General features: G+C 38.4%; 1 protein-coding gene across 1 annotated transcript; it reads left to right on the top strand.

Annotated features, from left to right (window-relative positions):
• Positions 1 to 7,574: 7,574 nt before the first annotated feature.
• On the top strand, positions 7,575 to 28,455 carry GPRC6A (G protein-coupled receptor class C group 6 member A; the record flags this gene model as incomplete). The annotated part of the gene is given in 14 exon segments (XM_079716730.1): positions 7,575 to 7,628; positions 7,632 to 7,768; positions 10,418 to 10,721; positions 13,135 to 13,218; positions 13,222 to 13,438; positions 13,441 to 13,718; positions 13,721 to 13,931; positions 13,934 to 13,965; positions 13,969 to 13,971; positions 20,425 to 20,634; positions 24,738 to 24,861; positions 27,342 to 27,898; positions 27,904 to 27,990; positions 27,994 to 28,455. Coding segments are annotated over 14 exon segments (2,760 nt in total).
• Positions 28,456 to 61,617: the final 33,162 nt, after the last annotated feature.

Genomic DNA, 61,617 nt, shown 5'->3' with positions numbered 1-61,617 from the left:
CCTCACCTTCTTTAAATCTTCTCTCAAATGTTATCTTCTCAGCAAGCCCTTGAATAACCAACTTGCCTGACCAAAATTCCAGACCGACTCTGGAACTTCCTATGTCTCTTCACTGCTTCATTATTCTTATAACCTTCTTAATACCTTCCAATATATTATAAAACATACATTTTGTATAATTATTTGCCTCCTTTATTAGAATGTAAGCCTCATGAGGGATGGATTTTTTTTTCTGTTTTGTTCACTTCTGTTTTTCCAGCACCTATGCCAGAGACAGCAAACACTCAGTAAGTATTTACTGAATATGAATACACTATAGGCACAGTTTAATATGACTCTTTACCAAGAAAGGAAAGAATCTACAGACAAATGAAAAGTAACTTTGATCAACTGCCAGGCACTGAGACTAATTTAGATAAAGCATGCCTTAGAACAGAATTGCAAGTATAAATGATCCAAGTTCTCTCTACATTTCCTCAAAAGCACTGAACTGATACATAATCAGTTTACCTTTGATAGTACCTCAGGAAATGGATAATAGTCTATCCGCACACATATGTTTATGATTCAACTTTATTTCTTGTTTCCAACTCTCATTCTCTACTTTACAGATTTAAAGAATTATATACATTTATTTCTACAGTATTTGAGGACAAATTGATGGATTCAAAGAGCTAAATGATGCTGGTCAATTGAGTCTAACCAACTAGGATTCTATACAGCAGTCATAAGTATAATTGTTATCTTTCTAAATAAGTTATCTGTTACAATGTCTTTTTGTAATCATAACAGAGAAGATTTTACCTGTTTGTTTTCAATAGCTCTGTTATCTCTTTTTATAAGTAAACTTTGATAAAACCCTTCAGTGATTGCTTGACAGCTGGAGCAGCCAGATCTACAATAATTCACCAACCTGGTTTAAGCAAATTTGTCTGCCTTTGTTTGAGGGATTAAATCTGTTGATTATCTGGACTCTCAAGGGAGAAGAGCTGAGCTTGTCTCTTAGATAATGTCTTATTTCCCACTCAAACTCACCAACCTCTTTATTTCTGCCTATATTGATGTGAAACCTATAAAGGGAAATACTCCCATTCCTGAGCAATCTTGCAGTTTTTCCACTAATAACCTGTTCATATGACAGAGTTTCTGAGTTTGTTGTCTAATTACTTATCATTTACTTTGGCCTGTTCCTGCTACTGAACTGAAACAAACCGCTGCATGTGAAGCACATATAAAAAGTTATTTATCCTTAAAACACAGACATGTGACGTTCACAACGTGAACTGTGAACCTAATGGAGTATGTTGAAAACAAATAACAGGTCGTGAACAGTCTGTTGGATCTATAATCAGCCAGTAGGAGTGGAGGGTGGAGAATGAATAAATAGGGGAGCAGGTGTCACTGATTCCCCAAACAAACCTTCGTTCTGAGATCACAAACCAGAGAAGACCAATGTGAACTTGGAGTTTCTGCTTTTAGCTTGTGAGTGGGATTTACCAATATTCCGCTTTCAGAGTTCCTCTGGGTGCTGCAGGTTCCTAAAGTTACACGCACCCAGCCAAGAAGGGCAGTCTAAACTGTAGCCACCCATTTTTGTGCTGTTCCGATGTACTCATTCATTTGTCCAAAAGCTTGTTATTGAGTGTCTACCATGTGCTAGGCCCTGTAAAAGATACTGGATATAGCCAAGGAACCCTGTGGACATAATCTCTATCTTTATAGAGTTTTAAAATATAATGGAGCAGATGGACAGTAAACAAATAACTAACTGTGAGAGATATTAATAAATGCTGTGAAGAAAATAAGTTCTCTAAGGAAGTGACAGTTAAAGCCAAAACCCAAATACAAACAGGTTGAAAATACTGTAGTATCAACATCTCTAGGGTAAAAAAAAGATTATCTTTAGACTTTTTCAACTTTGAGCTCAACACAGTAACCTGAGTAAGAAGGAGTAGGTTTCTCACCAACATAAGCATCTGTTGTATACAGCATACTTATTAAGGAATGTGGGGGTACAGGAGCACAGTTTTCAAATTCCTGAAGAAAATTTATTTTATAAATTATGCATTATTTATTTACCATAGAGAAAAGAGAGCTAAGCACTTGTCTTGGACTATGTATGTACACATCAAAAAACTGAAAAGTAGGGCTTCCCTGGTGGCGCAGTGGTTGAGAGTCCGCCTGCCGATGCAGGGGACACGGGTTTGTGCCCCGGTCCGAGAAGATCCCACATGATCCCACATGCCACGGAGCGGCTGGGCCCGTGAGCCATGGCCGCTGAGTCTGTGCGTCCAGAGCCTGTGCTCTGCAACGGGAGAAGCCACAACGGTGAGAGGCCCGCATACCACAAAAACTGAAAAGTGAGATGTTCACTCAATCAACTAATTGTATCAACAGCATGAAAGTAGTGATTCAGCAGATTTGTTTTTCCAATTTAGCTTGATATTGAAAATGGCTTTAAAGCATGTGTAATTTAAACAAAAGATGAAAGCCTTTTAACTTTTTTATAACTCCACTGAAGATAAAATATAATTTGAAATTTGAGAGATTCAATCAATACATAAAAAGTTGAGGCAATGATTGGATACTGAGGAAAATCCTTTGGGATTTTGATTTCCTTGCCTATTTTACAATTAGGGATGAGCTGGGTGAAAGAAGTACTTTTATAACTGGAACAGGAATATCAGAGCTAAAAGAGAAGATGATGAAATGCTACATTACCATTCCATGTGAGATTATGAAAGGTAGATCTAAATGGTAACCTAAATTATTAAAGTTCTCCTCTTAAGAGGGAAACACACACACACCCTCAAATTACAACAAAATAATTATTTTAATAACAGCATTTTTTGCATGATTGGTAGAAAAAAATAAAATGAAAATAGCTTTGAAAAATGAACATTTGGCCTGTTCTGTTCTGAACTAGTGAAACAGTATAGACTGTTTCTGCTGCTTAACTTCACTGGAAAACAACAATCCTTCCCTTCATTTTGTGGCAAGTAAGGTAAGTAGGCCTGGTCTTCTTAGGGTGGTGAGCTAGTTGTCCTCTGCTTTGTGATGGATAAGTACTTTGTGGGTCTTTTGACTGGTGGTGTTAAATGATGAATGGGTATCAAACAAACGATGAAGTTGTGGGTGGAAGATTAGTGAGGATGATTTGAGTTACAAATAGGTAACAACAAAGGCAGGATCATTATCTCAGGAAACATTCCTGTGTTTCCTGGGAAGCAGGGCTCAAGATAGTCATAATAGACAGTAGTGCTTAACTTCTCTGGGGGAAACAGACTCTGATAATCTGATAAAAACACTGAATGCTCTCCCCAGAAAAACCCACATACGCATGTTCACTCAAACTTTTTATGCAATTTGAAAGGATTCACAGACTTTTATGAAGTCCATCCATAGACATCCTAGGATGACCTGAGTAGGATAATATCCTCTATGTTGAACATTAAAGAAAATTAATTTCCTAATGCTAAAACTATATATTACATTAAAAAGTGCTAGGAGAGAAATTTCAGTTACAGACAGGAGTGCAGCAGATGGGGTATGATGGAGCAGAAGTGTTGCAGTGATAACTGACAATTCAATGTGGAGTACACGGTGATGGAATACTGAGACAAGCTGAGTAAGTACAGGGGAACAGGGGACCCAACAGAGGAAAGATTGCAAGATGACCAAAATTTGACTCAATTGTTTTATAACCTTCTTAAGAACCAACTCTAAAATTATTGATATATTTGAAATCCAACTAAACAAAATCAATTACTTAGCTATGCAGCCAACTGGGTCCACTGGGGATTTAGGCCTCTACCATCTAATTTTACCTCTAGCTGAAGTTTGCTGAACTTTGTGACTTACAGTACAATGGTATCCCTCTAGCATTCAATGCTGCTTAAGCATCATATTAATTGATAATTTGATTTTTGCAAGTGAATGATAATAGTAATAGGCCATCTAAGATGCTGATCATATCTAGTGACTACTGTAGCTCAGATTAGCTTACTGGGGCTGTAGTAAGTCATCCCATCGAAGTGCTACAAACTAATGATAGAGCAAAGCACCCTTACTCATTGATTTTACATCCCTTACTATACTTGTCCCAATGGGGCGATGGTGTCTTTATAAGAATTACTTGGGTAGTGCTATCACTTCAGTACTATTCCCTTTAAATAATATTAGGCAGATATCTCTTTATATAAAGATAGTTACAAAGAAATATAGAACCTTGAGATCAAAAGGAGGAGTAAGCTACTGCCATCAGTAATTCATCTCTCAAAACTTCTTCCAGTTTTTGTCTTTCAGAAACAGTTAAGGCTAAAAAAAATATCTTTTGAAATAGTAAGACTTATTGTTGTCATTTTTAAGTCTTTGTAAATTGCAGAAAATGTACAGTAACTGTAGATTCAAAATGATGGCTAAAAGTTTTGTCCCTGGTCCAAAATCAAATCTTGATAATAATAGAAACTACAACAATGAGGATAATGTGTCCAGTGAAATTCTGAAGTAATCAGTATACTGTGTATCTTCCTTCACCCTGAACTCAGTAATGGATTTATATTTTAGGGAGACAATAACCAGCTAATGGTACAATTATAAACATCATCATTTCTACCAGGCATGCATTTAAGATGTTTGAGAAAGAGCTCTGAACAATGATTTAACCAATTGTGGAAAGCATTCCAAATTTAGGAATTAATAACTTTCAGTTTGATTTTGGGAAGGGGAAGGAGGGAACTGCTATGTTCTGAATGTTTATGCCCTCCCAAAATTCAGATGTTGAAACCTAAGCCCAAAGGTGATTGTATTAGGAGGTGGGGCCTTTGGGAAGTGATTAGGTCAGGAGGGCAGAGCCCTCCCAAATGGATTTGTGCCTTTATAAAAGCAACCTTGAGAAAGCTCCCTTGTCGTTTCCGCCGTGTGAGGTTAATAGCAGGCTCTCGGCAGACCCTGAATCTGCCAGCGCCATGATCTTGGACTTCCCAGCCTCCAGTACTGTGAGAAATAAATGTTTGTTGATTACAGGCCACCAAGTATATGGTATTTTTGTGATAGTAGCCCTGATGGATTAAGACAGGAGCTAATTATTGAGTGCCAACTAGAATATAGGAGCTTTACAAATCGATTCAGCTCAACTTCCAAAACATATCCATGAGATAGAGTATCTTACCTATTTTATATATGAGAAAATTATTGCTCAGAAAGGTTCTGTAACTCATTCATGGTCACATTCATGGTCACCCAGTCTGTCAGCTTCTGAAGCTTGAGCACTTTCTGCCACTGAATTTTACAGGACAAAGGCTTTTGAAAACTTTTGTTTTCCTACTTTCAGAAGGCTCCTTTATAGAAATAGATTTTACAACTTAGATTATATTTATTAAAATAAGAAAGTCAGATAACAAAGACCCTAAATATTGTTAAAATTACAGCCTAAGAGATCATGGGCATAACTTTTGTCACTGATTTTTCAAATAAATGTCAGGTCTGAGCAATATGGTCACATGAGGGTCATATCTTCCGCATCATTCTGAGTTGCCTAATACCTATTATATACTTTTGATAGACAATTATCTGAATTTCTTATTTTTTAGTATATCTTTACCAGAATCATCTTTGAACTTATAATCATAGCAGATCTTGGAGATATCTGAGCAAAATAACTAAATTCATGAAAACATAAATTTATCCAATTGCACATATGCACATACACAAATGAATAATAAAGATTAATTAGGTAAAATGCAATTGCTAAACATCTGAAGAGTCTTCAGCCTCCTGTATATTAAACTTTCTGGACAACTGAAGTTCACTGGATTGGATCCTAAGAGGAAATCCTGCCGCTAGTAAAAATGGTAAGACTTAAGGAAACATGTGATGCCATGTGAAGGGCTGTGACCTCTCCACCCTTCAGCTGGCACAGCTCCACATGTCAATGGAACCTAAGGATAATTTCAATGACGAAAAATATCGTAATTGCCATTGAACTCTTTTATTTTCTGAAATTCTTTTAAATGTATCTGCTACCCATCAAATAAACTGGATGTATTAGATTTGGAATTGCTTGCCCATGATATATTCCTCCTTAAACCAATGTTTGAAAAAGACTGATTTTAAAAAGTAAATTAAAAATTTTTTAACTTCTTGATAGTGCCAGTTACTGAGGTTTATCTATCTTTTGTTAAATTCTATAAGATATCCACAAAGTCATGTTAGTTAGTTCAGATTCTGAAGCACTGAGAACATGTAGCCTGAAGAGTTCCAAATGTATAAAAATAGAATCCACAAACAGCGGTGGAAATGTCAATGATCTATGACAGAACTTTCTTGTTCAAAGCAAAATACTACTACATCAGACAAGTTTCATCTCATTTTTAGTTTTGCCCATCACCACAGAAACTACTTATTTCTAACACATGTAAAATCACAGTGATAAATACCTAAATATAACTGAATTTCATTTTTTACATAGAGCTTTTCTGGGGAAATAAATTTGGGATGCTATTTTTCTAAACAGTTTATAAACTACTTTTCAGCTTTTGTGCCTTGAATGTGATACCTTGGAAAATGCAAAACTGTCCATTTCTTCTTTTTTTTAAATTCTTCAGAATATTTTATTTATTTATTTTTATTTTTTGGCTCGTTGGGTCTTCGTTGCTGCACATGGGCTTTCTCTAGGTGCAGTGAGCAGGGGCTACTCTTCATTGCAGTGCGTGAGCTTCTCACTGTGGTGGCTTCTCTTGTTGCAGAGCACGGGCTCTAGGCACGCAGACTTCAGCAGCTGTGGCACGTGGGCTCAGTAGCTGTGGCTCGCGGGCTCTAGAGAGCAGGCTCAGTAGTTGTAGCACACGGCCTTAGTTGCTCCACGGCATGTGAGAACTTGCCGGACCAGAGCTCGAATCCATGTCTTCTGCCTTGGAAGGTGGGTTCTTAACCACTGTGCCACCAGGGAAGTCCCAAAACTGTCCATTTCTGAAGAGGGAAAACTTTCCCAAACTGCTCCCTCTTGAAGATTCTATATCTTACCTCAAAAGAAATGCCAGCATGACTCAAAGCCCTTGACATGTCAGTTGAGTAAAAGATGCTATCACAGTGAGGAGCTGTGTTTCTAATTCTATGAGCTTTACCTGGCATTACTGCCATCACACATCAACAACGGAGTGTGAGAAAGTCTGCTATGTTCTTATTGGTGAAGATCTGTTTTGACTGTCATCAAGCATGTGAACACTGAGTGTTTCTGGCCCTTGACACTATCCAATACGTTATATGGTGTTTACAGGTTAAATAAGAATGATGGGGCTTCCCTGGTGGCACAGTGGTTGAGAGTCCGCCTGCCGATGCAGGGGATGCGGGTTCGTGCCCAGGTCCGGGAAGATCCCACATGCCGCGGAGCGGCTGGGCCCGTGAGCCATGGCCACTGAACCTGCGCGTCCGGAGCCTGTGCTCTGCAACGGGAGACGCCAGAACAGTGAGGGGCCTGCACCACAAAAAAAAAAAAAAAAGAATGATGTTGCTGGCACTCTGTGAGCTCAATGATTCCTCAGAACTCGCAAGAAGTGAGCAAATGAGATAGGAACATGGCACTACTGACAGTACTGATTACCTGTTTTGTGATTATTTTTGCTACTTCCTAGCCTTGCCAGACCCCTGATGACTTTGTGGCTGCCACTTCTCCAGGGCATATCATGATTGGAGGTTTGTTTGCCATTCATGAAAAAATGCTGTCCTCAGAAGACTACCCCAGATGGCCAGAAATCCAGAAGTGTGTTGGGTGAGTAAAGCTTCAGAGAACACATTTAGATTTCAAGATTATGCAGTGAGACTAGGGCATGTAAATGTTTACTTGTAGTAACATCTAAATTATTTTAACAAAATTTAAACTCATATATTTTTAAGTTGCATAAAGTTAAGTCTTGCTATTCTTCCTTACAAGAAAGATATGTTAGCACTATATGTATAATCAACCTCCAAGTACAGAGGCAATGAATGCTTTCCATTAATATATTTATTCGGATTTTGCCTATAAAGAATAACCCCTGAAGTCACAGGAGAAAACCAATAAGACACAGTAGCCTGTCCACTACAAGCATACATAGCACAATTATATTCCTATCACCCACAAATGTGGGTTGTTTCAAACATGGATCTTTATTTAATTCTTTGTTTAAAATAGACTGCACTTAAAATTTTTCTCCATACTAACATTTTTGTCAACACTGTATTTATTTCATTCTTGAAATCATCTAATTCTTTCATAATGAATTAAGAACCTACTTCAACTCAGAGTGTTCCTTCTTCCTTCATGAACACTTTATATTGTGAAAGCTTGGCTACAGAAAAGACATTTGTCACAGTGTATTATAGAAAAATAAAGCTAGATGGAGGATACTACAGATGGTTTTCTTTAAGGAGAACAGGCTATTTGAATTCTAATTTCAGTTTGGTGACAAAGTAATTTTGTAGATTTAGGCAAATCATTTAAACTCTCTGAGTTTCAGCTTCTGATTTTTCTCTTCTGTAAAATAAGGGCCTGGATAACTTTTAAAGACAGGCAGCATCAGCCTCTGTTGCTATAGCAATGTGATCCCATTGCTTCCTTCTAACTCTCAAATCCTGATTTCTATCTTGATACTTTTGTATATAAATTTAATCTCCTCTTTTCTCCTCCTTTTTTTTCTTTTTTTAATCAAAAAGTGTTTAGCATGCCCTCTATGAATGCTTTCAGGTGAAATGTGATCCCACATCACTCTAAGATTCCTTCCTGGCATTAAGTTGGGTATTTTGAGCTACTGGCATCTTAATCATTGATTATCAGGAATACCAGCGAATACCCCAAAATAGTTAATGAGGATTTTTCAGAGCACTAAATAGGCACTGCAGATTTAAGGCCCACAATCATAGGCCAACAAATAAGGATGGAAAATGATTAAAAAAAAATCATTTGGGGGCCTCCCTGGTGGCGCAGTGGTTGAGAGTCCGCCTGCCGATGCAGGGGATACGGGTTCGTGCCCCGGTCTGGGAGGATCCCATATGCCGCGGAGCGGCTGGGCCCGTGAGCCATGGCTGCTGAGCCTGTGCATCCGGAGCCTGTGCTCCGCAACGGGAGAGGCCACAACAGTGAGAGGCCCGCGTACCACAAAAAAAAAAATTAAAAAAAAAAAAAAAAAAAAAATCATTTGGTCTAATAAGCAAATTTATTCTGGAAAAAAAAGCCACTGAACATCATTTTGCTTTATTGTCACTCCTTGAGAGAAACAGTATTCATTCACATTGAACAACTATTTATTAAATGCCTACATTACCTAGGTCGCATTCTAGGCATGGGGGATCCTGAGGTAAACACCAAAAGGGTTCAGTCTCTCATGAAGCTAACACGTGGGGGACTCTGAAAATATTACACATTTTATTTACCAGCCAATTCATTACTTTAACCTTTCTTCTTTGTTTCTTTCTTTAAATTAAACACTTAATGTTCATTGCCAAACTTCACATTTAGATAGTCTGTAATGACAAACAGCATTATCCAAATATTATTTAATTTATCATAACTAAATGAATTAAAAGAAACTTGAAAATATCAAAACCCTGAACAATATCCCCTTTTATTCATTCAAAAAGTATTTATTGAATTCTTACTCTGTATTAGGCACTGTTTGTAACCTTCTGTATACAGTGGTGGGTGAAATAAACTTAACAGTAAATCAGTAATTAAACAACTCAGTGCTCTGGAATAATCGCAAGTCCAGAAGCCAACTGGAAAAACCCACTAAAAGGGGAAATATCTATGCCTCGGAACTGAAATAGTACATGTTATCTAGGAGAAAGCTATTGTGCGTTTACCCAGAGCCTGTTTTATAAGTCATTCTTAAGAGTCTTATTCGTCTGGTTTCCAACCACAATAGATTAGCATCACAAAAGTAAAAAATGGGAGAGTCTATAAAAGCAGATTCTTGGACAGCAATAAAATGCTGACATCTAACTACAAAAACATCTTCATACTGTAGAATACTAAACTGAATATTCAAAATGATCCTGAAATTAACCAAGAAAAGGTTAAATCCTGTTCTGTAGACTCCATTTGAGAATCTGTGGGTTCCTATATACTCTTTTTTTAAAATATTTTTTTTGGCCACGCAGCATGTGGGATCTTAGTTGCCCAAACAGGGATTGAACCCACGCCCCCTGCATTGGAAGCACGGAGTCTTAACCACTGGACTGCCGGGGAGGTCCCCTTATATACTCTTGAGAAAGGTTTCCATCAAAAACTATTTTTAAATAAATAAAGTTTAGATCCTTCAAGAGATAAGTGTCACCGATTCAGAAACTGTCTATTATACGGCAGAAATGAGAATAAAATAGGATATCATCATGTCTGTAGAAGAGTTATGTTCTAATTTCAAAAAAACTTGTTTCTCAACAGCTTTGAAATATCAAATTTTCTTCAAACTCTTGCCATGATACACAACATTGAGATGATCAATAATTCAACACTATTATCTGGAGTCAAACTAGGGTATGAAATCTATGACACTTGCATAGATGTCACAGAGGCAATGGCAGCTGCTCTGAGGTTTCTCTCTAAGTTCAACTGCTCCAGAGAAATCGTGGAGTTTAAGTGTGACTATTCCAGATACATGCCAAGGGTTAAGGCTGTCATAGGTGCTGGCTACACAGAAATAACCATGGCTGTCTCCCGGATGTTGAATTTACAGCTCATGCCACAGGTGGGTTTTGTTCTACCTCCATACATTGGGTTTGATCATATTCTTTATCATGAAAGGATCAGGGTGATCTGGGAAATTAGTGGGGGAGATGCTTTTACTTTAACCTTTCTTTCTCTTCAGTAAAAAAAAAGGATGTGCCCTATTATGGATAGCATAGTGATCAAAGCACTAAGGGAGTAGTCATCCCTCAATCTGTCAGGTCTAGTTTCTGACAGTTTTCAGTGTGATTTGGATAAGACAGAAACTTCTGAGCACCTCAACTGCCTTGTTTCTAAAATAACATCAGTCAGGTACCATGAAGAAAACTGCAGGGGAAGTGAGGGGTAAAGGGGCGTGGAAGTCAAAGAAGACTCTCAAGGAGGTGACGTTTAGCCTGAAACTTGAATGAAAAGGGACAGTCAGGAGAAGATGGGGAGAAGAGGAGAGTACCTAGGCTGAGAAAGCAGTAAGTACAAAGTTGAAATGTCCAAAGAATAACAAAAGGTCAATATGGTTAGGTCAGTTTGGGCAGAAAGGAGCAGAGAAAGAGATGCATTTGTAGAGGTGGGTAAGGGCCGGGTCATATACACCTTGTAAGCTGTGGTATGGTTTGCGCTTTGTTCTGAGTATGATGGAAAGGCTTTGAGCAGAGACTGTGAACTACTGAGCTTCCTATAATGCAAACCATTAACCAGGAAGTAAGCAAAATGGTCTCTGAAAGACCAAAGTTTATATTAGACAGCCCTGCACTAAGTTCTTGCACATTACTCAGAGTCAAGCAAGCTCTCTTGGTTTTGATTTTGAACCAATTAGCCTTCATATCACATCACTCTGTAACTCACTAGTTCATTACTTTCTAAAATCAAGGAAGATTAGAAGCAAAAAGTTAGAAAAGGCTTAGGGTCAGATTATCAAGAAATGACCATCTGATAGAAGTGAACAGATAGAAATATATACATGTATAATATAAGTACATAAGAATTCAAAATAGTTAACTTTCTGGAGCTAGACTAAATAAGTGCATATACCCATATAAGACTCTGAGAGTTCCATTATATTATAGCCTAGAGAAGTTGATAATGAAAAGTTTAAGTCCAAAACAAAGCAAAACAAAAAGAACTATTCCCCCAAATATCTCAGAGATAAGGCTTTGCCCCCAAATTTCTAGACTACGTATAAGGTTAGTTAAGTGACAAGTAAGAAAAGTAGACTATTTTTAACAATGGCTGTTTAATGGGAAAATGTAATTTCCATGATAGACCACACAGTAGGAGAGGGGACTGTCCGTGGTAACACGGATTTTGCAGAAGCCCAGGTGGCACAGTAAAGGTGAGCATAGTAATGTCAGGTACTGGGAAGGGAATTAAGGTTTAGTGAATGTCCACTGTGTGCCACTATCCATTTAAAATTTCTCCTTCAGTCTTCACAAGAATCCTGTTGTTTCACAGGGAAAGAAATGTTAACTACCTTTGCCAAGTTTATTGGAGTTAGGATTCTAACAGTTTGTTTGACTCCAAAGCCTATTGTCTTTCCCCCATACCATGTAGCTGCTGTAAATAGTAAAAAAAAAAAAAAAAAAAAAAAAAAAAATCACTGAGGAAGTGGCACAGTGCAATTGCAGCTGTGGAAGGTAATAACTCTCCCTAGAATAAAATCAACAAAGCTGTAAATTAGGCAAAACTTTGCACACATTAGGGAGGTCTCCTAAAATGCTGCTGCTCTTTTGAGTAGATTAGGAGTCCGAAAACTACTGAATGTATAGCCTGTGGGTCAAATGTGGCTCTCAAGCTCTTGAGATGTCAAGCTAAGAATGATTTTTACATTTTTTTAAAGGTTGTAACAAAAAATACAAAAATAATGTATGACAGAGAGCACATGTGACCAACAAAGCTTAAAATATTTTACATCTGGTCCTTTACAGAAGAAAGTTTGCTGACCCCTGGACAGATGATTATTTGTCTGGATGATTTATTTTACCTAGAATAAAAATCATCAAAGTTGTCATTTATACAAATTTTGAACAAACTAGGTGTCCGAAAATTCATTTTGCTTATTTGACTGGCTGCATTTTCCCATATTTATCTCTAAGTATTTAAAAAATATCCACTATTGGCCCTGGCCTGAGATATAAGATAGATATAAGTGGATATAGGAGTGTAGATGGAGATTTAAGATAGAGCCTAAACCCTTGAAGAGCTTATACTATACACAGTACCAAATGATTGAAAAGCAATGACTCTCAACAGTCACCAGGTACTAAATATCATGATTTAAGCTATTTATAAAGTAGTTCATTGAAGGGGAAGGATGGAAAGGATCAAAGAATTTAGAAAATGTTATGGAAACTCACAGAAATCAAAGAGAAGACTATCTACTATGAATCACCACCTGGAACTCATCAACACCATAACTAAAAGTTTCTGTCCATTTCCAGGTGAGTTATGAATCAACTGCAGAAACCCTAAGTGACAAAATTCACTTTCCTTCATTTTTACAGACTGTGCCCAGTGACTTCTACTAAACTAAAGCAATGGCCCACCTGATTCAGAAATCTGGATGGAACTGGATTGGCATCCTAACCACAGGTGATGACTATGGACGACTGGCTCTCAACACTTTTGCAATTCAGACCTCAACAAATAATGTGTGCATAGCCTTCAGAGAAGTTCTCCCAGCCTTTCTCTCAGATAATACCATTGAAGTCAGGATCAGTCAGACACTTGAGAGAATCATAGCAGAAGCCAGGTTAGTGTCGCTGTGGTATTTCTGAGTCAGTTCCATGTTTTCAATCTCTTCAGTAAAGCTATTGAAAGCAATATAAATAAGATCTGGATTGCTAGCGATAACTGGTCAATGGCCACCAAGATCACCACCACTCCTAATGTTAAAAGGATTGGCAAAGTTGTGGGGTGTACCTTTAGAAGAAGGAATATGTCCTCTTTCCATTCCTTTCTTCAAAATCTGCATATGTTTCCCAGTGATAATAACAAGCCCTTAAATGAATATGCCATGCTCAAGGCTCTGCCTGTGCATATACTAAGGACAGTGATCTGAGTCAATGCATTTCCAACTATTCTCAGGGGACTTTGGCCTACAAGGCTAACGAGGATATGGAAAGGAACTTCTCGCTGAGAAATGACTTCCTGTGGGATTACACTGAGCCGGGACTTGTTCACAGTATTCAGCTAGCAGTGTTTGCCCTTGGTTATGCCATTTGGGATCTGTGCCAAGCTTGAGACAGTCAGACCCCAATGCCTTTCAACCATAGGAAGTACTAACTCACATATCTGAGAAAATTCCCCTACCATCATTTCTCTCCTTTCTTTAATCTGCAATATTTATATAAACTGCTCTTAACTGTATTCCTTTTATAAGTAGATACTTTCAGTGTTTGAATAACCTGAATTTCTACCACTAGTTCTTTGTTCTTAAGGATAATAGAGTTTTTATTTTACCTTCACCTCCTACTCTGACCCACCAAAGTTGTGTTCTTTTAATTTCCAAGAAGATTCTGTTCATAGTGCTATTTTCCTTTGGTTTATGAATTTGTATCTGATCTTGCAGTTTTTCAAAGCTTCAAATGATTATTTCTTTTGATGCTCTTAACAAACACAAGACCAGGTATGTTTAATGATCCCCTTTATTATTGCTAAATATTATGCATAAAGAAACTAAAGCTGAAAGTACCAGAAATATGACTCTAGTCTGGGTCTTCTGACTCCATACCCTTTGGTTTTCGTGGTGTCTCTGGTGGTTATAGTTCTAACGCCTTCAGTTATGACTCTTACTTAGGGCAGTCTCCCTAGGACTCCAGTCTTCTTCAAATGAATGTTGTTAGGTCAGTCATAACAAGTCCTATGATATCTCAGGTTTAAATGAACCACTAATTGTGTAAAAGAAGTCTTTCCCTTTCTTCTCTTTGATTAGTTTGTAGAAACTCTACAAACTAATTTTGTAGTTTTGTAGTGAAAATTTTCCATTGTGTTTTTTAAATGTTCATAAACAAGGCATTTAAAGCAAACTGCTGCTTTATATGATAAATTTTACTCATTAGAAACACATTTCTCACTAACGTATATTCAAAGCCAAACCTGTCTGTCTTAAGGCAGAATCATGTTCCAAAAAAGATATTTATTTTACATTTGTTAGGGAAGAAAGGTAAAAGGGAATAAGATCCAATTCTTCTGATCACATAAGTGAATGTCCATGGCAGGCTGTTTCTACTTTTGTCATTCTTACTTTAAACACCCACAAATACAAGCTCCAAGGTCTGAAGTGATCAGCTTACATTTGGGTGAATCATGTGATGGTCATAGGGTGCTCATTTTAAAACTAGTTTTCACCTTGTAATGCAAGGCAAAAGTAAATGCAAGGCAAAAAAAAAACCTAATGAAGAGGTAAGACTAGAGATTAGAATTTTTATTTTTAATTAAAACTCTCTTTAAAATATGTGTGTATACACACACACACAAATTTATATGTCTAGTGATTTTAAGATACCTGTTTGAAAACATACTCTTTGTAATGTAAAACTTTAATGAAGGATTAGTTAAAAAAAAAAAAAACTCTAAGTGGACCAACATAATGAAACCACTACATGAAATTTTAAGAATGAGAGGTTGAGAAAGAGTAATGGAGAGAAAATAGACAATCAGAGACAGATGGGATAAAGGGGAGGAGCTATAAAGAGACTCATAAGAGAAGAGAAGTACAAATAGCAATAGCTATTTATCCTCTGGAAAAGTATTTTAAGTCAGGAATAAGTCTCAAACATCCTGAGGAAAAATCTTGAGAAAGTATAATTGAAGCAGATCTTCTAAAATGTTTTATTTAAACACTAGGAGCCTGGGGTCATTGTTTATTCCCGCCCACCCCGGGAGCATGGTAATCCAGAACAAACAGAAACAGACTGGAAAGGAGGAATAGGGGAGTGCCTTGCTCCTTTGATCACGAGTGAGCCATGTCTATGCCAGAATTAATTGGACAAATAATGCAAACAATTGTCTTTTTAGGAAGAAATCTCCATAGACATTAAATTTAAAAGATCAGCAACACTTAGGGTCACTAATCAAAAATATACTCCTAAAAATTATTTTGTCCCCTGGCAAAATTCGCTAATATTTAAATAATACTTTCTGAATGATTTTAGATTCAAATAACTTTAAAGGAGTTAGTTTTTTCCAATATTTGAGGATAATCCTTACTTTGGCTCCACATTTGGTGATGTGTGTGAGCAGTATTCAGGGATAGCACAGTCATACTTGTTTTATCTCAACAGATTTTTTTTATGTTCCTCAGATGTGTGTGAGAATACCACCTCCTTGTTGTGAATAGTGATTTTGGTTTTCTTTTTTGTTTTCCTCTACTGTGGATGATATACAAGGTAGTGAGTGGTGTATGTGGGATGAGAGAATGTATAATAGTCAAACTACTCTTTACACAATTATTTGGCAAATATTTGTTGGGTGTCTCAATGTTCCAGCCATTGTGTTGAGTGCTGAAAATATTATGGAGAACAAGACAATTTTCTCCCTAAAGGAGTCATGTGTCTAGAGGAGTAAACAATCTAACAATTAAGGAGCTTATCAAAGTGCAGAAGAATGCATTACAATGTTTCATATAAATACAAGATGGTAGAGAAGCATATAATTGAGGCAACTAATCCAGTATTAGCAATTCAGAGAACATTCTCCAAAGATCATGACATCTCTGGTGAATATGATAGATGGGTAGGAGTTAAGCAGGACAGAAATACTCCAGCAAAGTCACAGAGAGAGAAAGCATGGCATCTTCGGGGATCAGAAAGTAGTGCCATAGAACTGGAGTCTTTTGTGGAAATTACAGGCAAATGAGAGTGGAGGGTTAGTGAAGCATCCATCATTAGGGCCTTATCAATCAGAGCATCTCAAACTTGATTACCTGGTAATATGATTATCATGCTGATGCTAATTCAGTAGTCCCAGTGTGGGGGACCTGAAAGTCTGCACTTCTAACAATCTCTCAGGTGATGCTGATATTGCTGGTACAAAGACCATCCTTTCAATAGAAAGTCTGCAAGCTATGTTTAAGGGTTTGGACTTGAGAGAGCAAAGGGGAGCCAATTAAAGCTATTTTTAGACAGAAGAGTGATGTGACTTGCTTTCCATTGTAGAAATAGTATTCCTACTGCAATGTACATTGACTAGAGGAACACAAGACTAGACAGAGAAAGACCAGTTTGGTAATCCAGGCATCCAATAAGGATGCCTTATACTTCAGATATAAGTACTACAGGTACTAAGGGTGTGACAATGAGGATGGAGAGGCATATACTTAAGAGGAAAGACGAAGAGTATTTGGAGATAGATTGGATGTAAAGAATGACAGAGAAAAGCAAAGATGTCACAAATGATTCTAAATTTGGGCAACTGGTGCCATTTATTGAGATGGAAACACAGAGAAAAGTGAAGGTCTGGACGTGAGAAGAAATATTAAGCATTCCGTTTTGGACATGTTGAATGTGAAGAACTTATGAGACATTCAAGTGTAGTGGTCCAGAAGTCAGAAGAGACATTAGGACAAAAAGGGAAAGATTGTGGAGCAATGAGGAAAATAATAACTAATAATGTTTAAGGCCTACTATACTAAGCATTGACACACATCATCTCTAATCTTTAAATATTATGGAAGATCCACAGATTCTTGTTCATTACACTTCATCCTAAAGAACTGGCAAGAAGAAGTGTTACTGGTGACTGAGACTTGCAGCAGTTTAGAGATGGAGGGGACCTCAGCCATAAGGGTCTGGCCCGTGGGCACTCATAGAGTTAGCAGTGAAACTGTCCCAGCCTTAGTCATGTGCGTTTTTGCTACACCATGGAAAAGTTTACAAAAGAAAAAGACATAGGTTGGGTACCAGACAGAGATGCAAGGCTGCTTCCTTGCTAGTCTCTAATTCACTCACATAGATACCTCTTTTCACAAGCACAGCTCACTTACGGAGACGTAGTGGACAGTAGAGAGGCTGAGGACGTGGAAAACAACATCAACCACAGCAGCTTAATTGGAGTGGTCTCCTGACCTCGTGTTCTCAGAAATAGGTCATTACCATACAGAGGTGAATTATATAATCATGGAGACGCAAATCCTACTCTCTAAATATTTTAGAGTCAACTTATCATGAGTTTCAGAGTCTTGATGAAAAATAAACAAATAATGGATGGAAAAAGCCTTAAATAGCTTAATAACTGTAAGCATTAATGTTCAAAATTACCTTAATCCAGAGCAAATGTTCAATAGAATATTTAACAAGTGATGAATGTACTGTTTTGTTTGCCTCCACCCTCTTTCCTGTAAGAACAAACATGGAATTGTGCTAGTTTATTTACATCATACAATGTTATCATTATTTACAGAACGTATATGTGTCAGAAATTTACCCTGTAAAGCCTGATTAAATGGAGGAAAAAACTGGTGGAAATTATAGTTCAAACAAAAGAATGGAAGAGGATATGCTCTCTAAACAACTAAGTTCCTGGGGCTTAGGTGTGTATATTGCTTAAGGAAGGAACAGAAGAAAAATAATACACAGGTAGAGATGGGAACATTGAAGGTAGGGCTTTACTTGTTCTAGTTTTGTTCCCTCCATATTTTTTGTTCCAGGCAATTGCTGGAATAAGATTTTGTCAGTTACTTCTACCACCTTAGATCTGACATCCTGCTTCTTTAAAGCAATACTAATTAATTTGAATTGATTAAAAGAACTAAGAAACCTGTGAGGACATATAATAAAATCAATATACATGCTTAGAGATTTTGCTAAAGTGATATTTGGTTATTGACATGACTACTGTAGCTAATATATTTACTTAAAATACAGTTTGGTTTTCTTATATTCTATTTGCCAAAGGGGAAAAAAAGCTGAAGGAAAGAAATATTCATAAAAGATTAACTAAGGGACTTCCCTGGTGTTCCAGTAGTTAAGACTCCGTGCTCCCAATGCAGGGGGCCCGGGTTCGATACCTGGCCAGGGAACTAGATCCCACACACCGCAACTAAGAGTCCACATGCCGCAATGAAGATCCCACACGCGGCAGCAAAGATCCCACATGCCACAACTAAGACTCGGCACAGCCAGACAAACAAATAAATAAATATTTTTTTTTAAAAAAAAGATTAACTAGGAAAAAATAGAATAAGAATAACTCTATTCAAATAGAATAATTTCAGCCTTGTTTCATAGATTTTGCACCCAACAAAAGCCACATAAGCATCACAGATATAGATGCACGGGCCCGTGGAGCCAGAACTCAAATGTTTTCCTCCCTCCCAGTCCAGTATTCTTCTCCTGCAGTGCAAGCTCAATACGGCTGCCTCATTTGTCAGTAAAACATTTTCTGTTCTATCTCTATTGCATACAAGTTCTCACTGAACAAACTGGGTAACAAGAAAAGTACTTTTTCATTATGTTTCTTCTCAAGCTAAAAAAAATCATTTTCTGAACTAAATTGGAAATAGAATTTCGAAATCACTTTACTATGCTCTCAATTACTGAAACAGACTTGAAAACCATTGGAGATGATGAGAAGATCTACTCGTCCCACCAAACGAGTATGGACTTAGGAGGCAGACACTAGCAGTTACCACAGGCTCACCAATTAAACTTCTCGGGTAGGGACGCCCCTCAGCACACACCCCAAGAGCAGGGTGCCGTTGTTACCGGACTGTTGCCCAGGTCTGTATTTCTGTCCCCTCAGCCTTCATTTGGGGTTGGTGAGCATGACAGCTACTGGCTTGGATTACCTACTCAGACTTGGCCAAAGGCCCAGGCTGATTGTGACTCTAGAAGGAAAGGATGAATTTCCTGCCTTCCATAACTCCAAATGGCACAGGGATGATTGCCTTGAGTCAGAAGGAAAAAGATAATGAGGAGAATTTAAATGGATATATTGTTAGGTGCAATGGAAAGACCTCATAATGAAAGTCAAGACGTGTATCCTCAGATAAGGTCCTTCACCCCTTGGCTGGGGTCCTCCTCTGAGAAAAGAGGAAGACGATCCCTGCTCAGCGTGCTTTGCTGAGTTGTTATGGAGTAAAAGGGCATCACAGATTTGAGTATTAGCATGTAATGTATGAATGTCAGGTGACTTTATTAGTTGATAGACGCAAAGTATTTTTATTTATTTGCACAACATCCCTATTAGCTAATAACAGGTACTTAAAGGTATTAAGCTAATCTCTATTAACCCCTAATCTGTGCCATATACAGGGCTAAAGTGCTTACATCCATAATTACATTTAATTCTTACAATAATCATATTAAGTAGGTTTCATTTACCTCAACTGTGGCCTAGAAAGAAATTGTAACTGCCAAGATCACACCACTAATGAAATATGGAACCAGAATTAGAGCCCAGGCATCTGCCCCAGAGGACCCATTAATTCTGCAACGTGGAGAAAGTAAAGATGGTCAGATTTCAATTTTGTAGGCTAGAGAAACTACCTCCATAAACATTAACTTGCTTTCTCAAATTCACAGAGCAAGACTTTGGCAGAAATTCTCAACATTTCTCATATTGTTGCCTAGTAGTTAAAAACCTTCTCAACTAATTACCACACTCACTGATCCAGAATGTCCTTTTTCTAATTTTTAAGTGATATTCCTGTAAGGCAGTGTTACAATTGGGATAACGGATACACTTACAATATTTCTATCAGTCTTTGCTTCTGTTTTTATTGTTCATAGTTACTTGATGTACTGAAAAATGTGACGTTCACAGATGCAGGGAGTTCATTTCATTTTGATGCCCATGGAGATATGAATACTGGATATGATGTTGTGCTCTGGAAGATCAACAGCCACATGACTATTGCCAAGATGGCACCATACGACCCGAAGAATGATGTCTTCATTGTCACAGACCAAGAAACAAAAATTGAGTTCAGGAATCTTGAGGTAATTTTGCTGTTGGCTGCTTTGTAGCATTCAAATCAATTGGTACTTCAACTGCCAAAGTCCTTGACCCTGCCAGGACCTCCAGCGGTCCTACTGCCTGTTCTCTGTCCCCAACTTCCCCCCTTAAATTCCATAGTCAACTTGTATATCACTCCCTTGTACACACCCTCAACTTCCTTGCCCATCTCTCTCTTCATCTTATTAATTGGACCGAAGTATAATCTTGGTGATATTAAACTAATCAGTATAGCCCCCATGTAGCTGAACTTGGCAAAAACAAACAAGCAAAAAAGAAAAAGAAAAAAACCCCACCTACCTTGCTGACTGTTCTCATTTAAAATTCATCTCTAACCTCCAGTGGGTCCTAAATGCTATTGGGCAATCAGACTATTACCCTAGCCCATAATCTGTCCACCTTCCTAGATGGCCTTTTATACTTTCTTTTCTCTTCTTTGACTCCAACACATCTTCCCCATCTTCACTTTCAGTGGACCCTGCTTCCTATTTGACTAACAAAACTGAGACAATCAAAAGAGAACTCCAGTGTTCTGCTGCCACCACATCTGTGCCTGTATCCCTGCTTTCCATCTGGCACTGTGGATGGACTGTCTATGCTCCTAGCCAAGGTCAGCTCCTCCAGTTGACTTCTGAATCCCAACCCCTTTTACTTACTCAAGGACATTGCTCTGGCAATTCTCCACTCTCTTCTGCACCCTCAAGTATTTTCTGTGTTATTTAAACAGTGATACAAACATGCTGTTTTTCCTCCCATCTTAAGAAAAAAACCCGAAGAACTCCATTGATCCCCCACTTTCCCCTCCATATACTACCCATTCCTCTATTTCTCTTTACTGCAAAACTCCTTGGAAAAGTTGAATATATTCACTGGCCTCAATATCTCTCCTCCCATAATTCTTTTGAACTCTTTTCAGTCCATCAAAATTCTTTCTCTCTAGATAATAAATACAAACATCATCTTACTTCACTTACTGGCTAATTATTCTCCCTTTTCTGCGGTACGCGGGCCCCCCACTGCTGTAGCCTCTCCCGTTGTGGAGCACAGGCTCCAGACACACAGGCTCAGTGGCCATGGCTCACGGGCCCAGCCGCTCCATGGCATGTGGGATCTTCTTGGACCAGGGCACGAACCCGTGTCCCCTGCATCGGCAGGCGGACTCTCAACCCCTGCGCCACCAGGGAAGCCCTATTCTCCCTTCTTTATTTGCTTCCACAACAGCACACTCCCTTGGTTTTCTTCCTCTGTTTCTGGCCACTACTTCTCAGTCTCCTTTGCTGTTTCCTTACCATTCTTATTGCCTATAAATATTGGTGGGCCCAGAGCTCAGAACCGCTCCTCTTTCTGGTCTGCACTTTTCCTTAGTGATCTCATCCAGGCATTTAAATAATGTCACTATATAGAAGGCAGATGACTCCCAGATTTTTATCTTCTGAATTTCAACTCAAGTAAATACACAACTGCCTGACTGACATCTCTACCTGGGTGTCTGGTAGTTATCTTAACTAATTATCTCCAAGACTGAGCTCCAAAAGCTACCCCCATTGCAATAAATGGCAACTCCCTTCTCCTAGCTGCTCATGGAATAATCTGGTGGGATCCTTGTCACTTCTCTTTCTGTCACACTTCATATCCATCCTAAGTTATACTTTCAAAATGAGTCCAGAATCTGACACTTTTGTCCTCTATTCTGTTGCTACCACCCCACTCCAAGCTAGGATCACCTCTCACCCAGATTCAGATAGTAGGTTTCTAACTGCTCCTTGCTTCCACTCTTAGCCCCTTCAGTCTGTTCTTAAGGCAGAAGCCAGAGTAATCCTGTAAAATATCATGCTCTGCTCAGAACCCTCCCTATACATCCTATTTCTCTCAGGGGAAAAGCCAGTGTCTTTAAATACCATACATTACCTGCCACCAGCACCTCCCTGACCTCATCTCCCACTACCTTCCTACAACCCCATGGGCTTTCTCAATCTTCCATACATGTCTTCCCTTCTCCTAGCTCAAGGCCTTTTACCTGCTGTTTCCTTTGCCTGTAATAATCTTCTCTGATGTCCACATGGTACACTTTCTAACTTCCCTTCTGTCTTTCCTAAAATGTCACCATCTCAGGGAGCCCTTTCCTGGTCACCTTATTTAAAATTGCATTGTCAACCTAATATTTCTTCTATACCCTCCTGTCTTTAGTTTTTCTCCTTAGCACTTATCACTATCTAGCATTCTGTACATTTTGCTTATTTTTATTTTGTTTATTATCAATCTTGTCAACTAGAACAGAAGGCCTCTGAGAGCATGGAATTTTGTATTTCATTCCTTACTGTGGCTCCAGTAATTGCAACAGTGCCTGGCATATAATAGGCCCTCAAAATGTATGTGTTCAACGAAAGAATGAACATAGAAATGCTTTAAGCCACTATCTTATTCTAATTTTGCCTGTCATAAATTTCAGTTAAGTAAGGTACTTTTTCCTTGAAACACAGAAATGTAGCCATCCTTCTGCATTCTCAAACTTTCATCATTGTCTTCGTTATCATCACTATCATCCTCACAACTACATTGTGAACCCAACACTCTTCTAAACACCGTAACTCATGCTGGATTTTTTAAACCATGCTGTGACTCATTTTATTATTGAATATAGAGAGGATTCCCTATTATAACTTCTGCAAGAAGTGCTATTTTTAACTGTTACCAAGACATCTCCAGACTTTGTAGGGGAGACACTAAATGTGGGGGAGATGATAGGATGACAGATAACTGAGTGGGGCTTTTAGGGACTAAACGGAAGGGACTGACAACCATGAAAAGAGGGACAAGGCTTTCTTTCTGATGGAAACACCCATACATATTTCAAGGAAGTAGTAGAAACCAACAAGATCTGAGATCAGTTAGGTCAGACTTCAAGATTCACTTGTCAATCTGCAGGCTAGTTGGGGTATCAGCATTTTGGTAAGTCGTCAAAAACCACAGTCCAAAATATCAAATAATCTTAAATTTATTGATGTCCCCCAGTTACCAATACTAGACTTTAGAATGTCTTCGCTGTCTCTTATGTGGGGAGAGAGAAGGAACTGTCCTGCTGGGAAGAAAGATTTCACTTTTCTCCTCCTAATGATGTCCAGCTTTATTTTGTAGTTAAATCCTTTTGTGTCTTTGGAGCACCCTCCGGGAGTGTGGATACTTCAGATTAAGAGTTTTGCCTGGGGAATCCACAAGGCAGATATCCTGCCTGCTGAAAACCCAGATCAGCAATAGCTGTGGTGAGAAGAAGAAAGCCAGCACTTGTGAACCAACGGCTACTAATCTTGGCTACTTTTCTCTCTCGGTCAGATCATTTTCATGTCCCAAAGAAAAGACTAGTTAGCTAAGGACTTTGTGTTCCAGGCTAGGAATAGCTGTTAAGAGAATCTAGAGAAAGCCTCATTTACCCATTCTGCTTTGGCTTTCCAAGGGTAAAAGTGAGACGGTAATTTTTATCTCACGAGATGTGCCATGAGAAAGGGATTAGGAATGGAAAAAAAAAAACACAGCTGAAATGGAAAGAGTTATTAGCTATATTGGGAACAGAGGGTTCCATAAAAGTAGAATGCTACGTGTGATTCACATTGTGACATGCAGCATTGTAACCTAAATTCTCAGGGTGATTTAAATATTATTTATATAACTAGGGTTATCTTTTTAACTAATACTTCAATGGCTTTAAATTCAAATTTTTCCATTGTTTTCTTTTTTAAGATTAGACTGGGCATGCTCCTTAAATAGCATGATTAACAACCTTCTTCTAAAGAATATAAAGTCCAATAATTCTGAGTCAAGGGACTTTTTGAAAGAGTTAATTTCCCTTATTTGCTTACAAAAGTTATTAATGTGACAAAAACTGTGTTCTTCCTAAACTGTTTCACTATCTGAAATATTTTCTATTTTTTAAACTTGTTGAAATTCCTCCAGATAACAAAACAATTCCATTACACTATGAAGAAAAAAAAAGACCAAAATACTATTTTGTAAATAAATCTTTAAATTAAGTGAAGGATAATTAAGATAAATCTTTTAAAAAACCTATTCAGGATTTCTTTTCACTTTGCAGCAAATTCAATCTAAATGCTCCAAGGAATGCAGTCCTGGGCAAATGAAGAAAACCATAAAAAGTCAACATATCTGCTGCTATGAATGTGTGAACTCTCCTGAAAATCACTATAATAATCAGACAGGTAATTAATTACACTCATTACAACATGTACAGTGACACATCTGAACAATTTCTCTTAGGCTGATTTTTTTTTAACATGAATTCTGTTTGGTTAATTTTTTCATCTGAAAGGTAAAAAGTGCCAGATGCTTCTGCTAGATTAAATTCCAGTGAGATTTCATTTTCTCTTGGAATATGCTCTATTTTAGCAGCAGATGCACAACCAATAGCTAATAGAGATGTAAAAGAGACTTCACTTCCAAGGGAAGATGTCATCCTCTCCACTGGACTTACTCTCCAGCACCTCTTAAAATAATGCGAGTTCTCTGTCTATTTTTGTCCATATATCCCCCACACAGACGTGCCTGACTTGTAATCAGGGCATAATAACTATAAATAAATAAATGCTGAATTAACTAAACTGAGCATGATGAAAACCCAGAGGTGTGCATACCCTGGAGATCTCGTTATTCCTACCAAGAGGCAACAGTGAAGCCTAAAAAGAAAGAACCTTCTGTGAGAGGAGGAGCTGAACTACTGATAGAGATGAGATGATACTGATTGTTTGCCAGATCTGTTTTTAACAATTTGACAAGGTCAGAGGAAAATACACAAAGTAAAGAGCAAGAGTGAGGTCGGCAGCCTTTGGAGCCCTGAAAGGAGCCATCAGTACTTTTCCTGGAGCTAAGCCTATTTTAAAAGCATTATATTCCCTGGTTTATTGTAGCATTCCTACTCAGCTCCTATAAAAGCTGAGAACTCCAGAGCCAGAATAGTTCCCAAATGCTTATTGGCTCCAAAGAGAGAAGTATCCCAATGTAAACATTCCAATATTCATGTTCTATCACTGTCTCACAACAATGCCATGTATCTCTCCGAGATGGATTGTGCTGTGTAACAAAGTAATTGGGGAGGAAATCTTCCAGGTAACATGGTATCTAGTGACTGTCTGCCAAGTGAAATAAATAAAAACACCAAGAAAATATGCAGCATTTATGTCCCATAAAGGTGTACAAGAGTTTTTCAAGATACAATCTGGGCTGTCTTTGACAACCAGGGCAAGTTGCTTCCAAGAACAAGTGTAGAAGACTGAGCACGACTTTGAAGGGAAAGTGCTCAGTGATTTGAAAGGACACCATCTATTCTTCTCTGTGTGTCTCTAGCACACAGCTCTTGTACATAGACCGGGCCAAAAATGAATGATAATGAATGAATGAATGAATGAAATGGCAGACACTAGCAGCGGTGGTTAAGGGGAGGACAGAGAAGAATGCATATTTGTAGGGAAATAGGGTTTGGAAAGAGGAGGAGGCTGGAAATGTGAATAAGTTTATAAATAGAAACACAACCTGACTTTGAGATTAAGGAAGAAAACACAGGCACTGTGGAGTGTAATCAGATGGATGCCCGAAGAGAGGCTTTTTGGAAGTAGGTGGGACCCCATCTATAGGGGGTGGGAATAGGAAACCAAAAGCAACCAAATTCCTAGAAATTCCACTCTGATATAAACTATTCATGCCACCCTGCAGCCAGAATCAGCATAAATCATTTTCAAGCTTATCACTGCCTGTGTGAGATGCTCAATTTTACTAACCTCCTGGGGAAAAAATAAACTAATTCTTCACCAACTGACATTGATTACAATCCTGTGTTATCCCACTTTTAGAGAGCTTTTAGGGTGACCCAACCATATTGTCTCTGCTTTTAGAAGAACTGCAGCCTTACTTATAATAGCAGCTCCCACCATATTAAGTTTATACTGTGTGCAGTGCTCCATTGAAAACATTTTATATTTATTATGTCACTGAATGCAGCACCCCAGTGAGGCAGAGTCTTTTTTTTTTTCTTTTTTTTTTTTTTTGCTGTACGCAGGCCTCTCACTGCTGTGGCCTCTCCCGTTGCGGAGCACAGGCTCCGGACGCGCAGGCTCAGCAGCCATGGCTCACGGGCCCAGCCGCTCCGCGGCATGTGGGATCTTCCCGGACCGGGGCATGAACTTGTGTCCCCTGCATCGGCAGGCGGACTCTCAACCACTGCGCCACCAGGGAAACCCAGGCAGAGTCTTTTTTTAAGGGATTTGGAAATAGGTTCAGAAAGTTCAATTCGCTTGTTCAAGATTACAGGAATAGTAAATGATTGAGAAAGGGCTTGCGGTATGTCTGGTTCCAAAGCCCTTATTCTTGACAGTCCCTGAACCACCACCTATAATATCAAGTTCATAGGAGGCCAGCCTCTATCTCAAGTGTATTAATTTCCTAAAGACTCACAGCCCAGATGACTTTTTCTTTTTTTCTCTTCCCTTCTTCCTCTTTCCTCACTGTCACCCTTTCTCTCTCACCTTCCATGGGTTGTGTGCATGCTTTATTTTAATAAGTAACCAATGTGACAATTATCTATATCTGTTTTCCAGTCAGAACTTTTACCTAGGAGTCTCATTTATAGCATTGCGGACAATCACCTGGTTTAAATGTTTGCAATGTAACTGAATCTCCTGTCTTTTAGATATGGATCACTGCCTTTTATGCAGTAGCAAAACTCACTGGGCCCCTGTAAGGAGCACAGTGTGCTTTGAAAAGGAAGTGGAGTATCTCAACTGTAATGACTCCTTGGCTATCCTGCTCCTGGCCCTCTCTCTGCTGGGAATCATATTTGTTCTGGCCATTGGCATAATATTTACAAGAAATCTGAACACACCCGTTGTGAAATCATCCGGGGGATTGATGGTCTGCTACGTAATCCTCTTCTGTCATTTCCTCAACTTTGCCAGCACAGACTTTTTCATTGGAGAACCACAAAACTTCACGTGTAAAACCAGGCAGACACTATTTGGCGTGAGCTTTACTCTCTGCATCTCCTGCATTTTGATGAAGTCCCTGAAAATTCTGCTAGCCTTCAGCTTTGATCCCAAGTTGCAGAACTTCCTGAAGTGCCTCTATAAACCGAGCCCCATCATCTTCACTTGCACGGGTATCCAGGTTGTCATTTGCACACTCTGGCTCATCTTTGCAGCACCTGCTGTGGAAGAGAATGTCTCCTTGCCCAGAGTCATTATTCTGGAATGTGAGAGGGATCTATCCTTGCATTGAGCACCATGTTGGGCTATATTGCCATCCTGGCCTTCATTTGCTTCATATTTGCCTTCAAAGACAGATAGTTACCTGAGAATTACAATGAAGCCAAATTCATAACATTGGGCATGCTCATTTACTTCATAGCTTGGATCACATTCATCCCCGTCTACGCTACCACATTTGGCAAATATTTGCCAGCTGTGGAGATCATCATTGGTTTCATTTCTAACTATGGGATCCTATGTTGCACATTCTTCCCCAAATTCTATGTTATTCTTTGTAGGCAAGAGACTAACACTAAATGTGCCTTTCTCAAGATGATTTGCAGCTACTCTTCCCACAGTGCAGGCAGCCTTGCCATGAGCCATGTTTCACTGGGTGTCACTAACAGCAATGTCATAACAACCGATACCAGCTCTGCGGGCAGGTCTGCAGCCTGGCAGAAAAGCGAAGATCTTCAGGCACAAGCATCTGCACACATATGCAGAGAAAATGTTACATGTGTATCTAAAGCTTTGCATCGAAAAAGAATCTCAAGTGTATGAATGAATCCTTACGACATGGTGCATTTCAGAATGAAATATTTCTAGGGTCTTTGCATTTAAGATGTGCATTTACTTCCAGAGCAAATATATCCTATGTTTCTTCACGACTACTACCTTCACTAAATTTTAGTTGAACACTCCCTCTGTTCAACCACCTGTTTGACAAAGAAGATAGAGCCCTGCACCTGAAACTCCCTTCCTTCCTCACCACCTGCATCGCCTCCACCTTTACCTCCTTCCTCCTAGATCCCCCTTCATAGTTAAAGGGGGATTTCTTCTATCAGAATTAGCTCATAATACAGCATCCTTATTCCACCCTCTATAACCTCTTCTTAAACCTTTTTGTGTGGGTCCTCCTTCTCTCTTGAGCATCTTTACCTTCCCACCTTGTCCGCTTAGGTCAGTTAAACAAGCAGTTGAGCAGTCACCATGTGCAGGTGATATGCTAAATACAAAGGTACAAAAAGGATCAAGTCACATTTATGGCTTTAAGGAGCTTAAAATCCAGGGAAAGACAGTCACACAGAGACATCTTCAATTCATCTACAACTCTATGGTTGTAATGTATGTAGGGCACTATAACTGTAGAGTGAAGTGCACTTAGCCACCGTGGGGGATGATGGGAGGGTTTCAAAGAAGGTTAAATACAGAATGTGATGTTTAGTTGAAGTCCTGAAAGATGAGTAGAGTTACAGCTAATCAAAGAAAGTATAGAAAGCTGTTCCAGACAAAGGGGGAAAGCAGGAGCAGAAGCAGAAAGTGTATCTAGAACACGTGATCAGGCAAGGGCAGTCATTTTGGCGTCACTAGAGAGCAGTCCTCTCTCATATGTAAAGATTAGATTATTACCAGAGTTCTTTCATGAAAAGCTTAGGTCTTTATCTTGTGGGTAGAAGGTGACCATCAAAGCATCTGGCAGAAAGATGACAGGTTCAAAGTCCTGTCTTAGGAAGATCACTGTGATACAGGGTGGAGGATGGAGTCTAGATAGGAGAGGATTAAGATCTATACCAGGGAACAGAAAGAAGGATGTGTGTGTGTGTGTGTGTGTGTGTGTGTGTGTGTGTGTGTGTGTGTGTATTCAAACCATATAGGAGGTAGGAATTTATTTTGAAGTAGTTGGTGAAGGATAAGGTACAGATTCATAGTTTGGTTCACTGAAGGGTGGCATGGAATACAAGAGAAAGACTAGTTTAGAGAAAAGGAGGAATATTGGACTTGAGGTGCCTGGAGTGATTTCAGGATGTATCAAGCATTCACATGGATATAAGACTCTGAGTTCAGAGAATAGGTCAGGGCTGGTGATAAGGATTTGGATGCATGTTCACATCACTTTCATCCTTATAAAACAGATAAACATACAAAATAACATTGTCTCCAGTAATCTTGACATTCTCTTTGGGTACCACTCTCTCTCTCCCTCCTTCTCCTAATTGAATGCTTGAAGGAATAGTGTCATGATTGACTTGTGACCCATTAGTTCTGAGACCACTGAAATCTGGCTTCTAGTTGCACCACTCTGCAAAAAATAGACCACAGAAAAAATACCTGAAGCTTTTTAGCTGTCAAATTCAATGGTCATTTTTAAGTATTCATCTCCTTTGAATCTTAATGGCATTTGTGGTATAATTCCTCCTACTTGAAATTCTCCTTCTTCATTCCCTCCATGATTTTTCTAAAGCTTTCAATTATTCTTCAATGTGATGCAAAGGCTGTTTTGGTTCTATTCTGACATACCTGACCATTCAGTTTTGATCTCTGTTGCTGCTATGTCTTTCTCCACTTGACTCTTAAACATGGGTATTCCCCAGAGTTTCTCTTGTGGTCTAAATCTCTTTTCTCTCAACCTTCTCTCTCGCTACAATATTATACATCTTCATGTTTATTGTTTTTGGGGTTTTTTTGCGGTATGCGGGCCTCTCACTGTTGTGGCCTCTCCCACTGCGGAGCACAGGCTCCGGATGCACAGGCCCAGCGGCCATGGCTCACGGGGCTAGCCGCTCTGCGGCGTGTGGGATCTTCCTGGACCGGGGCACAAACCCGTGTCCCCTGCATTGGCAGGCGGACTCTCAACCACTGTGCCACCAGGAAAGCCCTCTATTTTTAATTTTTTAAGGAACCTCCATACTGTTCTCCATGGTGGCTGTATCAATTTACATTCCCACCAACAGTGCAAGAGGGTTCCCTTTTCTCCACACCCTCTCCAGCATTTATTGTTTCTAGATTTTTTGATGATGGCCTTTCTGACTGGTGTGAGATGTTACCTCATTGTAGTTTTGATTTGCATTTCTCTAATGATTAATGATGTTGAGCATCCTTTCATGTGTTTGTTGGCAGTCTGTATATCTTCTTTGGAGGAATGTCTATTTAGGTCTTCTGCCCATTTTTGTATTGGATTTTTTTGTTTTTTTGATATTGAGCTGCATGAGCTGCTTGTATATTTTGGAGATTAATCCTTTGTCAGTTGCTTCATTTGCAAATATTTTCTCCCATTCTTAGGGTTGTCTTTTCGTCTTGTTTATGGTTTCCTTTGCTGTGCAAAGGCTTTTAAATTTCATGACATCCTATCCATTTTAACTCCACTATCTTCTTCCCCCTTCTCCACCTTTAATTCCTCATCTGTCTTATTTTCTAATTCCTGCATTTTCTCAAAATCTTGCCAAGATCTCTATCCCTGTTATTACTTCCTAATCTAGGACTTCATCACTTCTTTCACAGATTATTGCAATAGCCTTCAAATTTGACTCTGGTCTCTCATTGTTTTATTGTAAACATAGAGAAGGTCTCATTAAACCTTCCATTCATTTCCGGTAGATGTCTTTCTATAAAAAAAAACCTCTTTGTGTTACTCAGTTGTTTTAATACCTGCAATTAGTCAAAACTCCTTATCCTGATGTTCAGGTTCTTTAAGTCCAGTTCCAACATCTACCCCTTCCTGCCTGGTGCACTACCCTTGGGAAACGGCCAACTGCTGGAGATTGTTCCCACACCTCAAAGCCCACCTCTTCTTGCTGCCTTGATGTCCTCTCCACCCCTTCGTCCTCCTTGCTGGTCCATCAGACACAATTCAAGCATCTCCCCTTCAGTATTTCCTTGGCAGTCCAGTGGTTAAGACTCCATGCTTCCATTGCAGGGGGCGTGGGTTCGATCCTGGGTGGGGAACAAAGATCCCACATACTGTGCAGTGCGGCCAACAAAAAAAGCATCTCCCCTTCTACCAAGCCTTCCTTTCTGCCTCTGTCACAGCACCTATTACACTTTATTGTATTTACTTGTTTTTATTCTAATTTATTCTACTAACATTTATCAAGTGTCTACTATGTACCAGGCATAATTCTATGCATGGGGAATATAAAAATGATAAAAGACCAACAATTCTGTCCTCTCGAGGAGTTTACATTCTAGTGTTTTAACCATTCTGCAGTGAACAGTCAATTCTTCTTTAGTAACAGCTCTCTCAACTGCTCTTTCCTCTCTACTGTTAATACTGTCATCATCATAATTTAGGCTCTTATGACTTCACCCTTCTGTTGTTGGAAGATTCCATACTATTACCTACCCCAAGATTCCCCTTCTAATACATCATCACAGATAATTGTTCTCAAGTTAGTTCCAATACTATCATTTTCCTATTCAGAAAACTTTAATAACCTCCTACTGCCTTCAGAATTAAATTAAATTCCCCCACCTTGCTAAGCAAGAGCTTCCACAGTCCTACCTCAACATGGACTGAATGTTAAAACAACAACAAATTTAAAAAAACCCAAAGATATTAATCCTAGTTGACTGCTTAGCCTAAATGTATTTATATACAATATAGTGATAATATCTCATAAAATTGTTAAGGGTATAAAATATTCTGATGTACATGAAAGTGTTAAGAAAAGAGTATTCTGTTTGTGATTTCACTGACTCATTGTCCTGTTGATATGAAAACAGTTTCTCCTATTGACGTGAGAGCAAAGCTGTGGGAGAGCTTCCAGATTCTTGAGTATAATCTTGAGTATAATCACACAAAACAGAAATCCCAGCACTGTCGTGCCAATAGAACAATAAAAGAAATATTGTTTCATAAGAGTTGTGAGTTTTACTACAGTTACAAAGCTTTCAACCATTATTCCAGGAGAAGAAAATGCTACTCCACCTATGAAATTAAGTTCTGAATCCTTTAAACCCATAGCTACCTCCTTGAACCATGTAAAACAAATATCTAAGTGAATGACTGTTGTCCTTTTCATTTTTCTGTTAACTTTTGAGGCTTTTGAATTCAATTGGGTATAAATGCAATGATTTTCTTCCTTTTTTTGGCATAAAGGGCTTCTTTTTTATTATAGAGGCAAATATAAATATTATGAAGAAATAAAAAAATAAGCAAATGAACACACAAAAAGGACCCATATAGTCATCCCCTTACCCTGCTCACAGAGACATCCTAAAATCTTTAATTGTGAAAATGCAGGGGTGCTTTTACTGGTAAGATGAAACCAGAAGCCAACCAGCACAGGTTGTGAGGTTCTCAAGAGCAAGGTCCAAGTGCAACTGTGCATTCTGGGTTTGGCACAAGGCCACCCCCAAAACTGGCATTCAATAAATGTTAAGTGAGCAATTTTAATGTTCTCACAAATTTTCCTTATATCTTGGTCAGCACAATAACTCAATGATTGTATTCCCAACTTTCCCCTCTGATACTAGATTCTCCACAGCTCTTGAGCTGTCTTTAAACCAAACCTTCAGTGGCCCTTACTGCCACTGTCAGCAAAATTAGACTTTCAGAAAGTTAGAGTAGAAAATAATTAATTGCATATCCAAAGTTGGGTTAAAATAAGATGGAGAATAAGCATGTGAACAATCAAACATGGAAGTGATGTGACACTTCCATTGTGACATTAAAAGGAAAGGAGTATGCACTCCCCTGACTGCTTTTCCCTTCTTGCTGGTTTCTATGCAACAATGGAGCTGCCATCTCAGACCACGAGATGGAATCTGCAAGTTGAAGATGGCAGAGCAACAAGCCTGAGGAAGCCTTGGCCCACAGCACTCTGGAGCTGCTTCTTCCACCCTGGATCGCTTATGCTTAGAGAATATGTAAGAAAAACAAACAGCTGATAAATTCATATATGCACTGCTTGTCTACTTTAATGAGTGGCCAAGCACAAAATCAATGTGAAGAGTTGGAAGATTCAACACAGCAAATAGATGTATTCACATCAAGAACCCTTTGTAGGAAAACCTCAGGTAATTGAAGTTTCTTATATTTCACAACTCTGCTCCTACATAATTTTTCTGGTACCTTATTACATTTCCAGCCAAAATCAGATTACAGGAAAATAGAAGTTTGAGAATTCTAGACCTAAAAACAAATTAATCAAATATCTTCTTGTTTTTGCAGATAGCCATTCCTTCACATCCATAAATATGTCAACTTGATCTATATCTTGCTCGTTAGAAATGGAAGGCACGACTAGAAAATGTACAAACTGAAAATGTGAAACCCAGTCTTCAATTAACCAGTGTGTCTGTGTTAGAGTATTTCCCATCTAAAGAGCTATCCATTGTAAATACTCAGATAAACAGAAAACCTGGAAGCCAAATTCTGGGAGTTACCAATATAAAACTAATGGAATCCAGCATATTAGAAAAATTGCTATGTCCTTACATGACACTGAATAGACATGAGAACTGACAGTAAGAGACCCCTGGGTCGGTAAAAAGCTCAAGAAAAATGAAGTGTTGAAGGGTACAAGTTATTTATTATATTTGCAACCACTTATTTCCAAAAAGAGATCTGAAGTGAATTTTAAAAAAGGAAAATATATTTAGTGGAATTCTTAAAATAAACATTTAAAAAGGAAAATGTAGTGGAACAAGGCAAATAATAACTGAAATTGAAGCTAGGAATAGTGATTGCTTTTGTACTAAATTTAGCTCTAGGCATCATGGCAGACAAGAGAAGTGGGCACCAGGGCCCTCAGCAGGCATAACCTGCAGTACCGTTGGAAAGTTCATAGCCTACGAGGCTTGTTTTCTGGTCTTGGCTCCTTCTGTATTTGCTGTATAACCTTACATGCCTCCATCCCTCTTCACAATTCTTTGAGGAATTGTCTACTCTATATGACACTGAAAGGACTGTCATTCCTGGAGCACTACAGTGGTGGAAAAGTGTCTCTGACTGAGCCATAAGAGTCCTTCTGGGTCCTCTCTGCCCTTGGTTGGGGGGGACAGAAAGACCCTCCCTGATTTTGGTTTGTGAATAATAGGGCTACCAACAATCATCTTTCCTGTCACATGAAGGAAACCTGTTTGAGATAGGAGATAATGAGGTCAAAATGAAAACAGAAGCAGAGCCAAGTGATAGAGAAGAGGGAAGGAGGGAGAAGGGAAGGGGAAAGGGAAGGAAGACAATCATTTGAGCACCTTGATCCAGCTGTGCCTAAAGCTAAAGTATTCTTAGACCATCGACTATGAAAGCCAATAAATTTTCCTTTCTTTTCTTCACCTTATTTTCTTGGATTTCTACTATTTGAAACTAAAGAATCATGACTAAAACACTTGTGTCTCACATCAGTTGTTACATGTTCCCATCTGTAAAATGAAAGGCATGGGATAAATTTACCTCAAACTTCCCTTTCAAATCTAAAATTCTATAGTTCTAACTAGATTAATATGTGAATTCCTTCAGGACAAGGGTATTAACTCACCTATTTTGGTATCCAGAATTTCTGCTACTTAGAAGGCTCTCAATAGCTATGTCTTATAATCAGTTGAAAAAAACAGTCTGGCCACTCTCTAAACCTATCCTATAATAAAGCATTTACCTCTGTTATCTTTGCTTACTTATTTCCCATCTGTATCCCCAAAAAAGCAGTGTCAGGTACATGCTCACAGGTTTCTCTTTCCTGGAAAAGGAGCTAAATCATGCAGTTAAATTACTGAATGGGTTTAAAACCCAAGTGAAAAACACACATTGCACTGTAAATCTGATTCCATGGGAAATATAATACTCCAAGAGAGTTATTTATTAGTGACATAGTCCAAGCTATAGAGAAAAATTGTTAATCATTCCACTTATAATGAACTTTAAGATTTGACATTTCTTGCTTTCTGTTTGTGGAAACCAGGAGAAGTGTAAAAGCATTTACTGGATCAATAGATTTAAAAAGTATAAGCCAAATTTTGGAACTTTAGCTCATGAATCTGTTAATGTCAGGACTTTCTTTTCTTTCAAGTATCTGCTCCTACTCCTCAAAAAGAAATAAAAATACACATTTACATATACCACTTCACCCTCCAGGATGAGGGAGAAAATGACAAATAACTCTTCTAAGACACATGAGAGAGGGTCCTTTTCCCGTTCTCCTTTAAGAGCCAGTGTGTACTGAGTTCTGGGGCTATCCATAATAACCTAGTGTGCAAGGCCCCAAATCAGTGCTTGTAATGAAGCTGTAGTGGAAGCTGAGAAAACAGAAGTACAAGTTAGATGCATAACCAAGGCTTCCAGTGGTGACCGAGGCAAGAGGAAACTTGCCTATTTTATTTCCACTGGGCATGGGTGAGGCGAATTGCTATACAAAAGCAATGGCTGTCTAATAAGTCACAGTACTTTTATCATGTACACATTTATAAATCACACACATATTTCTATTTCCTAGTAATTAAACTTTTCTCCATAACCGTATACAAAGAGTTTTGGTGGGAAAAGCGGAGGGAAAACAGTTGGTCACAGACTGGTCTTTTCCTCATTGTAAACATCCTCAGGAATGTTGAAGAAATGCCATACATACACAGCAGTGCCTGAAACTATTTGCCAGGAACTCTTATGTAAGTGTTTCCTTGTCCTTGGTAGTAACGTTAACTTGTCAAAGAAACATTCCTTGATATTGTTACCACATCTTAACTGTGCCTTAGTTTTCTTATGTGAAAAAATGATGATAAAAATGCTTGTTCTGTCTACCATATAAGGTTACTATAAAGATCTACAGAGATAATGCACATTAATGTGTTTTGAAAGCTATAAATCACTATTTGAAAATATTATTACTATCCTCATCACAGTTATTATTTGTTTTCACAACAATTTTGTGAGGTCAGCAACTACTACCAAGGAGGAATTTAAGGAACAGTAAGATTAAGTGTCTTGCCTAAAGTCCACAGCTATTTGGTGGCCAAGTTGATGTGAATTCAGACACTCCAACTAGCTGCTATACCATACAAATCCATATACACTGCAAATTAGGGAGAGAAAAGGTTTCCAGAGTTGTATATCAACACTTATTTTCATGCCTTTGACCTAAAATGTTTAAACTTTTAAGGAGATACGTTAAATAATCTTATAGCCATCCAAGTATCAGGTTAGAATCATAAACCTGTTTCTCCAGTGAGTCAGTCAAAAACACATACAGAACAAGAGGAAAGGGTGTGTTCCACACAGTGTTTACCCAACTAGAAAAAGATATTCTTGGACCTTCAAAATTTGTTAAATTTACTAGTTTGGAAGTAGGAATTATTATATTCTGTAGATGAAACAGTAATTTAGAACACCTGGTTTGTCAATATCTATCACAACTGAAGACAGTCTCTGACTTAGCAATTCTGATAGAACATTTAAACCTCAGAAATAAATTCTCAACTACATAGAAATACATGATATGCCTTGTAAAAATCCTTATAAGAATTAAAAAAATTTTAACTTCAAACAAGTTAATGTCTATAAACTAAATAAATTATGGTACATTTGTTCAAGAAAAGACTGTTCAGCCACTTGAAAAAGTGAAGTAAGTTTATACGAACAGCTACTAAAAGGCCCTGCCATCTATTGTGAATGATGGAAACCAGTTGCAGAATAGTATAATTTTTGTATACATACTATATTAAAGATTGGGAAGACAAGTATCTAACTGGTAATACTAGTTTCCTCTAAAGGGTACATGATTGAGCAGACTTTCACTTTCTATGTTTTATTACTGTTTGAATTTTAATTACAATGAGCATGTTTTACTTCAGAATAAAAATTTTAAGAAAAATAATTCCTTAACCAGCCCATTTGCTGATTTGGCATTATCGCAATGAAAATCATGAAAAGCTGTTTTATATAATAAAAATAGAAAGTAAGCGGTAAAGAACATTCTAAAAGAGAATAATAATGATAAAAGTGGGAGAACTGTCAGGAGTCAGTAGTTCTTCCAGATAAAGTAACAATAATTAAATGATGCAATATTGAAACAAAAACAAACATAAAATGGAATCTTAAAATCCAAATAAGCCCATTTATGTATTATATTTAAGCATTCAGTAAAATAAGAATCACATAATTCCAGGAAAGTGAATACTATTTAATAAACAGGGAGGGATAATTGTAGTGCTGTATAGGGAAAATTGATTTAGATCGAAAACTTATACCCCAAATGAACTCTATGTCAGCTATTTGGTTACAGAAATGCAAAAAGAAAAAAAAAGTAAAGCATTAGTTACAAAAAATAAAGTTATGCTAACATATGAAGAAACATCATAACATTGGATTACTTGGACATTTTTTGTGTGTTTGAACTATTTCCTTAGGTCAACTTACCAGAGTAAACTGTTGGTGTGTGCACGCGCACACACACACACACACACACAACACACATTTACATGGTTCTTGACCATGTTGGGAGTTGGGAATCAAATTCAGAACACATGTTTTGACAAATATGAGAGTACATATTTAGAGATAGAATTAAACAAAATATCTGAACTAAAGCCCATCCAGAACATCATATATTCTGTAATTAATTACAACAGGTAAAGTTAGAAACAACCTACGTCCACCATAAAAATAAAATAAATTATAACATTTCTTTATAACTAAATATTAAGATGCCACATAAAAAGATAAATATAAAGATTAGGCTGCAAAATGGAAATGGTTTATGATCTATAAGTGAAAAATTTTAGATGTTATGGGTACTCTACTTAATAAAGATTCTAAGGAAGCATAGAGAAATAGAAAATATTAGTGTTCAGGATGTGAGAATATGGGATAATTCTATGTTCCCTTTAATGTTATTTTAATAATATGTTATATATTTAAATCTCATAATGGAGTATACTGAAATGTACAGATGCTAAGAGTAAGATTATTCCCATCAACTTGCAATTCTATTGCCACTAGTTAGGGCGAAAGTAGACTATGAAGTAAATGTAATAAATGTGAACTGGATGCCCTAAAGCACAGCTGCTATCTAATCCAGTTTTAATTGTCTGGAGGCTGAGAATTAATTTAATTGTCTGGAGGCTGAGAAAAATCATGAAAAAAAGCAATGCCTGAAACCACATATGTTTTTAGCAGAAAAACTATCATAGAACGTCTATTAGATTTACCTTTGCGGGCTGGGAATTGTGACACTAAGCTCATAATTTGCTTCCAGGCACAGCACATGACACTTGGTAGCTCAGACTCCACACTGGCAAAATGGCTATATTAAACTCACTTTTTCTTCTGATACTTGAGAATAGTCTATACTTAGAATTTTTAACGACCAAAAAGAAAGGAAAAAAACCAGAAAGTACATATATTTGAGCTGCAGAATACAGACTGTGAGCTAGTTGAGCGCAGGGACAGAACTCATCCTCTTCAAATGTATCATGAGAATTTAGGAAAACTCCCCTATTCTGTAGGTGTGTATTTGTAGAACAATTTGGAATACTGTTGCCACCTAGTGGGCAATTATATTTTTACTTTTTATTTATGGTCAATAGTATAACAGGAACTAGGACCCTCATGGAACACTTTTAGAACAGCTTCATGATAAACACTTATATAGATGTTCCTGTTTAATTCAATACTAATGAATACAAGCATTAAACTAAAATATATATTTTATTAGTTTACCAAATAAAGTAATTAAGAAATGGTAATGTAAAAATATATTCTTAGGAGCAAAGAAGTTACTTTTAAGTTGACTCCAAAAAAATTACAACTTTTAATTTTGGCAGGGCAATAATCCCTCATGTTCAACTTATATACATTTTTTTCCTTGGGGAAAAGTATAGAAATTGCTCTTATAGAAATTGCTCTTTCTTCCTAAATATTCAAACTATAATACATATGAACAAAATCTTCACAAAAAATTTTAAAACTTTTTCACCATTTATTCATTCATTTAATATTTCTTGTTGTAGCCTTTCCCTTTTCACTTAAGGAAGATCCTTTACACTTCAGTAAGGTCAGTTTAGTATTGATGAACACTTTTAGTTTTTTCCTGCCCTAGAAGCTTGTTCTCTCCCCTTCAATTATGAATGATAACCTTGCTGGGTAGAGAATCCTAGGTTATAGGGTTTTTTTTTTTCTTTAAGCACTTTACATATGTCATGCCACTCCCTTCTGGCCTTATAACTCAATTTTTTAATAAAACACACAACTAGCAAGTGCTTTAACGGACTCTTAGAGCAGTCCAGCTTTTTATGAACTAGGTTTCAAGATTTTAGATGACTACTAGAGGAAGCTAGGAAACACTTCAAACTCAGAATATGATGTTTGTAACAGAAGTAAAGACTATTTAACATTTAGGTACCTATGCCTCCATTCCTATTTAACCTTTTTTGCATCATCTAAACAGAACTTTGTTATTGAATCAATGTTTCACCCTGTCAGTGTCATAAATTCTTTTGTTTTAGAGTTAGCATTTAGTCAAAGTACACATAGACCTTCCAATAACAAGTATATATTCAAGGAGACAGCTGTTTTTGATATTTTTAATGCTTTATTTTTGGACAGTCTAGCAGGGATAACTCTTGGATGTTTTGTAGTACTAAGCTTTTGAGAAAAGGTGTTTAATCTACACTTTCTGGTTGAATGAAAGAATGAAGGAATAATGAACAAATAATAGCTGATTTTTAACCTCTATAACATTCTCTCTCCTAGGCTATACAGTTTTAATCTTAAAAAATTTCCCTAGATTTTGGGTTTTTTACCCAACCCAGACCTCTTGTTGGAGAGCGCTGATAATTTAAATGATTTGTGGTATTAGTGCCCTGCCAATTATCCTTAACAAATTCTGTTGTTAATCTTCATTATCATGATCATAAATAGTAAATAATAATTGTGTCCATTTGTAGATAGTGGTGAAAGGAGAAATATGAAAAAAAACCACCTGAGACACTGTCCTCTTAATTAGTTATGCCTAGATATTATTAGACTTCACATTGGAAATTAGAAATCGGTATGAGTAGCCCCAAGTAAAAAGGTTCAGAAGAGAAAAAAGAAAATTATTTTAATAAGTTGATTTTTTAAATCCCTGAATAGGGAAAACATTCAAATAGGCCAGTTCCGTGTCTCCAAGAAAACATGACCATATAAACCAAGAGAGAGACAAGCAGCTGAAAGAAGCTGAAGAACTGTATGAAGGTATGTAGGACAAGAGGTAATTGTCTTAAGGGAATCTGAGGTGGCATCATTCACATCATGATTATGAAATAACAACCCTTCTTCAATTGTAACTATATAAGTAAGGTATTATATTGTACACTTATAATGGGTAGGATTAATTTTGCAAGACCACTTCCCTATAGGTGTATGAGGAGGGTGGCGTGGGACACGGAGCTGGAGAAGCACTGGCAAGTCATCATAAAAGGCTATTGCAGGATACAGATTGGAAGCACATAAAGTCATAATTGTGCCTCAAGGGTGAAAAGTCTGTAGCAAATTCAGTGTTGGGGACCATAAAATCCTCACTTTGTCATACAAGATTGTTACTAGGAATTTTCGAGTTTGAAATTGATCACGGGAGCCAGAGGATGCTCCACCAAAAATGATTAGCAATTGCACACAATCTGACATATATGAGTCTTAATAGACATTCAAGTAGGCTACAAAAATAACCTTTCAGCCAAAGAATATGAGAGATATGACCATTGCAGATGCCTCTTCACTGTCCTGGGGGCAGTTTGCATAAATAGTACTTCATAAATATGCATATATTTCAGATTTGCTATTTCTAAAACAAATACAAGCTATGTATTATTGAAAATATGAAAGGTTTTGATCAGTGCAGGGGCAGTTAATCCAACCTGGTTTCTTCTGAATGTATTTTTCAGACTAATGTTTAGAACAATGGGACAATAAGCAGCTCAACCAGTCAGAACTCAGCCATGCCCTGATGAGCGCTGGTCACACACACAGTGCCTACCCAGCTATACAAGCCAGAGCTAAACTGTGATGTTAGTTGATAGTTGTGCATCACTATTAGCACAGAGTAATTCAATGTAACCTACCTACCTGTGCTTAGTGACATTTTAAATGTCTAGGGATATGACAAGGGCATAGATTTGAATCAGACTATGCAAAATATCAAAGCAGAAGACTTTGAAAGAGTCCTCCCTGCCTCATTATAATATTTTTTCAGGGTCGTTTTTTGTAGTCTGTGGATAGGGATGTGGGGTGCAGGGTTAGAAAAAAAATAGGAAAGAGATTGGTGCCATGAGAGTTTTATACGATAACATCCATGTTTTAGAAAACTATTTCTGGAAGTTAGGCAGAGAAAGGATTGGAGAAAGAACTGACCAGAGATGAGGAAAATACTTTGGAGGTCATTACAACAGATGGTTGAGAGAGAATAAAAAACTGAACTACAGCAATGAAAATGGGATTTAAAAAGAATAACATGAAGAGCTGTATATAAATCTTTTTTTTGGTTTTTGAGATCTCATTTTGAGCTTTTGCTGGTGTCCTCAGCACATACTTAGTACCTAGCAGGTAATCAGGCGCTTGCCTGGACCACCCACTTGATAAGGTTGCCGGAACCACTGGAGGCCACTGTAAGCTGGGTCTGCAGGGAAACTGTCACTTTAGCACTTTCCCTACAGAGACACTAGTAGGGGATGGGAAAGCAAGTTAGTTAAGGTCTCTCCCAGCTCCTCCTTTGGGAGCAAGGCATTTCCTGATGAGGGAATATAGTGCCAGCCAGACTGGGGACTTCTTGGGGACAGCAGCAATCTTTGCATTTCCTGCCTTAGCCCAGTGCAGAGCACACACTAGCTTTCAACAATAAAAAATAATAATAATTTTAAAATTACCACACTTTCCACTTAATCTATGCAATCACTTTATTTAAAAATTATTCCTATCTATAGCAATATATCTTAAGAAGTAAGTAAATTAACTGTAGGAAATGGGAACATAAACCATAATAATAATCAAAACAAGCCTTGAAGGAACAAAACTGAAAATAGTATATGCAAATTAGATGAACCATTGGACTGAGAAATAACATAGTATGGAACGTGTAAACTGAAACCTCCGTGGATTAATAAAAAACTCTGTGAGGAGCAAAGATTTTTGTATGCTTACCTGTTATGCTGTAACCTCAGAGCCCAGAACAGTACCCAGCACATAGGAGACATTTAATGAACATTTGTTCAATGAACAAATGAACGGTCCTGGTTTAAAAGAAAGAAAGAAAGGAATATAATTCGTTTTTCTTCTATTAGAAGTTGATTCGAGTTTTTTTGTTTTGTTTTGTTTTGGTTGTTGTTCCAGTTCTAGAGCTAAAGAAAACATCTCTCATGCAACTGTGTTTTTTTTTTTTAATGTAGAACACTGCCGAATAGTGATATTTTAATCGCATCAGGAACAGAGAACAGAATGCAAACTGTTCTTTCTCTCATGACATAAGCCACGATTCTCTTGCCCTGTGGTTCTGCAATGCTAGAGAAGCTTGAGATAGAAAATCATGTGTAGATACCTGACATTTGGTTCTCTCCAGGGAAATAAACTTATTTAGTTAGTTTAATATTCCTTGGTGAACTATTACCAATTGGCTGTTTCACACAGATGTTTTTCTCTAGCTCTATGGGTATTTTCAGTGATGTGAAGAAAGATAAAATATTAAAGGAGAAAGCAACACATTTGAATAATGGGAGAATTTTCAAGTAGCATATTCCTGCAACCATCAAATATTATCTATGGCAGCATACTTTTTCAGGTAGGAATTCATTCTGTTCATCATGCAGCATGTCCTTAAGTATTCAATCTTTTCTTAAACTAGCCCAGATAGAGTCTATTTCATTATTGAAGATTTTCATTCATTTTTTCATCTACTTAACAGATTAAAATTAAGTATCTACTAAGTGCCAATGTTTCAGCTACACCCTTAGGGAGCTCATTGCCTCCTACAGTTCCCGACAAGAGATTTCATGAATTAAAATGCCCTTGTGTTTGGGGACTAGTTAAAGAATGTGAAGGCAAAGAAGCATCTTTGAAGTGTTATGAATGTACCAGGCATATTTAGCGGGGCATCTCTAACCATCCTTTTTAAATAGCGTCCACCCCATGCCTGCTTACTTTTTTTCATCCTGCTTTTTTTTTCTTCATCTACTAATCCCCACTTGACATTGTTCACTGCTCTATGCCCAGCTCTGCGAAGTCGCTGGCATAGAGTAGATGTTTTTGTAGTTGTTGCATGAATGAACTTGAAAGGAAGCAACTCTTATTTTACAAATGAGACCAAGACAAATGACTTAAATGATTTGCTTAAAATTGTGCAGCCCTTAAATCACAAATTAGGGGATTAAACCTTAGTGTGAAGGCAAAGCTCATGGTTCCTTCCATAATTGTGTCTCTAAATGCATATTTCTTTACTGAGATATGAATCTGTCTTCTTTTGTTAAAACGCCATTATGTGAAAGACGCAGAGTTACAGAGATCTTGCCTTCAAGAACCTGACAGTATAGTTAGGAAGGAAAGAAATATGTGGGGATCCAACTAAAAGTAGGGCAGTGTCTGTGTTGGGAAGAGACCTCAGAGACAGTAAGGAGGAGGGTGGGTTAGCCTGGGGCTGGGTCCTGGAGAGCACCTTAACGTGGCTGGGGTCTGTTGTCCCTGGAATGTGAGGAAGTAGACTAGGTAGATTCCTTCAGAGTAGCCAGCTTTCCTACAAGCCCTTTCTCTGAGTCCCTGTTCCCATTTAGATACCAGAGAAAAGTGTATTCTCCCCTCTTTTTGAGAGGGAAGATAGAAAAAAGGCTCATTTTGAAGGGAGTTTGAAGAGTTTGTGGTCTAAGAAACAAAGAGGTGGAGAAAACCAGTGGTAGGAACTGAAGTTGTTTTACCTGGAAAAGAGAAAAGGACGGGAGTGGAGGGTGGGGTGAAGAGCTAACTTCAAAAAACCTCTTCATGGGAAAATCAGAAGTTCGTTGAAAGTCCTGACACTTACTTGGTAAACATCTGAAGCGACCTGAACTCGAAGGCCTGACTGTTGCCCTTCTCTGGAGGAGAGGGTTTAGATTTATTCTCTTGGGCACCAAACAGTGGAACCTAAAAAGCTCTGACGGAAACTCGCTTCTACTCCACACCAAGAAACGCCTTTAACACGAGCGGCACGGAGCTGCCTCAGGAGGAAAGTAGTCCCGTCGTCAGGTCGCTCCCCGGCCCCGCCTGGCGACCGACTCAGCCTCCGTCCCGGGTCGCCGGCTGGGGGCGGAGTCCGGGAGCCCAGGGGGCGCACGACAGACTCCGGCTGCGCATCCGGGGCTTCTCTGGGAGCTGCGCGGGGCGGGGCAGGCGTCCCGGGAGCTCGGTCCCTGGCTCCGGCTGCGTTGCGGCCGGGGCACCAGGGCGCAGCTTGCTCGCCGCCGTCGGGCGCCTCCTGCGCCTCCGCCTGGGGCGCATCTCCCGCTGCGCCCCGGGAGCGCCCCCAGAAGCCGCGCGGCGGCCCGTCACGTCTCTCCGCACCCCCGGTCACCCCCAGTACTCTGGCGGCGGGGCCCCCGGCGGCTCGGAGCCCCCAGGTTCCTGTGAGCAGGGACTGGGAACGGCCTGGGAGGGAGGGGTCCGCGGAGGGGCGGGCGAGGAGCCGGGGCTAGGGGCGATGGCGTGAGCGTGCACTGGTCTCTGTGCCGTCGGTCTCTCGGTGCCTCCGTACCTTCCTGTCGCTGTCGCAGCAGGGAAGGCCCATGGGGTCCCCGCCGAGCACAAGCCGTCGCAATTCGACAGGAAAATCCTGCTGTGGACCGGGCGTTTCACAACGATGGAGGAGATCCCGCCTCGGATTCCGTAAGTGTGGCCTGTGCCCGGCCCGAGTTGCGTGCGCCCGGCAGGGTTGGCGCCGGGCCTGGGGGGGCTCGGGGTCCATCCACTTCCTGACCTCTGCGCACCCTGGAGCGGAGGCGGCCGCGGAGCCACACAGGTGTTCACAGTAATACCTACAACCTTAAGGAATTTACCCACGCCCCCCGAGTGCGGTTAAATGCCAGGCTCCGTGATTGGGCCGTGGGAGCTAAGCTAAGCTTACAGAGAGATTCTTGAAGTCCGGTGAAAATCCTGAAGTTCAGTGGGCACTTCCACCGTCGCTCAGATACCCGCCCCCAGCGAGCTCCGGGCCATGAGACAGTGGAGTATACTTAGGCCAAACAGAAGGCACTTGGGTGGCTGAGAGGGCGAGGGGCTCTGGCCTGGGAGGGGAGGGGCGGGGAGGGCGGCTCCCTGAAGCACGCAAGGAAGCATCATGGCTCGAGGGGTGGCTGGAGAGTCTCTGGGAAGAAGCCACATCCATGTGACCTCCTCTTCTGGGGCGGGAGATGCCTGGTGTACGCGGTCCTGCAGCCCTCTGAGTACCGGTTTACTCGGACTGGGACCCACGGCGCATCAGCGTCGCTGGCCTCTTCATCATCCCAAACCCAGGACAGAGATTCGCTTGATAAAACTTAAGCTGACAACTTCAACTCCAGGGTAAATGTAATATATATATATATTTTTTAAAGTAAATGTAACCTGTAAAAACCATCTCTCTGCAGCTTCAGTTTATGCAAAGCTCAAAAATCTTCCGGGAACTTTACAAGGCAGTGGTTACAAGGGGAAGGAAGGAAACTAAAGATAACATCAATCTACTACTTTTTAAACTGATCTCAAAAAAACCGGGAGACTAGAACTATAAAATCAAAGATTTCAGATGTTCAAATATTATATTTATATGATGTAATCAATGCCTATTAGAATGGATAATGGAAACTGGGCCTACATCTTGTTCTGTGCATATTGCCTACACGTTTGTTGATTGTTAATTTATTAGTTACCAAAAGCATCGCAAATAAATGGAAAACAAAATATGGTGGGAAATGTTCATTCAATAATGAATTCTCAAACATTCTTATTCCTTTCTTGTATCAAATTATTTAATGAGGAATGGACATGGAATTTGAAATAACATGGAATTTGAATTCTGTTTTCAGCATTTATTCAACCACAAAGATGTTTTTTAATATTATAAAACAAATTTTGTTTTCCTTGAGATCTATAACCTCTAAAGACTTAGCCCAAAGAAGAAATTAGCCCCAGAAAAGCTTAAAAAGACCATCCTCAGTGTTTTTGGATTTTGAATTCTAGTGCTACACAACAGAGTAATCAAAAATGTAAAGAACCTGCATTATTGGAAATTAATGCTCGTCAAGAGAACCTAGATCCATTTTAGCATGGCTGTATATGTGGAGAGACCCATTTTACAGAAATAATTTAATTTCCCCAGGATCACAGTCAAAAGAAATATTATAGGGCTTCCCTGGTGGCACAGTGGTTAAGAATCCGCCTGCCAATGCAGGGGACACGGGTTGGAGGCCTGGTCTGAGAAGGTCCCACATGCCGCGGAGCAACTGGGCCCATGCACCACAACTACTGAGCCTGCGCTCTAGAGCCTGTGAGTCACAACTACTGAGCCTGCGTGCCACAGCTACTGAATCCCGCGTGCCTGGAGTCCATGCTCCGCAACGAGAGAAGCCACCTCAATGAGAAGCCCACACAACGCAGCAAAGAGTCGCCCTGGATTACCACAACTAGAGAAAGTGTGCACGCAGCAATGAAGACCCAACGCAGCCAAAATAAAATAAAATAAAAAATATTATAAACAGAAGAATTTAACTTTGAGCAAGGTCTAGAAAAAGTATTGTAGATTTGGGTTGAAAACATGAAAGTATTTGAATATTTTATTATTTTCTATAATTTTTTAAAAGCATTGCTATTTAGGAGAGCTATGCCTCCTAAGCTAAGTGTTAGATATACAATATAAACAGCTTTCACTTTTATGCTTTTAATGGACATATAATTAAGTGACCTATAATTTTTGGACCATACACTAATGATATTTAATAATGACTGTACTTTTTCTTTTCTTTTCAGTGTTAAACTAATTTGGTATAGCTGTTCAAAGCCAGATGGATGGGAAAAAGATCAGATCTTTCAGGTTCCATCTGGAACAAAAGTCAACAACAAGTATAATCTAATAATGTGCTAAAATTCACCTGTTGGCAACTACCTTAAAACTTACATTAATCTGCCTAAAATCTGAGGAAAGCAGGCTAGATATTGGTTTTCTGTGTTCTTTCAACTAGTGGAAAGTTAAAGAAAAAATTTTTCATTTTTAAGAAGAATTGCAAATTGTCTTCCTGGAATTCTTTTTTTATGTGACTACATTCTATTTAAACTTGACAAAGATAAAAAATACTGCTGAATACATTCTCAAAAGTCATTCTTTAATTATATGTATTTATAAACTTCCACTTCATATTACTGCAAATTGTTAAAATTTATTTTATCATAAAGGCCTACAGGCATGATTACTTTTGTAACACTACTTTGCTAAAATCTGGACAACTTGCATATAACTTTATTAATAAATAAGACTTTGCTGTATTCAAGTAAGCATATAAAATTTCGGAATAATAATAAGAAAATGAAGGTGTGTTTGTCTTTTCTTCAACAAATTACTGTGATTTTGATCACTTCTTTTGAAAACTTCATGCAGAAGCCACGAAGGAAACACCCTTTCCCTAATAGACATTCTCACAAAATATATAATGTATAATAGCAGTATAGTAAGAGTCTTCACAAAATGTGTAATAGTTTCTTTAATGGAGTCAGGATTGGAGGGGGCAAGAAGAGATTTGGAGGCTAGTGAAAAACCAAAATGATGAAAATAAGTTTTCAGAAACAACCTGTTCAAAACTGAAAACAAAGCCCACTTAATAACACAGGGGCCAAATGAACATGAGTCATAGACATACATAGGCATTAATTCTTACTTTTATCCCAGTCAATGAAACAAAAATGATGGAGAGTCAGGTCATAATCTCTAGTAGTTATATTTTGAACAGTTAGAAACTAAATATACTGTATTGTCATTTCATAGTGGCTAACATTATTTAGGACCTGAATAAATACCTGTTAACTTGAAATCGGTAAGATAATGGGCTAGCATTTGGAAATCTTTCACATCTGTCATTTGCATTCGGGGACATTTTTGGAATATTTACATAAAAAATCATTGTTTATTATGCCAGTCGGAAAATCATTTTGCTTTAATATAATTAACAGAATACACATCTTGGTTTAGGTCAGAAATGATAGATGCCGCGAGAAACAAAGCGCGAGTGAAAGCTTGTTACATAATGATTGGACTCACAATCATCGCCTGCTTTGCAGTGATAGCATCAGCCAAAAGGGTGAGTACCTCTTTAAAGTAAAGGTAGACTTGTGAATTTTAAGAAGGATTATGAGCTTTGTTCTCCTTTGGGGGATTATTGCTGTTTTCTCAATGTAAGAACAATTTCATCTCAGACACCTTGAGCCACCTGCATATATTTGTCCTACTGGAAACAGCATTGTTCATGGAAATTTGAGTCAACAAATTAACTATATGACAGGAGGGACAGAAGTTTGTTTCCATTTATAAGATAAGCAAAAACAAAAATAACAGTCTATAACGTGGTTAAAATCTGCACAGGAAGAACTTTGTTGTATGAAAGTTATCCAGACTACATCATTCCTTAAATCATGAACTCAGTTAGCTATTGCATAGAATCATGAAATAGTTAGAAGTGCAAAAGTTGGAAATGATGACCAAGGCGGGCTAGTTTGCCTGTATCCTGTGTATAAGCCCTTTCCTTGTCATCTCCAATATGTAGTTTCTAGAGGGGAATTAAGAACTAATTACTGTCTAATTTTGCTTCTTGCTTCCCCAAATTCTTTCATTTGCTGATCACCTTTTACCATGAAGAGCAGCCCCACAAATACTGGGAGATATCTGATACATCTCTGTGAGTCATCTTTTCTCCACTCTTAATTTCTCCATCCCTAACAGCTTTCCTCTATTTTGAGCTCTTCTCTGGACACACTCCAGTTTATCAGTGTCCCTCTTCATTGTGATACCTGCAACTGAGTCCCTTAGAGTGCGATTATAACTTCTTTGTCTTTGAACACTGCATTTTAGTAACACAGCCAGAGTTGGAAATAGATTTTGGCAGCCACATCACACAGAATAGTTTGCCTGGATCCATCTTCACTCTCTAGGCACATTTAGCCAATGACCATTCTGCCTAGTCCTATGATCCTGCTCTTCTTTACTTCTCAGGTTTTCAAGAGTATTTGAACCCAGTATTTCACACAGGGACTGGGTCTTCTGAGCTTACTGATGTTATATACATGTCTACTCATTTCTGTTGGCTTGGCAAAGAGCTTATGCTTTGAAATTATTCTCATCAAATGGAAAATTTCTTAAATGTTTGCTGGGCTGAACACTTAAACATAGAAATAAAGAAATTCAGTCATCTCTTGTTTTTAACCTATCCTAGATAAAATGACTGTCTACCCAGTTGGTGATTCTCTAGCTCCTAAATGATAGATTGGATTTTGCTACTACCTGGACCCTCTGTGTTTCATACCATCTTCCCTTAGTTCCTTATGCTTCAGCCACACTAGTTCTTTTTTGTTTTTTAATGCGTCAGACCCTTTATTCTCTTGGCCTTACTGTAGCTGACTCATTCTCACTCTTCTCAGTGAGAGCTTCCATGACCACCCCATCTGAAATGGCCTTGCTCAGGTACTCACTATTTTATTATCTTTCCAACTGCTCATGAGTAAGTCGTTATATACCAGCAATCCTGTTGACTCCACTTAAGACTATATGCACAATTGGACCACTCCTCACCATCTCTCTTGATATCACCCTGGTCTGAAATAACCACCATCTGTTGCCTAGTTTATTGCAGTATCTTTTAAATCGTCTCACTCTGTCTCTCTTCCCTCTCTCCAATTCACCTTTCATTTTGAATAATTAATGCATGTACCCTAAATAAGATGGTGTCATATAGAGATGGAGAAATGGTTAGCAATTTGAGATGTATTTGGGGGTCAAAAGGGTAGAATTTTGGTAAATTCAATGTGGGAAGAGGAGAGAAAAAGGGAGAATGACATCAAAAAGCCTGGGTTTTTGCTTTGAGCACCTAGATGGATGGTGCTGCCATTTGTTGAGATGTCTAAGGCTGGGGAAAGAACTGATAGGCATGACAGACAAAATATGTCAAGTCCTCTATTTCGGACATACTGAATGTGAGATGCGTATTAGACTTCCATCAGTATCTATTTTTATTTTTTCCGCTAAGGACTTCGTATGTTCTTCAGTCTGAGGACCTATAGCTTTCCTCACTTCTGAAAAAGTCTAAGTTGTTATCACTTCAAATATGGCTTCTTTCCCCATTCTGACTCTTCTTCCCACCTGTTAAGAATATATGTTGGTGGGGAGACCTTCAGGATGGCAGAGGAGTAAGACGTGGAGATCACCTTCCTCCCCATGAATACATCAAAAATACATCTACAGGGCTTCCCTGGTGGCGCAGTGGTTGAGAGTCCGCCTGCCAATGCAGGGGACGCGGATTCGTGCCCCGGTCCAGGAAGATCCCACAGGCTGCGGAGCGGCTGGGCCCATGAGCCATGGCTGCTGAGCCTGCGCGTCCGGAGCCTGTGCTCCGCAACGGGAGATGCCACAACAGTGAGAGGCCCGCGTACCACAAAAAAAAAAAAAAAAATTGTGGAATTAAATCACTAAGGGCTCTTTAGAACCTAAACTAATCTTCAACCAAAGTTCTACCGTATTTGGTGATTGGTTAGTCCCTCCGGGTATTCTTTTCATAGTTTGCAACTAGATGAAACAGGTTTAAAAAGTCTTATAAACTGAGAAGTATGAATTTCAAAACCTATTTTAAAATGATAAAAGTACTAAAACAGTCATTGTAAAAGCAATTTAAAAAAGACAAAAACATTAGAGAAATAAAAATGGTATGAGTCAATGGTCTTCAAACTTGAGTAAGCCCTAAAACAGCTTTACAAATTATATATCTCCTCACACATTTTAATTTGGCATCTATAATTTTAAAATCATAAATGTAATTAGTTGAAATGATATAATTTCCATTTTATTGTGTATTAAATGTACTTTAAATATATTTTCCATCATAACCCTGAAGCTACATAGTTAGCTCATTCAATTTATGGAGGATGTCCGCTTTGTAATTTTCAGGACAAAGCCAGTCCTCATTGTCAAACTAATAAGTCAAATCAAACCTAGAGTAACTTTCTGTTCGAAAAAGTCTCACTTTGATTTGAAAATGACTGTGATACCCACCCCTCTGACGATAATCTCACCTCTTTTTTTTTTTTTTTTTTTTGGTGGGTACGCGGGCCTCTCACTGTTGTGGCCTCTCCCATTGTGGAGCACAGGCTCCGGACGCGCAGGCTCAGTGGCCATGGCTCACGGGCCCAGCCACTCCGCGGCATGTGGGATCTTCCCGGACCGGGGCACGAACCTGTGTCCCCTGCATCGGCAGGCGGACTCTCAACCACTGCGCCACCAGGGATGTCTGATAATCTCACTTCTGCGTTCAATTCTAAGGTAGATAGAGAAGGCAGGAAGCATTGTTATGAGTCCGCCCCCTGGATGAACCAAGGCATTGGCTTCTGTAGCATTTTGCACAGGGGCTGTCTTTGCCCTTGTGGGACTCCTCTTCAGGAGCTGTGTGCTCTGAATTACCCATTTGTCATGCAGAAGGCTTTTACACCACGGAGCATGAATAAGAATAAGAATCAAGAATGGAAGAGAAGTATTGATATTTTGGGGGGCATAACAGTACAGAGTTGATTATGAGAAGAGGTAAGAACCAGCAGACCACAATCTATTCTCAGACAGGTCAATTTTAGGAAAGAGTATATATAAAGTTTAAAGATCTAGAAATCAATTTTCTTAACAATACCTTACTCTGTATACTTCCTTGAAATTCTTTGACACTCTGCTTGAAGATTCCTGGGATATTCTAAATATTATAGAAAACCTCAAAGAAAATGTTTATAAGGATGTGATGATTTCCCTTTCTGGTTAGATGGAAGACTAGATTTCCAGAGAAGTCATCCAGCACTGAACTAAAAATTCTGGTTAAAATATTTTTTAAAACATCTTTTAAAATACTTGACTGAACTGTTGGGAAAAGAAGGAAGATCCTTGCTATAGACAATAAGAAAGTAAAAATCCAGAGTTAAGCCTGTCTTATGCTGCTGCTTGCCATGGGAGCATCTAGATATCCTAGGTGATCATATGCTAGGGAGAATAAACAAAAACATGAGGCTTGGTAAAGCTGAGAGGATGGACATCCACATGAAGCCAGAATCCCAGAAAGTTTATATTGTCAGAGGATTGAACTGGGATTTGGTGGTAATGGTGGGGTGCCTGTATCAGTCAGAGTTCTGACTGATTATATCTATATCTATATATCTATATCTATAATCCAGTACAAGAGTTTATCTATGTCTATATAAACAGATTTATCTATATATTTATCTCTCTATATATATTTATTAACCATTTATTTATTTATTTAAAGGGATTGGCTTACATGACTCTGGGAGCTGGAAAATCAGAAATGTGTAGGGCAGGCCAGCAGGCTGGGAACCCTCTGGCAGGAGCTGAAACTATAGGCCAAAGGCAGAATTTTTGTCTTCCTCAGGAAACCTTTGTTTTGCTCTGCTGGTCTTTCAAATGATTGGATAAGGCCCACTCAGATTATCAAAGGTATCTCCTTTTCTTAAAGTCAACTGACTGAAAGTATTAATCCCACCTACAGAATACCTTCACAGCAACATTTAGATTAGTGTTTAAGTGGGTAACTGTGTACTATAGCCTAGTCAGACTGACACAAAAACCAGCACAGTGTGGGGTTGAGTAAGAAACTCACCTATTTACTATCTTTAGATTTAAATGAAAAGTAGAAAACAATCCTTGAAGAATTCCTAACCACAAGTTTGTTACCACGTGTATTTGGGGCCAGAATTTATGCCATCTGTGTTAGCTGCAGCCCCCAATAAATCTACACCAATTATTTGGTTAAAAGTATTAACAGCAGAACTTAGATGATGGAAGTGCTCTGAAACTAGACTGTAGGAATGCACAACTGTGTGAATTTATGAAAACTCAAACTGTACACTTAAAATGGGTGGATTTTATGATATATAAATTATACCACAATAAAGCTGCTTTTAAAAAAAGTGAGCAGAATAACATACCGTTTCCAAGGTTGTGAGAAGGAGGTACTCACATATGTTGCTGTTTGGAATGAAAGATAGTACAACCCTTATGGATGGAAATTTCACAATACCTAGCAAAATTGTATATGTATTTATTGAGTCAGAAATTTACAGTGATATTCATTGCCACACTATTTACAATGGCAAAAGACTGAAAACAATTTAAATGTCCATCAATGGGGGATTAATTAAATAAATGGCAGACAAACTTTAAGATAAAATGAATTACTAGAGATAAAGAGGGTTACAAGATATTGGTAAAAGATTCAATTCATCAAAAGATATCATTCTCTTGGTACAATGGCATCCAATGGCGAGATTGGCCTGTCCACCCTCAACAGCAACCTGGCAAATTTAGGGGCTGAGAGCCCCTGGATGCTGGACTCCAGGGCTGGTTCTCTGCCCTTGGATACATTTTGTCCCCAACATCACCTTTGGTCACCCTGCTGTAGAAAGCCTCCACGACCAGCTAGGTTTGGATATGCACGTGATAGTGTCTCGGCTAGACCAGTGGATAAAGCGAATGGCTGTAGCAAGAACCAATCAATATTTAATCTGGAGGTTACTGAGAATCCAGGGCTTTGATTAAAGACATGTGAGGATGAGATGAAATTGACCTTGCCATCAAACTAGGCATGTGAGCATTTGGCACCATGGGCTAATCAGATAGAGAAGGCTTTGGTTATGACAGTGGAACCTGGGTTTGGAAGGCAGAAATCCATGGAAGATATGATGCCAAGGATTCACTGATTGACAGTGGAGTGGGTACTGACACTGTCCATAACTGTACAGAGTCAGGAGGTAACATGAGTGTGTCTGGCAATGAGGAGTGAAGATGTATCTGTGACAATGTGTTTAAAAATGTTTGCTCAGTGTCTACTCAGAAACGTTCTCTTGATCAGTGAAACCTCAAAATCCGAGTGTTTCTTCTCATGAAATCTTTTAACTGGAAAGCAACAATGTTGACTACAAAATTATATTGGGATTGAGGCAATGCTGCTTTCCTGGGCAGTTATTCATTCCAGTGCCTAAAATCTATTTGTTCTGAGAGGTTAGAAATTGATGTATTTAACTACATTTTCAGAGATGGAATTTAAAGATTAGTGTGATGAATATTCTGCTTTTACTTGGTGACTTCATTTTTATGAAGTGTGAATATATGGCTTTATTATTACGATTATAAAAAAGTATGTTTTAATGACTAAGGAAGGCATATTAGTTACTATTAGAAAATTATTTTTCCTGCTTTTCTAAAAAGACTTGTGTCCCACACGTCTTCTAAAAGCAAAGGAAGTTGTTATGTTTTTCCTCTTTGGGGTCATTTGTGATTTGTCTATATGCTTGATAATGATTAGAATGGAAGATATGAAAAATTAAGCTTGGATCTATCTGGGATAGATACCGTATTTTTCTTATGTCTAAAACATCTGTTCTTCACTTTCATCTTACAGTTGATGCATCAAAACTATTTTAAAATGTATGAAATACAGGGTATTTCAGGTGGTCTGTGGTCTATTCTAAAATGTGAGCATAGGTTTCACCTGTCAGTTTTGCTGGTGGGATAGATTATTCAGTGATTTTTTTCCCCCTTTCTCTAACACACCTAACATCCTTAAGGACATTGTTGCCTTAGTTTACAAAGGAAAAAGTAAAGTCTCTCTTTGGAAGTAATATCCAGAATCTTGACTCTGCCTTTTCCAGCTGTTTGACCTTAGCAAATCACTCAACCTCTGAGCTTCTAATATTTCATTTAAAACTCAATGTAATTATAACAACTTTGCAGGGTTGTGTTGGGGATTAAAAGAGGTAACATTATATATGTAAAGCACCCAGCACTACTCCTAGAACTTAATAGATGCTCAATACAAAGTAGCTATTATATAAATTTATGTTTCGTAGGTACAGAGTACTTCGGTATAATTTCATTAAGTCTGTAAATTATTCTAATGAGTGTTGGGACAGGTATTTTTGACCCTATTTTAAAAATGAAGAAACTAAAATTCAGCAATAGGCTGATACCCTGGAAAGGATCCAGGGGACATAGGATTTCCGGTCTGTACTCCTTACAAATGGGGCCTTGGAAGGTAGGTCACATAAAGCAAGATGCTTTTATCTAACATTTTCTTATTTCCAGTCTAACTTTATCATGTAGCAGGCCAGATAGCTGAGAATATTCTGGAACTATAGATTTTCGCCCCAGGGATATGCATTTTATTATTCCATGAAAGACCAGGTAGGCTATTAGATGACAGAGTTAATTCATAAACTAAAAGTTTTATGTGTTCTCCAAATTACACTTGGACAACAAATATGTATTTACCTCTTCATTCTTATAATTACTCTTGCTACATAATAAATATGGCAAGAAATAACAGAGCCAGTGTCTCTAAACTTCTCAAGGTTACTATGAATTTTGAGAAATAAGGTTTGAAAAATAAGAATGTTAGCACTTAAGTATCAATATATAATAGAGTCTGTTTTTTTCCCTCTAACAGTATAAGATAAAATTTTATTTCTTAATATTTGTTTTTATTTTGGCCTAGGAAAGGGTTGTGTCATGAACAAGTGGCATTTTACCCAAATCAGACAACACAAGGAATATAAAAAAACAGCTGTAATTTAAAAATTTACATGCAAGATTATAATATCAGACATAATAGAAAGATTTGAGTTTATTTGTCTGGACAACTTAGGCTTGACCAGCTTTTGTTTTCTTTTTCTTTAAAAATAAATGTACAGGGCTTCTCTGGTAGCGCAGTGGTTGAGAGTCTGCCTGCCGATGCAGGGGACACGGGTTCGTGCCCCGATCTGGGAAGATCCCATATGCCGCGGAGCGGCTGGGCCCATGAGCCATGGCCGCTGAGCCTGCGCGTCCGGAGCCTGTGCTCCGCAACAGGAGAGGCCACGACAGTGAGAGGCCCGCGTACCGCAAACAAAACAAAACAAACACACACACACACACACACACACACACACACACAAAACGTACAGTGAAAGTACAATAGTGCTTGCTTCAACAGCATGTATACTAAATTGTAATGATATGGAGATTATGGCCCCTGCACAAGGATGACATGCAGATTCCTGAAGCGTTCCATATTTTTTCATCACAAGGAAAAAACCAATATTTTTCTTTTTGGGGGGATATCTATGTGAGATGATGGATATTAATTAAACTTACTGTGGTAATCATTTCACAATAATTGTAAGTCAAATCATTACACTGTACACCTTAAACTTAAAACCACAAGTGACTAACACTTGTTCGTGGGTGAAAAGTTAGTTACTCCTGTGGCTCAAGAAGGAAAGAAAAAATACTTACCTTGCCTGTCTCATAAACAGCATAAAAGATTAATACATGAAGTATATGCTCTTATTCTGAAGTTCTGGCTGCAGGGAGTAGGGGATTGAGAACAGGGTTTTTTTGTTGTTACGAATCCTGTTTTCCCTTAAGTTGTGTCATTTTATTAACCAACCTATTCTCTTTCACTTATTTTTTTTAACATTAGTAAATCCTAGATCAAAGGTTTCATACTCTTCCATTCCATCTGCTGTCTGCCTCTTTGGATGGTGGCCATACTCTGGTGTACTGGTACAGAAGATTTCATCATGTAAAGCCATGCCTGACCTTTTGATCTGATCATATTTTTCATCTTGACATAAGACTGCTCTTCAGCCTTCAGGAGGGAAGTCCATTTTTCCCACCACAAACACTGAAAGGGAAAATATTTTCAATTAAGTTTCAACTAGTTTGTTTTATTTAAATTCATGTATCATATAATCTGAAAATATCAGTTTTGTAATAACTATTGTTCTATTCTTTTAGCAAATAAATGTACATATTCTCATTTGAACCTGAAAAAATGATATAGTAATTCTAAATCTGCATGCACAAAATAATGTAGCATGTAAATACAGCCAGAACTCCAAGGAAAAAAATGAATAAACCCACTATCATCTTGGGAAATTTTAACACACCTCTCTTAGAAACTGACAAATTAAGCTGAATAGTAAAGATATAAATTATGTGAATCAATAAATTTTCTAGCACGCATGCAACATTTCACTAAAACTGAGCACATACTAGGTCATGAAGCACATTTCATCAACTTTTGAACTACATGTAATCACATCACAACTTAGAAATTAAGGGCATGTTTTTAAAGTTTGAAGATTTAAAGACACATTTCTAAATGACTCTTCAGCCAAAGAGTAAATCATAATGGGTTATTATTTTTTTTTAATGATGTTGGGGGTAGGAGTTTATTAATTAATTTATTTATTTTTGCTGTGTTGGGTCTTTGTTTCTGTGCAAGGGCTTTCTCTAGTTGTGGCAAGCGGGGGCCACTCTTCATTGCAGTGCGTGGGCCTCTCACTATCGCGGCCTCTCTTGTTGCGGAGCACAGGCTCCAGATGCGCAGGCTCAATAGTTGTGGCTCACGGGCCTAGTTGCTCCGCGGCATGTGGGATCCTCCCAGACCAGGGCTCGAACCCGTGTCCCCTGCATTAGCAGGCAGATTCTCAACCACTGTGCCACCAGGGAAGCCCATAATGGGAGTTTTAAAATGCTTAGAGCTGAATGATAAGAAAAAGCTATATATTAAAGTTTGTGGAATGCAGCTGAAGTGGTACTTCAAAGTAAATTGTTAGCCTCACAAAACGCTTTTCTTAGAAAAGAAAGGTTTAAACAAATGTGTAAACATCCCTAAGAAATTAGAAAAAATTGAATAAATCCAAAGGAAATAAAATATTGGAAATTATAAAATTATTGTTGCTGAAACTCAGCCTCTGTTCACCGGTGCCGAATAGAAACGTGGAGACAGAGTTTTGGGTGAAGTAGAAATGAGTAGCTTTTATTGCTTTGCCAGGCAAAGGGGGCCACAATGGGCTAATGCCCTCAAGACTGTGTGTCCCCCCTGGAGGGGGTAGTGAGTTTTATAGTGTTCAAGGAGCAGGGTGTGATCAGCTTGTGGACATTCTTCTGATTGGTTGGTGGTGAGGTAATTGGGAGTCAGCATCATGACCCTTCTGGTTCCAACTGGTCTGGTCTGGAGTCTACATGCTTGTGGGCAGCGGACAGTTAACTTCTTCCACCTGGTGGGGGATTCAGTATCTGCAAAACAGCTCAAAGGACAGGGCTCAGAATATTATGTACAGCCCTTGGGGAAGAACTAAAGGTCCTTGACTCTGTTTAATGGCTAAAGTATTATTATTTTGTCTTGCTTGACTGTTTTCCTTTCTTTCTGCATTTTCTCACTTCTCTGATTGATTTTATTCTTTGACTAAATTCTTTCTACAGACAAAAGGCAGGCAGAGGACATGGATGGGGTCTGTCCTGGGAAGGTCTTATAGCATCCTGCTCGGTTACATTAGGAGCAGAAACTAATGAGGTAAATGCAAACATAGAATTTAGAGGATCACTATAACCTAATTTGGCAAATGTCATCAAGATAAAAGAAAAAAGGTACAAGAAAACAAAATTAGAAATGATAAAAGGGATAAAAGCCAAAAGAACATTATAAATTTGTATGTCATCTTTCCCTCTGGCCAAAATGGAATAATAGGGACAAGAGTCACTCTCCTGCCACAAACAACTAAAAAATTAGACAGAAATATGAAATGACAGTTTCCAGACACTGGACATCAGGCACTCAAGAACAGTGATCTGTAAAATAGAGGAAATAAGTTAGTTGGGCCCTATGATTGCTCCACTTTACTGCCTAGAGAGTTCAAGACTGCAGGACATAGAAAGGAAACCCATGTGGAACTTAGAATTCTCTCTGAGTTGAGGAGAAAGACTTGGGAGGCCAGGGGAGATAAGACAACCAGATTTCACAGGGTAGGGTATCAAGGTGACAGAGCTGCACAGATAGCTCCAGAGATCTGCAGCTGAGTACTGATGACCACATGTGACTACTACCCAATACCATGAAAAGAACCACCTGAAAGAACAAGGAGAAACAATTTTTGGAGCTCACACATGGCCAAGAATAGTTTCCAGACAAAGTGGAAACCCTTCTGTTTCATAGAGTAGCAGAGTACTGGGAATACTATTGTCTCCGTAAAAAAAAAAAAAAAAAAAAGCTATCTGTGCTCACCTCACAAAGTTCAAAAGCAAGCCTTTATGTAAAGAATAAAAATTTCTCCAAGTAACTTAATTTTTCTGATAACAAAGCTCAAGAATATACATATATATGTGTGTGTGTATAATCTAATATCTAATAGCCAACAAAGTAACATTCACAATACCTGGTATCCAATAAAAAATTACCAGATGTGCACAGAACACATGCCAATGTAAAATACAACCCAGAGTATGGAGAAAAATCAATAAAAAGAAAGACCAAGAAATGACACAGATGATAGAATTAGCAGACAACAACAATATACCATAACATCTATAATTCTACTTGCTATGTTCAACACAGTGGAGGAAAGCTTGAGGATGGTAAGAAAAACATGGAAGATATAAAACAGACACAAATAGAACTTCTAGAAATAAAATATACAAAGTATCATATGAAAAATACACTAATTAAGAGCAGATTAGACACTAATCTTGTTGATTAGTTAACTTGAAGACAAAGCAAGGAAAATTATCCCAAATGAAACACATATTGTGGGCCTCCCTGGTGGCGCAGTGGTTGAGAGTCCGCCTGCCGATGCAGGGGATACGGGTTCGTGCCCCGGTCTGGGAGGATCCCATATGCCGCGGAGCGGCTGGGCCCGTGAGCCATGGCTGCTGAGCCTGCGCATCCGGAGCCTGTGCTCCGCAACGGGAGAGGCCACAACAGTGAGAGGCCCGCATACCACAAAAAAAAAAAAAAAAAAAAAAAAAAAAAAATGAAGGTGAAATAAAGGTTTATGTTGGCATACAAAAGCTAACAGAATTGATCACCAGCAACTTAAAATACAAAAATATAAGTCCTTCATGCAGAAGGAAAATGATATCAGATAGAAATCTAGATCTACACAAAGAACTGAAGAATAGTAGAAATGGTAACTATGTGGGCAAATATATTTTTTAAAACCTTTATAATTTGTTTAAACCTTTTAAACATAGTTGACTGTTTAAAGCAAAATTTTTAGAAAATGCATTGTGGAGTTTATAACATGTAGAAAAATCTGACAGTAGCACAAAGGCAGAGAGGGAGAAAAAGGAAGTTTACTGTATTAAGCTTCTTATACCACTGTCAATGAATAGAAAAATAATGCCATATATGTAATTTGTTTCTAATAGCCATGTTAAAAAGTCAAAATAATCAGTGAAATTAATTTTAATAGAATATTTTACTTAATCCAATGTCCAAAATATTATTTTAGCAAATAACTGTCCTCAGTTTGCCTTAAATAAAACTCTTTTCTATTCCTATTATAGATTATTATTTGTTGATAACATTTATGAAGACAATTATAAAATTTTGTTGAAATACAGTACGGAAGATCTAAATACATGGTGAGCTATATAACTTGTTCATGGATAGGAAGAGTTAGTATCATTAAGATGTTAATTCCTCCAAAATTGTCCTATGGATTACATGTAATTTCATCCAAAATCCCTAAGGGGCTTTTCATGGAATTGAACAAGTAAATGCTACATTTATATGGAAATGCAAAGAGCTAAGACGATCCTGAACAAAAGCAAAATAGAACTTTCCCTATCAGACATCATGACGTAGTCACAAAATGGATTAGTATACAGCAAGGAAAATGAACAAACCACAGATACATGCATCAATATGAATGAACCTCAAAAAATGTTAACATTGAGCCAAAACAAAAAAGCCACAGAT

The sequence above is a fragment of the Hyperoodon ampullatus genome (assembly GCF_949752795.1).
Source record: "Hyperoodon ampullatus genome assembly, chromosome: 12".
NCBI lineage: Eukaryota > Metazoa > Chordata > Mammalia > Artiodactyla > Ziphiidae > Hyperoodon > Hyperoodon ampullatus.
Note: the sequence above shows the minus strand (reverse complement) of the source record. Positions and strands in the feature narration are given on the sequence as shown.